Source organism: Poecilia formosa, unplaced genomic scaffold (genome assembly GCF_000485575.1).
Source record: "Poecilia formosa unplaced genomic scaffold, Poecilia_formosa-5.1.2 Scaffold21, whole genome shotgun sequence".
Taxonomy (NCBI): domain Eukaryota; kingdom Metazoa; phylum Chordata; class Actinopteri; order Cyprinodontiformes; family Poeciliidae; genus Poecilia; species Poecilia formosa.
The window spans coordinates 1-72,089 of NW_006799960.1; the positions used below are offsets into that span (position 1 = coordinate 1).

Consider the following 72,089-nt stretch of genomic DNA (forward strand, 5'->3'; position numbering starts at 1 on the left):
TGTGTTTCTTGTCTGATTGGTATTGTTTCTCTGTAAAAGCACTTTGAATTGTCTTTGACTGAAAGGTGCTATATAAATAAAATTGCCTTGCCTTGCCTTGCCTAGCTGCGGGTTGCCACAAGATTTTTTCAGAGCCTACAAAACGTTCTGCTCTGTTGCCCTGTTTTTTTTTTTGTTTTTTTTGACAGATACCCCAAATGTTGCCACAGAAATAGCTTAAAAGAAGTTGTAACACATCAAATACTGCTTTAGCCAAATTAACTGAGGCTGAATCAAGTGAGAAATGTTCCTACATTTAAATGAAAAAGATGCAGCATACAGCGAGCCTCGTGCATTTTTGTACAAGTTATTGAGGACATTTACCACAATAAAAAATACCTCATAACAGATATTCCGAATAAACAAAGCTAAATCAATAACCTAACACTAATTAATGTTGTTTAAAACACACCAAGATGATCAGATAACATTCTGCCATTAAGATATAAAGGCGTGTACTTATTTGATTCTGTAATGGTACAACACAAAGAGCTGTCTGACGAAGCAGCAGTCATAAACAAATGTACATTTGTGCAATGCATTGTCCTTCAAAGTCCAAATGTACAATGGCTAGTTGAACTACCTTTGTGAAAATATGGTGAATTCACAAGGTCTAGATTTGAAACAAAAAAGGAAAAAGAAATAAAAAGTCGTGTCTTTACTTTTGATTGGGAGTGCAATAAAATAGTTACAGAGTATAAATTTTATATTCATTTGTGAAGTGGGAAGTGTGATGAAAAGTCTTTTTTTTTTCTTTTTTTTTAAGAAAACACCACTAAAACCGTAAACCTGGTCCACATGTTATGCGAGCTTGAAGTGTTTGGTTTTAAATTGCTTTTCTTTTGTTCACACTCCATCTTTCTTGCAAAGTTGTGTGATAAAAATGCAACTCTCTTGGATGATGTAATGATAACAAAGGGTTTGTCAATGACGTTGACAGCTACAGAGATGCACGAGCCAGAGATGAGAACTGGCCAAAACTCGTTTAGCTCTAATCGATGATCATCAAATCAAATACTGAAACATTTGCCTTTTTTTTCTTACTCAGTGGCTCAAAGCAAAAGATCTGTCACTGTTGTTAGTCTTTTAACTAATCAACCAATTGATAAAAAAAATCATACCTTTTTATAGTTTTATGGGGAAAAAAAATCTAAATCAGACAAATCTGGGAGACATATGCTTTGTTTCAGATATGAGTATAGCCTTGTTGTACTTTTTGTTTGGAATCAGAAATGCTTTGACCACGACTACTACTTATCATATCAAAGAAGTAGTAGTTTTTTTATTATTATTTATTATTGTTTAAGTACTACAGACTCGAGAAAGAAAACAAATCTTAAGTGGGATTGTGCATTTCCAGACAAATGGTTTTAGAGACAATCCATTATGTTGACGTTGGGTTATTTCCTCAACTGTTTACATTTTAAAGCAAAAGGTTCTGGGTTGAGCAAAGATATTTTTGCTTTTTGCGAGGAGGACATTTTGGTTTTTACGGTTAAAGCTAATTTATTAGTTCTAAATTACTTTTAGAAATAAACCTCGACTTGATCACCTCAGCTGAATGAATGTTCTGGAGTAATAGTAGAACTAAAGAAAAATAAATTGCCAAGTGTTATCCTCTTTGAGTCAAGATGAGAGACTCAAACTACAGGAAATAGACAGAAAGGTAGGGCAAGAAGAGTAATCCCATTCAGACATCAACATTCCAAAGGCACAAACTAGACAAACCACTGACCTGGGTTTTCCCAAGGAGCGTGTACGCCTTCTGGACCTTGGTGTAGTGCAACACATCAAAGTGCTTACAAGTCCTTGACAGGGCGACATCAAGCTGCTCCTGGAGACAGAAATAGACAGAAGACAAAGGAGAGGAGGCGGCAAAGTAAGAGGGAGAAAGAAGAGGGATTATCAGTATTAAGACAGGGGGATTCAGATACACACAGATGTGCAAATGTAAAACTATCAGGCCAAGGGCAGAGCAGCTGGATGTGGATATGAGTGAATATATAACGAAGTGAAAGATAAAGAGATGAAAAGAGAGGCGTTGCAAGTAGGACGTGTTTTTGGAAGAATTTAAGAAGCGGTGAGATGTGTGACGGGCTTGACGCAATAATCTGAGCTCAGATGGCAAAGCGCCTACAAAGGCCAAGCGATCAAATGTCTTGCATCGCCCAATGTTTTCTTAAGCCTTGTGTGAAAATGCTACACAGGAGGATAAAGTAAAAACCTGCAGCTGATGCTCTGAGCCTAATGGACATGGTTGACGTGAATTGAAATTAAATTCATCCAGACTTATTGGTTCGACATCTAAGCAAAATGGACTTAAATTTAATTATATTTCCTGTGATAATAATCGTAGGAAGTGACTTTGAAAAGTATAGCCGTATCCTTTTGACGGTATGCATGTAAAGATGACCAAGTCCCTAAAAACAGAACAGACCTCTTCTGCAACTGCTGCACCAAATAGTACAACTTTACTGCTAGACAGTCCATGATATGCACATGCAATCACATTTTCAAATATATTGATATTCATTGATGCTCTTGTGAAATGATCAGTGTGTTAGTAAAATCAACAATCCCAGCCAGTTTGTTTTTGGAGTGTGAAACCATCATCATCAATTAGAATCGATACTTTCCCATACCTTGTGGGCATCCCTGGTGAAAAATGTGTGTGTGTTAAAAAGCCCCCCCAAAAAAACACAAAGGATCTGCCGGTAACATCTTGTTGCCAGATGGCACAGAATATCTTCAGTGGTCAAGTACAGGCCACGGCTTGATGGATCCAGGCTGTCTGACAGCAAAAAATGGACCAACACCCCATTAGGTCATACTGTGTCTGTGTGTATTGCTTTCCAAGGCTTTGCTGTATTTTTTTTTTTTTTCCAACCATGGTGTTGTGTAGAATTGAAGTCTTTTCATGCCGCTTCAGAATACTTCCAGGGCTACAATCAGAGCAAAATGCCCTTGACTGCAAACTCTGCACTAACGTCAACTGGTGGAAAGCGACTTTGGAAATGTGGAACCGTGCTTATTTGTTCACGTGTTTACTCTTATGATTTACAGGATTTTGTGCTGCTTGCTTACCGGCTCAAGCTCGTAGGTAAACAAGCAACCCCAGCAAGTGGCCATATGTGTGTGGATACATTCAAAACTCCCTCCTGTCCACCAACACAACTGTAAGCAGTTAATCTACAGGAGAGCAGCAGCAGTGGTTCTGTCATAATAGCCTCTTCATTATTATTTATCACGCACATGCATCACGACAAGAGCAGAGATGGCAGATACAATTTGCAGGGTCTGCATGCTCATACTGTTGACTCTGAGATTGTGTCAACATGTGGCGGACACAAAATGACAATGGCAAACAATCTGAATACGAAATTAAAGCATCATTTGCTTTTTGTCGATTGAAATCTTAAAAAAGAAAACACACACAAGGCAAAAATCAATTATTACATTACATGAAGTTTGAACATATTACTTCCAGATAATATCAGTAGTAAAAACAGGCTATTCACATACCTCTATTTGCTCAAGAGTGTCTTGTAGTTTAGAGTTCAGCTCACTGTGGAATGAAAACAGATTTATTTTCAGTTTCAGAAAAAGTTGTCATTTCTTTTATCTACTGCTTGTTGAGCAAATGAAAAAAATAGCAGATGTCAAACATCATTCATGCTCTCCTTGAAATAATTCTATATGAAATATGCTTCAGTTACTACAAAACAAAAATGATTTTGTCTCATGTCTCCTTTCCATAAACAAGGCAGGGATGGATGCGGCGGAGAACTGATACGGCGGTTATCCCTGTCGCCTCACAGCAAGAACGTTCCAGCTTAAATCTTGGCTGAGCCCTTTCTGTGTGATGTTTCTAGGTTCTAGGCTGATGCAGTTTATCTGAGGGTACACTGGATTCCTTAGGTAAGTTGAAAAAAATACATCTTATGTTATCTGAAGACTGCGAGGGTCGCTTGGCCTCGCATCTCCCTGTGTCAGATTGGAGATCAGACCTGACTAGGTGTGTTCTCGCCACCTTGTACTGTGACGGCTGTGACTCCTGCGATCCTAAAGTCCATTAAGCTGGTCAAAGACTTGTGTCGACGCCTTCAGCAGAATACCAAACCAGGCTCCATTATCTAGTATTCCGGTAAACACCAGCAGTTAAAATCTAGCGCTATTGTTTTCCGAAGCAGTATTACCCAAGATTCAATGTTGCTTCCCAGAATGAATGCTCGGCTTCACCAGCCTGCTGGTCCATTTTCATCTACAGGAGCCATCCAAATATTTAGCCTGCGTGTTCATTCTCAATCTTCTCCAATCCAGGCTCCATTTTTCCTGCCAGAACATTCTCTGGTTCTCCAACACTCATCTTGCCAGAACACTGTTGAGTCTGGCTCCTTTTCCAGCTTCCTTTTCTCTGCCCGACTCCATTTGTTTTCCTAAGCCCTGCACTTTTGCAAACAACTCGTGAACTTTCCCCAAGTGTCTTAGTCACATCTGAATGCACAACTCGTTTAATTAATAACTCAACATTGTACACGAGACGTCTTCACTGTCTTTGTGGTTCCCGTTCTGCTTTCGCCTCTACTCAGAAAATGCGTTCATCTGAAAAGCTGCACAGCAGCAGCAAGCATTGCGATTGTTTTGCCGATCCCGAGACACCAAGTCATTTCCCTTGTGACTCTGCCACCCTTTACCTCCATTCACAATCATCTGCTGTTCCACCGTTCCCCCTGCCTCTGTGCTCGCTTGGCTTGCGGTCTTTACCAGGTCAGCTTCCTCTTATGTCGTGCCTTGTGAGACTGCGGCAGCCCAAGGGAGTGTGTGTCCTTAACAGATTGCTAATGAAGCATCTTGGTTTTGCTTGGAGAGAGAGAGAATGATGAGGAGGTGGCGGAGAAATCAAGAAGAGATGCTAGACTAAATCAGAAATGCTCAGTTCCAGTAAGAGGCTTTACACGCACTCGTCATTGTAATGAATATCATAGTAATTTGGGGCTTTTATTGATTTATCGGAACCGTTTTCTTCTAGACAGATAATAGGCTTTCAATTATCTTTACAGACAAGAACTGGAAGCAGAAGTTCAAATTATCTTTGTTGAATTTCCCTGAAATTAGACAAAGACTGGAATATACATGAATCACCACTAAGATTTCGTTAATGCTCCTTTGCAAGTTTCACACACTTTTTGTAGGCATCAAAAAGACTTAAATCTTACTGGATATTTGCTTTTGCTTTCTTTGTCCATTCCAAAACCAGTTCTTGGTTGATGGCATCGGTCCTGTGAGATCATGCATCACCTTTTTAAACGTATAGTTTTTGATTTACGATATCAGATTCAGGGTACGACCCTCAGCATTATGTAACCTCAGCTATACTTGACAGCTGGTGATAAAAAAAATCAGCTTCATTCCTGTAGTGGCAAAATATTTAAATCCTTTTCTTTTTTCTTAAAACTCTCTGGGAGTGTTCGTGAGGACAGCCGTGAATTTCATTCAAGCTTGAAGGTGTCATTTTTGAAGCAGGGGCTCCGTGTCAATTCATGCTGGTGTTAAATTCACCTTGGTATCACGGGAGTTTCCAGTTCATGGTAGGCTTGAGCCTTGGTGGGTTGTTTTTAAATAGCTTCACCAAATCCCCTTTTATTTAAGAAACATAAGATACATTTGACGATGCAAATAAATTTAATGCCTAAAGCTAAACTTTTTCTGCTGAAAGTTAAGAAAAATGATCAAATTCTGAGATTGTGGTACCTATAATTGCTATTAGTGGAGTTGGAACAGATTAGACTCTCAGCTACAATAGAAGACAGCAGGCCAAAACTAATACCCTCAGTGGAGACAAAGATAGGAAGCCAAGGCAAAGAAAATGGAAAAAGTTAGAAAGCTGGCTCAACTACACAAGGATGAATTGATCGGCGTCAGGTCCAGACCGTTGAGGAAATACATCAGAATGTTCATAGGCGAGGCCCAGAAGAGTGAAAAGCAAAGGCTTTAGACTTCTGGCAACCACAAAAAGGAGATACACCCACGGAGCTCACGCCAAGAGGATAAACATACACTGGTTCGCTGCAGAATATTTTAGCTGGTCCCGATGTTCCAGTTTAGCAAAGAAACTGGAACTAAACCACACAGCGAATGGTATTAAAAGAGAGCACAGGGAAAAAAACAGGAGCCAGTCCCCAGAAAATGACAGCAATTAAACAGTAATGAACAATAACAGCTAGGAAGAAGTAGGTCTCAACATGGCCCACACTAAATAGTTGAAGTTCAGACATGCGTATTTAGACTTTTTTTTTTTTTTCACAGCTGGATAACAATACTGGTATCTGTATTGACTTATGCTTTGATTTTTCACCTTCATGTAAAGTCTGTATTGATTTATTGAGCCTTTTTCAGGTTCAATTTATGGAATTAGAACATGGCAAGGGAGATTTTTTTTTTATTTTATTTTTTCAGCAATTTATACGCACAGTGATTAAGGTGTTGCTTTCTGTTTAGATTATTACAAATTGCAGGCTAATAAAACCCCAAATTCAGTTTCTTAAAAGAAAAAATATATATACACAGGCTGTACTTTACAGTGTACTGAATACCTAATCAAGGCTTGACATCAGCATCATCTCAAGGCTTTGGTTGTAGCTCAGTAGCTGCCTTCCGGAAAACTGTCAACTTTACTTCTCCACCATTGTCAAGGCCGTAATTATGCTTAAACTAAAAAAATCCCTGCATTAAAAATAATTGTATTAATTTGTCCTAGGTTCATCCAACATTCATTGGTTTATAAGCTATACTTGTTTAAATGAACAGAAATAAATCCTTGGAAAGCATCACTCAATTGCAATTACTGTTTATAGGCTTGTTTTTCCTTTTGAACGGAATTGCTAGAATGGATCAACTTTTAGACGACACCAATTTACTGAGATTAACTTGTGCAGAATCAAAGCGGCTAAAAGGCATTACTCTAAAGCTTATTAGTATCACCAGGAAGGCTGACGTATATATTACTCACTGAATCTGAAAAATGGAAATTGAACCTGCGTGTTTCTCGCCATTATCTTTAGCACACTGATTATTATAAAAACAATCTCTTGCTTTCTGTTAATCCGACCATATCCTGCGTAGACGTGGAATAATTATTCTGCATTCTTGTGTGCACAGCTGCTGTTCCTCCCTAATACAGGCACTCTTCTGTGATCAGAAAGAATTCATAAATAACATAGGAGAAGAAAAAGCTAATTAACGATCTGTTCCCTGCAGCGGCCACTGGGTTTCAGCAGGGTCACGTACAAATCTGGGGGATTTTTCCACCCCCCCCTTTTAACTTATTTCAATTAATGTTGGCATTCGGAGGCTGCAGGGCTTTGAGGCTTGTCCCTTTACACTGATTTGCTGACTTGCTAAACAAGCATAAGCGCCTTAAAGGGCCCTAAGGATGTTCATGTTTTGTGGGAGCACCATTTTTGGCTGCAGTCGTGTGAGCCAGTGTTACAAAACAGATGGGGAGGGAAATAAGAGGCATGGGGTGGGCTTCAAAGGGTACATTATGCTACCGCAAGAGCAGACGAGGTTATATGCAGGAGCAAAAGGCCAAGAGGTGAGACTTTCACCGAGGTTGGAGAGCTTTAGTCCAAAGTGAGAATGCCTGACCGGCAGAACCCGCTCGAGCTAAATTCCACGAGATTTAGTTATTTCTCGTCGACGTCTCTGCAGATGTTGCTTGTTTTTCTGCGCAAGTCAAGTTCTGGTTGTAGATTTCAAGGTGAAAGGAGCGAAAGGAGTAGCTTTGATCTAGAGTTGTACTTTGCTTTCACTGTGTTTTCACAGAAGAAATCATTTCAACCTTGGGAACGGTCTTAAACCAAATCAGATGACACATTCACAGAACAGATCTGAAGGAGGCCTTCTCTCATTTCAAATAGTTTGACAAAAAAAAAACAACCACCCCTCTGTAGAATCTGAGTAAATGCATAAAAGTGACTAATTTAAATGAAGATTTATTTTCTCATGCCCTAACTAGTTGATTTGATTAGTGCACAGTCGGTATAAAATAAAAAATAAAAAATAAATAAAGCCAACTCTTATCCCAAGCAAAAATCTGAATCTGAATATTTTATCAGCTCCAAAGAACAATCACATTCACTGTGCCCGGCCACTCCTGCTGTGCTGTAGGGCATCAAATCTGTTCAAACGATAATGTGATGTCCAAATGAGGAAGCTCTGCCTTGTAGCACAGATTGTTTGTCTCACTGTCACGTTAACAAGACTGACAATATTTTCTAACAAATCCTAAAACTATTCAAAATTTCAATTTCAAACATTCTCCAAGACTCCAGATAGCAATCGCACAGAGAATGTTTTTAGTCGTTATTATAAGATCCAATTTGCAGACACTTTAAAAACAATGATTAGACTATATACATTTGACTTGATGATAATAGTAATAATGAGTACTAGTAATACATATGAGTACAAAACATTCAACTAGTTTAAATATGTATATTTTTTTCCCCATCAATCATGCAACATTATGCTGAACTGACATTACATGCAACTACTCCACAATCTGGTTTTGGTCTTCTTGGTATCAGAATAACATTAAATCAGACTAAATCCAACACTTTAAGAAATCTGAACTAGATTGGACTTATCCTAACCAGTGTAGGATAAGTGAAATATCAATTTCATCAATTTGTAAAGAAATAATCATTTCAATGTGTTTCAAAGCCTAAAGAAAGCAGTGACATTGGCCTGTTTTTATTTCTAAGACAGTGTGCGTGTATCTGCTAATAACTCAAAAACCAAAACGATTCATGAGTCAATGAAAAACTCAAATTTGATGTGGCAAACTAGAGATAAAAGTCATTTTCTTTATTTATTTTCTTATGGAAATTCTGTTTTTTGTTGTTGTTGTTTTGTTTTTGTTATTTTTACTTAGGAAAATTAAGTAATTGTAATCTGGAAGCTTTTTTATTGCTGGATTTTCATTCCCTTAAACCTATTTAGTCCTGAATAATAAATACCAAACATTTTTAGACCTTTTCTAACCACGTAGGAACCCCAGAGACATCCAGTTGCACACTTGCACCTCCACTGGTACAATTGCTTTTTATGTAAACACACTGTACGATCTAAACGGTGCATAATGAATGTGCAAGCATTTCTCACCAGGAGTGTTATTTAAACTTTTATATACCAATTGTTGTATGCTGCTTTTTCAGCATATGTCAGCATGGGGAATTTCAAAGTACATCCCATGAGGAGGTTTAATAAATGAGACCCTATAAAAAAAATAAATAAATAAATAAATATAAAAAACGGGATTCCCACAGCGATGGGGAACGTTTCATTTGCTTCATGCTGACTCAATTTATTACAGGAGCAAAGAAAAAGTCAGGTCAACAAATATTCCTTACTCTATTTTGTTTTCTCTCTTTCTGGCTCTGTAAATCTCCACAAATGTGCATTTGAAATGTAAAAAACAAAACATCTAAGGAACATTTTGTTTAAATATTCCAAAAAATAATAATAAACAAATAAATAAGCTTGGACTTCTCTGGTTGCCTACTTTACTAATTCATAAGAAAATCCTAATTAATTCACAAATTCAGAAAGGAACTATATTAACTGTGTCAGATAATCAGATTACCTATTAAATGTTCCTAGAGCAATATGGGAGAGTAAAAAAACAAAACAAAAAAAAAAATGTAACATACATAACATAGTATGTATGTTAAACAGCAGCTTAACATACATACTACCTTAACTATACCCAAAACATAAAACTGATTTCTATTTAACAGAGGATATAACGTAATTCTGCAATAAATTATGGGATTATACTGAAGAAAAATAAAGATATTATACAAAGTGATTAGCTGGATGACAGTTTTGTTATTCCAAGGAAACCTGAAGCTGCTCTGAAGTAGTCAGGATTGTCTTTCTGGGCTTGTGTTAGTTGTTTGGTGGGGAAAACAATTTGAGCTTAAAATAATGAAGAAGAAAACTTTACCTGAGGATTTACTTTTATGATTAATACAGAATATCAATCTATTAATCACTGTCATTTTCATAGATGTGAAACAGAAACAGTTGATTTTAGGGTTTAGAGTTTACCTAATAGATTAAGTTAAGGCTTCAGGATAAGATGTAAGCCATTGCTGAAATACAACATTATGAATTATTAAATTATGGCTAAAAAAATTATCTGAGGTCACAGTGACCTTTTAAGTTCATCCACAAGTCCAAATGATAACTGATGCCAAATATAAAAAATATTCCCTGATGGCATTCCTGGGATATTGCACTCATAAAATGTAATGGACGAACGGACAGACGGGCCCAAAGCAAAACATCCTCCAGCAGGCTAGATTTCATTTTATAATGATCCCAGAAACATTTCTACACAGACACACCCAACAACAGGCCCAAGTGGAGGATTTCAAAAATCAGCACTAAATATATGTAGACTGTTGCCAAAGGTCCATCCAAAGCTGATTAAGCCTATCACTGGCAGCTAACTATCTCACTGCACAGGAGTTTTGAACCCTGGCACCTGTGGTGAAATTCCCAACACTGGCAGTGATGTGTTTTATAATTGCCCGAGCTACAGAATACATGCAAGGATGAAGAAAGAGAAGGTTCATGCAACAATCTCCGTTCAGAGGAACAGATTATAGCACGGAAAAGACAACCACATAAGATATTAAGCAAGTATTACCATAGAGGCTTTTATAATTAGGGTTTATGTAATTATTGTTACTGCCTTAAGGGGGAGAAAAAGTTCAAAATTGCTGGCATTTGAGAAGGTTGTCTAATAGGGATTATTGTGAATCTGCTAAACCATTACTTAATGAAAACAAACATGATATTCATATAAAACAAGACCTACATTGTGATGGACAATTCATTAATCCCACTCTGACGTGCCTTGCGTTCCACTAAATTTTACTAAATAGTAAATTATAGTTAACTAGAATCCACTATAGTTCTAGAGTCAGTCAGGTTAGTTGGTCTCTTCACTAAAAGAACTGGTAAGAAACAACCAAGCAGCCAGCAACTGTGGAAGATTCACATCAGAGAGAAACTAAAAAATTATGAGCAGAAAAAGAAAAATACTTGTTTTGCAGAAATGTCAATTTCTGCAATGTTACTGTGTACCTTCACATTGTTAACAAGCACTTTCACAACCATCTGCCATAGTGCATCAGTTTATTTTTCACTTGTTTGAGGGATTATGAGTATATACAGTCACAACACGCTCAAATTCCACTTGCAATTTAATGAAATTCTACATAATTTAAATTTTGTCTTTAATATTTGTTCACTTTGATCCTGTTTAGACCAGTTGACTAATATAAAATATTTTGGATTATGATGTTATGTACTTGAGCCATATCACCACATTTCGTTACACAAAAATCTCCAAAAGGAAATCAAGTTGAGCTTTAGCGTTGCCAAGACGTTCTTATAAAGGACTCACCAGTTGGTGAGCTTTTATAGATCCATCTGAGAATCAAACATGGGCCTAACAAACAGAGTTTTAGGTCCAGCACTTCCTGAGAATAAAAAAAAATTGATTCTGTAGACGACTCATCTCTGAACATGTCTGCATGATGTAGCTTTAATGTGGAAGGAAAATCCCCCAGAAATAAAAAAATACATTTTTAAACAGTTGACGATATGCCTGTAAGATTGCACAGTTCTAAAACGAGGCATATTTTATGGAACATCAAGCATCCTGCATGGCGAGGTGAGCGAAGCGTTTCGGACAATGTAGTATCACAGTAAGTAATTCACATCGACTTTGTTTGATAATTACAAATATCAGAAAGCACTGTGGGTCTATCATTTTCTTGAAACAAAAAGCTGATATGCAATAGCCTGAAAAAGGATTTAAATATGGAGCTTCAAGAAAAAAAAAAGAAAAGGGGTGGAGATGCCTGGCAGATGACATGCAGATCTGTTTGCTTAAGTAATAAAAAAAGATTATTTAATAACGTTCTGCATCCTAAAATGTTTAACACATTTCTAAGAGACCAGAACGACACGAAAATTGGATAGCTATTCTGGAGAGTAATCGTTTTGTTCTTTTCCCTCAGTTGGCCTTTTTCTCTTCAGAGTGGATAACAATGAGAAGGTTTCAGCATCCCATTATTCACATGTGTATAATATTTGTTCATGGATCAGATTTCCCTCTTTTTCACAAAGCTGGTATTGTTAAAATATCCCCTAGTCATTGTTTTTTTTTTTTTTTCAACATTTCATCAGGATAGGACAAGTACATTTTTATTAATGACTATAAAAGCTTCAGTTAGATTAAGTGCCCCAGCATAAGGAGTTAAAAAGCTATTCTGAATAAAATCACATGAATAAGAATAATGTCAAAACAATAAAATCTGGTTGGGCTCTGTGACCAAAACATATTTCAACAGCTGCCCTCAATTGACCAACATACAGTACATGTATGCTGCTTGCAGGCTTAAAAGTTTGATATATTTACATCCATCAATCTTAAACACAAAAAAATTGTATTCCTACTCTACATCCAAAAGTAGGAAAAATACATTTGCTGGAACATTTAAACATCAAGGGTGGATGTTTAAAAAAGCCATTGAGCTTCCTCACATGTAAATGAAAGTCTCCTGTGATTCAATCGTTTCTTTTAGTTGCCTTTCCGTTGAGGTGTTTCACAGTTTAACCATCTGCATGTCATAGCTCACTGGGTGCCTGCCAGAGTCTCTAAATCTTGTAATTGGATGTTTTCTCAATAGGGGATAAGCAGTAGTAAGCTTAAAGTGGAAGCTGCCAGATGTATACCAAATATGCCATCGTGTCTCAGAAGAAAACTCGGCCTGCAGTGAGACAACATTCACTGTCCTGGAGCTGGAAACTTACTGCCTTGCAAACTATCCATAAGTCCTTAAACTTGTTTACACTCACATACAACCACAAACTTCAGTGTATTATAGTGATTTTATGGAGAAAAAAAAAACTAACAAAAAGGATTTAATAATTGGAAAGTGGGTGGAAAATAATGCTGTATTTTCATTTTTTTCACGAAAAAAAAAAATTGAGAAGTGTGGCATGAATTTGTGTTCAGCTCCCCGGTGTCAATTCCTTGTTGATTCAGCTTTCAATGAAAATAAAGTTGCAAGTCTTGGGATATTGCCCGTACATGCTTAACTTGTCTAGATACTCCAGTTCTTGAGGTACTTCAACTTTTAGATTTGTCCCTGGTCAAACTTTCCTGAATTAAATGGCTGAACTGCCTTAGATTTTGTTCATATGAATTAAATTTAAGGCTGAATAAAAAAAAAAAATAAAAAATACACGCCACACAGTTCAGATTTTTCTTTGCAAAGTTCTGCAAGCATATTTTGTGTTGATCTGTCGTCATAAAATCCAATTAAGATGTATTGGATTTTGTTTTTTATAATTTAACATGAAAATAAAAATCAATAGTTATTACTAGTTTTTCAAGGCACTTTTAAACATTCTAAGCCTTTCACATTGTGGGAGGAGCCACACTGCAGCCACAAAGAAATGGCAACAGGAAACAATTCCCAAAGTGAGACATCTCAAACCAGATCAATCAACTTCCAACCTTGAGAAAGAAGGTTAAAAATCAAAAACGTCTGGCGCGCTTCGATCTGTTTTATCAAAGGAAACACGATAAAAAAAAAAAAAAAAAAAATAGGCGAGTGTGTGAGTGGAACTGAAATGTGATTTTTCCAAAACCACACAACTCTGATGTCCTACTTCTATCACGAAATGTTGCTAGCAGCAGGTTTTCCCTCCCCTGGACTCGGCTGCACCACCACATCAATCTGCTCATACTGTACCTGATGCAGCTGTAGTGTTTGAAGGTGCTGGCCGCCTTTTGACATTCCAGACAGAGCTGGATTGCACCGGGATAGTCTTCCTCCTAAAAGAACGCAGAGCAGTGAGGTTGTTTAATGCATTTCCCAAACAGGCAGAAAATTCACAGCATTTTTATTGTAAACGCTTCCTACCACAAAGACTTTAGATATAAATGGCAAAAAAGGGCTTGGTTGAGGCATTGATATGTTTGCCCTTCTCTTTGTATTAGGTTCCTGACCCAAAGAATTATTGTTCTTCTAAAAATAGTCGCCACAGCGGACACCGTCCTGGCAACCTTGGGCGGAATAGCGATTGCGAAAAACCCTCCATGATGTTTGACCTTTTAAGTCGTTTATGAACATTTCTGTGGGAGTTTGTAGGGATTACAGTACCTCGAGCATCTCGCTGAGTCTTACATCTGTCCTTTGCTGTAAGTTGAAAAGAAGAAAAAACAAGAAGAATATGAAGAGCATATGTAATAGTAATCAGTATTTAGTGATGAGTGCAAAGATAGTTGTTTCTATCTTTGCACTATTTGTACCTAGGGCAAGTTATAAAAGAAAAAAAGAAAAAATAACCATAGTCAGTGCACAGATGTGTCTCTATGAGATGTGTCAGAGTATATCAGATCAAACAATACATCCGTATTAGCATCTTTATCAACATATCGTGTCGGATATTGTCTTAAATATCACCGCATTTGTTGATCAAACTATACCTTTAAATAGATTTAAAAAAAAAAATTGTGGCACTGAAGGCTACTTTTTGAATCATTTCTCAGGCAAGGGATGAGCCAGTTACTGGTATTAAGGTTTTACACAGATGCAGATTCAAAAAGCAGAAACATTCTGTTCGTTTCTATCCTTTCAAGACTGCTGCCTGAAGCAAAGCCACAATACTTTTCCATTAACTGAGGTGAAAACCAAAGTTAGGCTATTTAAGAAATATTTCTGGTTGCAAGAAACATTCATGGTGTGGAAACAAAAGGAGTAACTTATTAGGAAAACGGAGTTTTAAATCCTGGCAAGATACAAACAGCATCTCATTTAACTGGTGGACTTAAGGCATTTTGCATGACCGCAAATGTCAGCTTGTTATATTTGTGTTGCTCTACAAGAAGGAGAATGGCAAAAATGGAACAATATTCTGTGCGGTTATCTTTAGAAAGTACTACATAAACTAATGAAAAATATAGCTTTATTTTAGCTAATAATTGGGGCCTGCCACAGCAGAGAATAGGTATGCCTTGCTTTTCAAGGCTTTTCAAGGCATTTCAATGCCTCCATGCCATGCATGGAAGGCACCTATCGCTCTACTCCTCAAAATAACTGCCGCATGCGGCTCGTACCGCTGCTTGCACCCCAACCATATCCAACGACGTATATATCAAAACATGCGGCTGGATCTCGGCATGCGGGCTATTATTTCTGTTGGCATTTCAAGTAACCGTGGCGACGCAATTAGCGAAGAACGAGCCAAATGCACATCAAAACGAATTATAACACTGTTTTGTGTCAGTTAGGTTCAAAACAGAGATCAAAAATTGTGTCTCCCCCTCTGTTTCTCTACTTACAATAGACTGTATTTACAAGAAATCCTAGTAACACTTTATTTGAAGGGGGGTGAATAAGACTGTCATGACACTGTCATAAACATGACATAACACATGTCATGAACATGAATAAGCCTTCACAACTTGACATTAACCAAGAAATCATTACTGTTTAAACTTTACCTTTAATAACATAAAGTTACCTAATTTTTAAAGTGCAATCAGTAATACTTTTATAACAAATTTATATCAGTGAATGATGCAAAATGATTTTGCTGGATAGTATTGATTTTGATTGCATTTGAGTGTGTTAAATTGCATTGCATTTGAGGTTTGTTAACATTACCAGGGTCTTGATGGTCCTCAGTGACTTGAGCAGCCCTGTCAGCAGCTGTCGCCTCCTCTGATTGGCTAACAGACCCAGGCTGGCCTCCGTGAACTCCTCCTTGGAAACTCTGAGTTGTCTTCACAAAAGAAACCCCAAAGTGAGTTTGACCAAGTTTAATCCTGCATAAGGCACTATATATTCAAACAGGAAGCAGGAAAAAAAAAAATACAGCAAAAGGAGAAAAGCTGGTATGTAGCTTTAATGTCCTTAACCACTAAATCCACCCATAAGAACAAACATCTGTAGCAGAAGTTGAATTATTAATATTATTGTGAATTCATTTCAATATTAAAAGTGCATATTTCTTGAGTCATAATATCTGACAGGCCTTTTTGGCTAAAATGCTGCAAGCAGTCAAATCCTGACTCCAGCCAGGCTGAATATACCCCGAGTTTGTCTGTTGCCACATTTCCAAACCGTCTGTGTTGTGTTATCAAAGTGGGCTCAAAACAATCAATTTGAGCAGAAGGAGAATACATGAGAGAACATTACCACGGTCATGAGACAGGCATTTTATTTGCAGGGGCAATTTCTGCAAGGAGAAGTTATTTTTGGTTGGTTACTGGGCAGCATGTTACAGTACATCATTACCTCCTTGCATTAGTGCAAATGACTGCTGCCAGCTGCAGATTGGCCTGTAATGCTGTCACTCTCTCCAGTTCCTGTGAAAAGAGGAGGATAATGTTTAAAAAAAAAATCAGAATTATTTTCTTCAATGTGAAGAAAATATTTCTTTTTCTTCACATTGAAGAAAAAGAATTATTGTTAAAATTTCCCAATTTTAACAAATTGGGAAACTGATAATTCTGTCATAACTTGGTAAAAGTCTGATCAGATGGTTCACAACAAATGAAGGAACATCTGTGGATGGACGTAAGGTATTGAATCAGGCAAGATCACAGAAAAAAAATGTTTTTTTCGACCTTAACAAGTCTGACTCCTTCGATTTCTAGATACCTAAATCTGCCACATTAATCTGTTCAACCAACATTTTGTAAGTTCTGCATGAAAAATGTGGGGATATTAAGTCATTATGTCGTTCAGTAAGCATACATGTTCTGTGTCCCAGAGATTGTGTATTTAAGAGCAACATCTGCAAAGTAAAAGAAAAAGACCTTGTGAAGATTCTAGAAGTAACAGGGTGTCAGCATCATGTTGTGGGAGAGTTGCTGAACAAACGCCTCTAAATTGACAATTACCCAAACAACACTGCAAAATTAGGCTCAACGTGGCAGAACAACAAAGTCAAAGTCCTGATATCAGTCGCATAGAAAATGTGTGAGACTAGAAACTATTGACTAGATCACACCAGTTATGAAAGGGAGAAAAGGCCAAAACTTTGGCAAACTGTTGTGAGAAGCTTAAGTACACACAAAATGTTTGATCCAATTAGTAAGGAAATACATTTAAATATGTGAATCTAAGGAGGTAAAAAACACATTTTTAAAGCAGCTCTGTGATTACTTGGTAAATAGAAATACTTTTGTAACCATAACTGGTATAGAAAAGCCTGATTTCAGATGGATTGAATGTCAGATGGAGCAAAAACAGCACATGCAAGTATCAGATTTCAAGTGCATATCAAATGTCAGAGCACTTCTGAATCACAAGGACTCTGCTGTGAGTAAACGGACGATTCAGTTATGGAGTCATCGTTTGAGTGCCAACGAATAATACAGTGCGAGAAAACAATTCCTAAAATACATCTAAGAAAAAGAGCGAAACCTTTTGCTCTTCAGAGCTGTGACATTTAGATCAGTCTGGTCTGAGAGTTCGGCAATCGTCCCACTTCAGCGACCTCTGACGAGAACAAGTACACCCTCAGACAACGCTGGGCAGCCTCTTCTCGTCTTCTGTGTCCTTTTATTTTTCCGGTCTCCCAGATGTCATGCCGGAGGTGTAAGATGCTGGTTGTTTGATATTATTTTCAAAACCGTATCGTCCTTTTACAAAAAAAAAAAAAAAAGGTTCCAGTGTTCTCCAAAAAAAAAAAAAAAGTGTCTCATAACACTGTCAGATAAAAAAAACCAAACCTTTCATTAGGAGAATATGAACCGAGGAAATCCATTTTTAACGGTAATAAAAACAGAACAACTAAAGTGCCAATTCAGCTCTGGGCACAAGTTCAGTAACTCCTTTCAAACCAATCTGGCCTCATGATCTTGACTGTTGACGAAGACCTTGATAAGAAGTAAGATTACGTTGCAAGAGTTTATTCAGTTTCAAGGATTTTCTCCGGAGGGACTTGCGCCTTGTGATGATTTTGTTTTGTCGGGGTTTTTCGGGGGGGTCAGAGAAAAAAAAAAAAAAAAAAAAAAAAAAAAGGTTATGTTTATGCTTGAACCAGAAAAAAAAAAAAAAATACTTAAACCTCTATTCACTTATTTACGCAAGATGTTTTTGAAGTAAGTCATGCAAACTCTGAGTCATGAGCAATATTGTGACTTTTAAAAATACATTTTTATGTTAGGAAAATTAAAGGTCTGGTAAAGTGCACAGAAAAACTTTAGATTTACTCTTTAACCAACAAGAAATGTCTGCTCTTTAAAATGTCCTTTTCAATACTGTCAGTCTAACCAAAATAACCTCTCTCGGGTCATTTGTGGGCAATAGTAGAATAATCTTTTCTGGTTGATCACCAACCCACATGCTCACAGTCAGATGGTCAAAACCTTAGTCAACAAGAAGCTTGCCTCTCTCCGAGTGAGAGACCCAATGAGCCTTTTGGATGAAATTGAAGTCAATAAGCTAATCAAATGTTTTGCCAGTTTGACTTTGTGCGTTTAATTATTATTATTATTATTATTATTATTATTATTATTATCATTATTATTATTATTATTTTATCATTATCTAAATTGACAAAGTAATTTCTTTAAATTAATGCACCAAAAATGCCTTCATAAAAATCATCCATCAGATCAAAGATAGAAAGGACAACACTGCATCCACTTCTTGTTTAATCAGTATCCTAGACTGTAAAAGAAAAAGATCAGCACTGAAATGATTCAGATAATTTTAACAGATTTTATTCTTTGTTTATCTAGAACTTATCTTCTATGTTCTGGATTTGTTGTGTGTAGTAAATTCAAACAACTAATATGTAATCAAGACAGCAGCTCTGCATGAAAGGAATATAATAAAACACTGAAAGGGCATGAAGATGGTTGCATTAAAAATAATCTCCAAAATGACTGTCTGCTAAGTAGTAACATATGGCCAGGTACAAAAAAAACCTGCCAAGTCCACCTGAGGAAAAAAAAAATAATCCAGCTGATTGTATCCAATGCTCTGACCATGCAGCCAATTGAGTCTTAATTGTAAGACTCTCTTATGAGCAGTCTTCAAAGTAGTGCAAAATCTGAAAATGGCTGTGCAGAAATAAAATGAAAATGAAATAAAAGACTGATGGTGCACAAGCAGCGGTTTCACAGCCATAATCCTAAAAAAAAAAAAAAAACACACACACAAAAAAAACAGCATCATCACTGAACATAAACACATTTATAAATGTTTTAGCAATTCCTTGTTTTATTAAAGCATATCTGTAGTAATAACGTAAACAGGCAAGAGTATTTGAAATGGCGACGTGTGCATTTGGAGGTAAACCTGACCCCCAAAAAAGTAGCTACTTATTTTCTCTCCGACAGAAGCTAATCTTTTGCAGGAAATATGACTGTCATTACCGACACATGGCAGCGAAAAAAGGGAAACTGAATTTGGAAAAGGCCTTTTTATACGTGCACAGTGACAGACTGGAAAAGGCACAGAGAACTTTGATTAAAATAAAAACAGAAAGACGCGCGCACGCACACACACACACACACACACAACACTACATGCGTTGAACATGAAGAGAGCCCAGAATCCAGCCTGAGGCTCCAACTCGTTCTTATATCACACCTTCGAGCGGTCTACCCTATATTACCCTGACAGCTCCGCGAGTTCATTTCGTGTGAGAGGAAATACAGAAACTGTGCAACAGTGGTGGGTTATAACCGACAGGTTTTAATAGTCAGCCCACTTTCAACGTACAGGAGAACCGAATCTAATATAGCGTCCAGGCAGATTGCAGCTCTATACAGTCCGAGTGGGAGAAAGAAATTATTAGTCATAAGGGAAGTTTTTCTCCAGGTGTTTTATTCATATATTCATGAGAGGTCCACTCTGTGACCCCTTCAGCACATTAACTCTGTCCTGCCTCCTTACATTTATACATAGATCACATCGTAATGATGCTGCAGTTTGGGCTTTGCTCAGCTCGCTTTGTTGTGCTGAGGGCAGTAAAAAGTAAAATAGGGGGCCATTTTGGTCTAGGAAGCCATGAGTTATAAAAGGACACTCCAGTATCTGAAGGGTGGCCAACAACTTGCAATATTGTTCGTAACCTTTGACTTTTTCTTTTCTTTTCTCTGTAATGTCACAAGACCACAACATTTAATGGATTTTACTGGGTTATGATGTGACAGAGATAAACAAACTGTGCAAAAATGTAAAAAAATCACAACAAGCAGCTTTTCCAGGTTTTCAAAACATTTTACGAATAAAAACAACAAGAAAAGATGTAAATTTGTATTCAGCCACCCTGCATCTATAATTTGTGGAACCACATTTTGTTGTCAGAGTATCTGCAAGCTTTTTGGAGCCTTTAGTATGTTTTCTTCTTCCAGGTTTACCCTGCGATTGGCTACTTTTCTTCTTACATCTAACTTCCCATCATCTCTGACCAGTTTTCACACGAGTGCTGAAGAAAAGAACCCCAACAACAAGATGCTGCCACATCCATAGTTAACTGTGGGCATGGTGGATTCAGTGTGAAGTACAGTGTTAGCTTTCCACCACATAATTTTCCATATTTGACACTTTTTGACATGTGCAAAGGTTTAAGTAGTTTTTTTTTTCCAATATAACCTAACCTTGCATTAAACATCTCCACAACTTAAACCCTGACCTGTCTGCTGTGTTCCTTAGTTTTCATGGGGCTGTTTGTTCACTAATGTTCTCTAACAAACGTCTGAGGTCTTCACCAAACAGGTTATTAGCAGTATTTACTAATTATGTGGCTTCTCAAGGCAATTGGATGAGCTGGATTTATTTGAATGTTTCAAAATAACAGGGGGTGAATATTTTACAATTATGTACTACTTTGTAATGGTCTAACGCATAAGAACTTCAAACACTAAAGTTTGTGGTTGTAATGTTTGCAAATTGTGAAAACTTCAAGTGTGTGAATTTTTAGTTTTTATTTTTTTTTTTTGCCAGGCCTTCAATACAATCACATGTACTCAAAAACAATAACTGCACCGCCACATACTTTTTCCTACTCTGCCAAGTTAAGTCATTTCAAACCCACTCATACCTGGAAGCTACTCTCCCAAATTCTTGGTAAAGTTGCAACAATAACAGAAGAAAAATTCAATCAAGGAGAAAGGCAGGATGAGCAACTACATAGTACAGTGCATCCTGAAGTAGTCACAGTGCTTCACTGTTTTCACTTATTATGCTACAGACTTATTCCAAAATTGGATGAAATTTATTACTTTCCCTCAAATCCGCATAATCACAAAATGAAAAAAAAAGTTTCTCTCTTATTCTTTGCAGATATATGTATAAAAAAATTAACACAGCCTTTGCTCAATGTTTTGTTGATGCACCTTTGGAAACAATTACCGTTTCAAGTCTTCTCACAAGTTTGGCACAGTTCTGTTTTGGTAGATTTGCCAATTCCTCTTTGCTCTCAAGTTTTATCAGGATAGATGGGAAGCATCACTGCACGGCCATTTTCAGATCTCTACAGAGATCTTTATGCAGATTAGGGTCTGGCCTACGGCCAGGCCTCTAAAGGACATCCAGAAAGCTTTCGTGAAGCCACTACTTTGATACATTGGCTGCACGCTTGGGCTGCATGCTTTTTAGCATTCTCCTGCTAAAAAAAGTTAAGATTTACTCCAGGCTGAGGTCAACAGCTTTCTGGAGCAGGTTTTGTTTTGCAAGTTCCTTCCAAGAATTTATAGCCATGGATAGTTTTAGTTATTTATAAAAGACTTGTACAAGTGTACATAATTATTCACCACGTCCGATAAATGTTTCACAAAAATATCTATGTCTCCTCCAAATACAAAAACCAGACTGTGGAAGCGGACAAGCTGAAGTGAAATATCCATTAACACGGAAACAAATTTCTGACCAATCACACAACACTCCGCACATAGTTCAGCCTGGGCCTGGAGTCGAGAATGGGAGGCAGATCCCTCTCTGCAAAACACAATGACGCAATTTCCGTCACGCATCTCTGTCAATGAAAGTCGATTTCGGCACTTCGGATGAAGTATGGGGCCTTACAGCTTCACAAATCGTTATGCACCCATATTTGCATCTTGAAACGATCCTGTCTCTGAAGTCTACAGACAATTCCTTCGACTAAATTCTTGTTTGTGCACTGTCAAAACACAAACCTCATATGGAAAATTGTGTGCACTTTCCAAATCCTGTCAAATCAACTTAATTTACCACAGATGGACTCTAAGCTGTAGAAACATGTCAAGAATTATCATTAGAAACAGGATTCACATGAGCTTCATTTTGAGCTTTGCGGCGAAGGCTGTAAATACTTATACAAATATGTTTATGCAAAGTTTGTAAAGGGAATAAAATGAATTTAGTCCATTTAGATATATATACAGCTGCAATATAGAAAGAAAAACTGTAGCACTGTAAATGTGGTATGCAAGTAAACACTGATTCAGTTGTACTCTTTTGCGATGATTTCGATTTACCTCGTCCACCCTATTTGGAGGTAATTTATTAGAATTTTGAGGAAAAGCAAACAACCTTTTTTTTTTTTTTTTGACGCATCTGAAGATAATAAAGTTTGAGGACTTAATTTCTAACCAAAAATATACAAGTGGGAACTTTTACTAAAAACCCCTGCTTGTTTTCTTTATTGATCTTGAGTACATACATATACATTAGTAAACAAATTTCTATAAAATACTTATAAATGAATCAATAGTAATGGTTGTAGCTTCTGTATATATATATTTCCTCACTTTATAAAACTGAATCACACCATTTGAACACAAGTGAAGGCCAAGGATCCCTAGAGGGCATCATCAGAGATCAAACTGACCACTGTACAGCTATGAATCATATTAGACGCTTAGCAGCCAGGCATTTATGCTGCTCTGTGATTTATTGGTTCGCTGATGTGTTACACTCAACAAAAGAACAGATTAAAGTCCTGTGGATGTGTTTTTCTTCGTGGATTTTTTTTTGTAAAAGATCACTAAGGGATAAGAAAAACAAAACAAACAAAAAAACAGTAGAAAAATCATACTACAGCAGGAGAACAGAGAAGATATCATCAAGGATTGTTGCTCTTAGTTATAAACATATGCAGCAGCAACTGATATGAGGAAGTGAATAAAAGCCACCAATGTTTTTAAGTGATTTTGGACGCGACGTTTTCAATGTGAATACATAATTGTGATAGTGACACAAAGTAGTACCAATTTAGAAATGGCGCCGAAAAACTGCAAATGCGTACCAGTGAGCGTTCCTGGTTGTGGGGTATTGGCATGACCTACTAAAAGATCATCAGTGCTCGAAAGCATCAACAGATCTTCAAAGGCCTGATCAAGGCCGGACATTTTCTGCCAATTAAAGTTGTCTCACGTTATGTATTTTAGTGAGATTAAAGATGTAGTAGCAAAAATAAAAAATGTGGGACTTGTAAATTCTTGCAGGCTCATTACATCACAGATCATGCACCATAATTCACAGAATAACAGAAAAATGAATTAAATTGAAGTGTGGATTAACTCCGATGCCATCTGAATAAAGTAAATACAACATGTCCGAGCACAAGTGAATGCAGCACATAACTGTCTGTTTGGCCAGTGGTGGAAACAAAGGGAACAGAAGACAATGCTGTTGAAATTTGGTAAATTATGCATAATTAATTTTAATACAACATTGTGTCAGATCTCATCTACTCTTCAAGGGTATAGTAAATTAAGGAAAGACGTGCAGGATAACTAAATGTTAAAAAAACGCAGTTAAATTCAGCTAATCGCTAAAAGCCATGAGGCAATCACATGAAGAGTATGTCTGGCTTAGGTTTTTATGAATAAATACAACATTACTGACTTCCCTCTCTTGACTTTTCAGGGAAGGGAATCTAATTTCCTATCACTATGGTTACCAAAGTTCTGGTAGCTGACATGACACCCTGGTAGCATCAAAATAAGCTAATGTCCAATCATATCGTGCTTTGAGTTCAGCAAAGAAGCAATTATGCAACACAAAAGAGCCCATGCAGGGAATATGTCTTGAAACTAAATTTCAGCTTCTGAGGTCACAAAGAAAAAAAAAATTACAAGGTGAGTTTAAAAACTCTTTCTGAATGAACCGTGTAAGAAAATACAAGGTACACTGTTTCAGATGGATCTAAGTTTCTCTGCATCAAGTACAAAAAAAAGCTGTGTCATATGTAGAAAGTACCAGAGCAAAGGGTTTCTCACTGGTATTGTTACATATGCATATATTGTTTGTCACTGTCGTTTCTCTATTTTGTTTTTTTCTCTCTCTGCAGGTGTAGAAGTAGATCACGTGTGTGTTTTCTTGTATTCTCTATCATTCTTCCTCTCCTCTATTCTTAACTTTTAACTTATTATCCCAGCTCTCTCAATTTATTTCTCTCTTTTTTTTCCCCATTTCTTTTCCGCCTCTGTGTCCATTGCTTTTGAAATAAACCTGGCATATTCTACGATGAAAGTTTAAGGCATCACTTTGCTCAGATTGCACTGTTTGTACACTTCAAACCCAATTTAGACAGTTTCCAAATCACAAAATGATTGGCTGACAGAAGCAAAGGCTGTAGCACTGGATGCACTCACTGTAATGAATGGCACCAATGTAACTAAAGCTGGTCCCTAAGAGAATATCAGGAACAGAAACTACTTTGATGGTCCTGCAGAGTATTTGGGAAGATGGGAGTATTCAAGCTGGCGATGGAAACCTACCTTGACATAAGAAGGCTGCTTCTCCAGAATGAGATCAGCGACCCTTTTAGAAACCTATGGAAAGAAAAGAAGAATATAAAAAATGAAAACATGACAAAAAAAAAGAGCAAAGATATTCTCAAGTTCACTCTACAGAAACAGATTGGGAACTGTAATTGTATTTTGAGAATGGGGCCACGAATAACACAAATGATGTCTGTATATAATCATCCAAATAGCCATAGCATTTCAACAGAGTGCGTCTCTCTCTCTCTTGCTCTCGGTGCGACTTCATTCTATATTTTTCTCAATATTTTTCTCAAACGAGAAAAATATATTTTTCTCGTTTCTTTGTGGGAGATCTTTGCTACAGCTGTTCCGATTGCAGTTTCAGGTTTTCACTCTCTGCATTGTTCCTTTTACCAATCAATACACACGCATACAGCGTGTGTATTGATTGGTAAAATCAATACACACGCTGTGTATGATTGGTGTGTATTGATTGATTGTATTGATGTGTACATATACGTACATATATAACCTGAAGCAGTTTTCATTTTCTGAAAAGCTTGTGTTGAGCTTTTGAAGCACAGCGCAAAGGGTAAGGCTGTAAAATTAGCATACGGACATTTCACTGCTACTTTATGTATGAATGAAAACGCAAGGAACACAAAGTGCTTCTTAAAACTTAAAGTGGACAATTAAAACTACTGGAGCACATGATTTGAGCTTTGTGACTTGGTCTGTTACCCTGCTGGAAGTGGCAATCAGTAGTACACTGTGGTTGTAAAGGGATGGTTGTGTTCAGCTAAAAATACTCAGATAGGCGCTGGGACAAACAATGTTGAGATAATACCAAAAGGCCCAATATAAGACCACTGCAGAATCCTTAAACTGTTGGTAGAAAGCAAAATGGATCCATCCAAATAAAAATAAAAAAAAATCTGTTTCTTCTCATTCTGATACCTAAATGCATTGAGTTTCTGTAATGAGGCTTGAACTGATAACATCCAAACCACAACCACCACCAGACTGCTGAACAACTTTCTGGCATAAGCTGTTGAAATGCCAAACTTCTGTTTAAGTTATATACCTTACATAGGTGCAATGGTTTTGAATATTTTTCCATTTTTTTTTTTTTATCCGATTTTGTTTGTGTGCTTCAGGTTTTTCCACAATAATATATTTTATCTCCCAAAGAAAAGGTGTCTCCTTTTGTTGTATGTCCTCTAATGCACATCAAAATGACATGAAAATCATCCATCTAACGAAAATCTCTTTTTGCGTTACCAAGCACAAGTATTTTCAAAGTGGTGAGGAGGCGGTCAAGCTGTTAGTATGCTGTGCATGAAGTTAGGGGAGGAGATGACATTTCAACATGTGTTAAGCATGCATGGCTGAAAAGTGAATTCCTTAACAGATGGAAAATGTGGCTCCACTTGACGATTGAGAGGTTCTTTCATGAAATCTTAATAAGGGGATTGCTTTTACATTTAAGTCTATATTAGAAAAAAAACAAACAAGATTACAAAAAGTGCTTGGAAGAAAAAAAAAGAAAAGAGGACATCAAGGTAACAAGGGAGAGGGGAAAAAAAGCAAAAACTAACTCTTAAGCTCAGAAAAATGTGCCAAAATAACCCCACAGCGCCACCTATCGGCACATTTAACCTTTTAAATACTATAACGTCCTAAAGTGAAGCGGCGTGAACACACACAGCAAATAACCAGCTGTGAATAACTGAGCACTACCTGAGCCACAAGGCCAAAGTCATTAATTCTCAGCTTGCCCTCACAGACACAAACTGAGGTTAATTGTGCAGTAAGTGGGCAGCAAAGCAAGCACGCTGCATTTAATATTTAGCAGATGGACCAACTATTGTCCAAAACAAACAGCTGCCAATGATGAATAGTCAACAAAGAAACATAACAAAACAATTGGGGAAATCATTGGCTTGCCATGACATAATAAAAAAAAAGGAAAGAAATATCACAGGAGACAAAAAAAATGTCTTTTAAACTGCAGGGAAATATTTTAAATTCTGCAGACAGAAAGAATGCTTGCACAGTTTGCTACTTAGTAATTAGCAAGAACATTTTAATATATAATCATGTCAAAGGTTGGATATAAATGCATATGTGAATTTGCATATATTTGCATTTGAACACATAAGGTTTTTCAGACAGAAATTAACACAAGTGTGTGAGATAAGTAGACCCAAATAAGCATGCACTAATCAGGGCTAGCAGCAGTAAAAAAGGTTATTCTAAAGAGTTTCAGCTCTTAATGCAATGGCACAAACATGACAATTTAAAATCATGGGTCAAGATTTGCCCAGATTTTTAAACGAAGGCTCCTACAATGATATGAAGCTTTACTTTGAAGCCAGTGATCTCTGTGGGCCTATTTCTATCACGCATCGACGTAATCTCTCAAGGTTCATTTTCACTCACTCGCACTTTTCACTCTGCAGCACGTCATCGTTCCACCCGAATTTGAGCATACGGTGGCGGCCGGGCAAGGTTCAGGCAATGATTGCATACGCATCACCGCGAATAAGGAAGCTGATCAGAGGGACATAACTCATTACTGCTAGCTTTCAAGTTCCATTACAGGGAACTGTTCCTCTAATTGGATTGGGAATGCAGAGGCAAATTAAACTTTATGTTAAAGCATAGTTGATATTGGGTGGTAAGATGTAACAAGGAATACACTACACTGGATAATACACAAAGCAAACACAAACGTTTGTGCATTTTATTGGCATTACCACAAAGTATTGCTGTGAATAAAAGACAAAAAAAATGTATGGTTTTCAACATTTTTACTCCAAAAAATCTTAAAAGTGTGGGACGCATTTCTTTTCAGGAAGTCTCAGCAAATATTTTCTCAACAAATTTCTTTTCCTGTTCTTCCTTGCAAAATAGCTCAAAATTGAGAGAGCATTGTTTTGCCACAAACTTTCAATTGTATTTCATGACTTTGACCATGTTTGTTTTAACATGCATATGCTTTGATCTACACAACTCCTTTGCATGCATATTAAGGGAGGTTGTCCTGCTGGAGATATGAACCTCCTCTCAAGTCTTTTACAGCCTCTAATAGGTTTTCTTCTATGGTTGACCTGAATCTCGCTACATCTCGCTTCATCTCGCTTCATCTCGCTTCTCACCAATTCTGAGCAGTTTCCCTGACCCTGCTGAAGAAAATCCTTCACACAGCATGATAATGAAAGTTACAAAACAATTCACTTTTCATCTCATTTGCCCAGAGCACCTCATGTTTGGTTGAACTCCTTATCCCTAGTGAGGTCAATAACACGATCCCGGCGCGACTGACCAACTGACTGGCAATTGCCAGGCAGTTGGAGCCTTATGGCAAACTTCAAGAAGGACATTTTACCACCTTATTTCAGCAATTCTGTCTTTTTCATTTTTTTTTTCCTTCATCTTTTTGTGAAAGATCACTCCACAATGTGTGGAACAGATGACAGAATCAACGGAGCTGTGGATTTCCTCAGATCTTCAGGGTTACCAGGAGCTTCTTGGCTGATTAATGCTCAGCATGCCAGGCCTTTCCCTTTTAGCTGCATGTCATTGTGCCACATTCAATCTATATTTAGAGGATGGATTGAGCAGTGCTCAATGAGTGAGTTGTACAGACCCTGGGCTGGTTTTTATGATAAGGCCCTGCTTTCTAAAAAAAAAAACCTCTGGAGCCTTTACAGAACCGCTGTATTTATACAGAGCTTGAATTCCACACAGGACGACTTTTGTTTTTTATTAGCCGACTTCTGAAGGCAATTGCTTGCCTTGTATTTCATTTAGAGGTTTTGGAGGAAAAGATGGGCAGAGAGCATTTGCACGTCATATTTATTTGTAAAGCATTTTTAATAAACCGTGTGTTTTTCCTTCCAACTCACAAGTGTACCATACTTTGTATTTATCAATCACTTCTTTCTTCACTGAGAAGGTTGTTCTCCATCAGCTGGTGATTAACATGATGTGGCTTTAAAGGAAAAACAAGTCAGTGTGTTGCTCACATTTGTGGACTTTCTGGCAAAGCAAGAGCGAAGAGAAAATAGTAAACAGAGATATAAATACATATTGTCCAATTGGCAGACTGGCTCTTATTTCGAGTACTAGAGCCGCAGAGCTACATATGCTCAGACCAACAGTGAACTGAGCAGCATGAGGAGGACTCTCCACATCAGCTACCAGAGGGAAAGGCCGACACAGGGCAGCCCCTATGCTGAGAATCTAAAAGCATCATTATCGCTTCCTCAGAGGGAATGTGGCCTGTTCAGAGCTGGCTGCAGGGGACCACCATTAGTTGGATGAACCACAGTGCATGCACAAGTCACAATTTCAATATTTTCAGAATATTCCAACAACATTTTGATTTTATTTTATTTTTTTTTTGTTTCACTTTTCCGCTCACTCTTGTTGCACGCTTCCAAATAAAATCTGCCAAAAACACAAAATTCAGCCGTTTCGACAAGCTGGCCCTATTAGCATATGTCTGAATTTATCCCGCATCTCATCGGCAGAGAACGGGATTAATCTTGGTGCCAAACAAACTCTTCGAGCTCACCAAACAAAATAAAATCAGAGCATGAAATCAATCACAGACTCGCTGCAACTCCTGCTGAGTTGCCTTTCTGATGCAAAACGGCATTTATAATAAGCTTACTTAAGCACAGAAAATCTTCTATAGATAAAAAGAAAACACCATGCAGCCGTAAATATTTCAGCTTGAACTCACTTTAATATAGAAAATACAGAGCCCTTCACACCTAATGTCACCTCTGGTTAAGACATGAAAGTAGAGAGAAGAGAAACAGTCCAACAGAACCACAGATCCTCCACCATAACGAGTAGTGGAAATGAGATGCTTTCTTCCCCCCACCGCATTTTATCCTGTATGTCAAAAACACCTGGAATGTTTATTGTCTAACAGCTCTGTCTTAAGTTGTATCTGATCAATGCACACAGTCCTAGTTAAAGTCCAAGAAGAGTTTACCAGACTCAACACCTCTACGTTTTTGTTGGTGGGAAAGATACACTTATTTTCTTCAGACTATACCTGATCTCTGTTAATACATAATGACTCCGAAGTGCCAGTCCTTCCTGCTGTTCTCTAACAATGAGCTTCAGAGACACATTTCTGTCCTCCTTATGCATTCTCACAATGCTCACTCATGGTGGCAAGATAATTATGAGTCCTTGTCCAGGCTGGTGTGTCACAGTTCCAGTTGTATTAAAATGTTTGTTTTTTTTTGTTCCGACTGTAATTATGGGCCGCGTTTGCGGAGACGGACATATTCAGTAGATTATAGAGTATGCATTCCAATGAGGCTTGTTTGTCATATTAAAAAGTACAGTAAGTATAACATTTAAACAGACATTAATCCCACATTTCTGTAAATTGTCTTTTTTAATGGTCCAAGGTCAAATTTTATTCTAAGAAATTAAGTGTTGCGTTTTCATTAATTGTAAGTAGAAAATAATGATAATGAACACAATTAAAGACTTGAAAACCGTCTGCAATCGGTCTACCTACTTGGTTTTGCTTAGTGAAATAAATAAACATTTCAACATATACCTTTAAGGTAAAACCTGTCAAGACAAAGGATAACAATAAAAACTTTAATAGGACTTTCTAGAAAGTAATCCAAAATGATCAGAGTGCTCAACAGAATAGTTGGTCTAAAGAAAAACTCCAGGTCTGGCAGTAGGTCAGGCAAGTCATGTCTTCCCAAGATCATAAGGGGAACAATTACACAAGTCGAGATGCCATGTACACCCAACACCAACCAACACAAACAATTACCAGCAAACATTCTGTCTGACACAAGCCCTGACCAGTTACTACAGCTCACCAAATGCCTAAAGGTGGAGAACCACAAACAGCCACAAACATCCAAGGAACAAACAAGTGAATTTATACAGAGCACATGTACCATTTAGCCCACCCTACACCCCTCTTTGTAGAAAATAACCATATTTTTGGAGCTGTCAAAGAGCCTTTCAAGTCAAATGCACCTAACAAGACATCTTGCTGCAGAGAGGTGTGGCCGGCCCTTGAGATATAAAGCAAATTTCAGATGACAAGCTGGAGCAAAAGAACATTTAAATCTTCTATCAAAATGAAAAGATGAGCTTTTAGGGAGCTTTTTCCTTCAGATGATTTATTGTTTCATCATTTCAAAATTAATGCCAGCACAGGAGGGCATGTGTGACGAGATGGGAGCAGCTTTTATTACTCCAGCTTTCCAGAGTAATAAAATGAAAATTAAGGTGAAGTCAGCACAGGTTTCTCTGGACCTGTTGTTTTCATATGTTTTTTTTTTGTTTTTTGTTTTTTTTTTTGTGTTTTTTTGGTCAATTTTTCTCTTTAGTACCTAAAACAGAACTTGTGTATAAAACACTGCTACATTTAGTTTTACATATAATTAATGTCAACACACAGTCTAACATCCAAACAGAGTAAAGATCACTCCTTACTCCTGAGTGCATTTACAAACTGCCATTTAACTTTTTATGTTGCTTTTGGATTTATGGCTTCTTCCTCTCCGAGTGGTCGTTTTCTTTTGTTACGGAGTCGATATGGTAAATGGTAAATGGACTGAACTTATATAGCGCTTTATCCGATCATTTTTGACCACTCAAAGCGCTTTACACTAGAGTCACATTCACCCATTCGCACTCACAAACGCTCACACATTTATACACCGATACGCAGCTTGGCAGGCAATTTAGGGTTAAGTGCCTTGCCCAGGGGCACATTGACATGTGGCAGGAGGTAGCTGGAATCAAACCTACAACCTTTTGATCGCAAGACGACTACTCTATCCATAGAGCCACAGTCGCCCTATTATGATATACGATACGTATATTTTACACCAAAACATGTTCCTCTGTGGGACACAGAACTCTTCACTTCTCTGCTCCTGAGTGTAAATCACTTTGTCTGCTAAATAAAGTCCTGAAGTCATCATTTTCTGCACTCTAATTAGATATAAGGTGAACAAATGCCTCATAATTGGTGTTTAATTTCATGGCAAAATAAGTTAAGTTAATTACGTCTCCCTACTTCTACATGATCTGATATATTACTGCAAAGGCAACAAAAAGTTGTGCACTGAATCGATGGCAGCAAAGTAAATCCCAGTAATAGCAGCAAATCTTCCAGTGGTTGGACTTCTTGCCTGTAGATACTTACTGCAGCCTGCTGTCTCTTGAGTTTGTCTCTGTACTCTTCCAGTTCCTGAAGGTTCAGCTCAGGTGGGAGCTTCTGTAATAACAGGAAACGCAGACCAACATTAAACCGCAAGGAATATTCACCTTGCATACTCCAGTGCAGACGATAACAGCCAAAGCTTCTGTGTCCGTAAACCAATTTCCGAAACCCTTCTCGCATTTGCAAGGCGGCATCCAGCCTATAACCCAAATGAGCATTTAACTAGAAAGGAATTGGATCTAACTTGAAAGAGGTAATCTACCTCCCAAGAGTCTTTTTCTTTTACATATCCCAACATGAATTTAAAAGATTTTTAACCTTTTTTTAGCTGTTGAGACTAAAGATGACTTGCATATTTAAAATAGAAAACGAATTTGGTCAGTGAATACAGTTTCTCAGGGTTTTTTTCTGTGGTAATAAGCAAAGACGTCTTCTGCAGCCTTTGCAGCATGCTGGCATTTCCTTTTCCAGGATTATTCTGACTTTATTTCAACAATTATTTTGTTGCTGCACAGGATCTAAACAGGGATTTCATCTTCTCTCTCGTCTCACATTTTGAAAGAACTACGCGTCTCGAAGACGTTAAGGTTTTTCAGCTGCTGTGACTAAAGGTAACTGTGATTCTTTAAGAAGAAGAAGAGTTTATTCAGTAAATACACACTGTTAGATCACAAATCAGATTAGTCAAGATGGAAGAGGATCTTATTTGGTAAACAGCAAACAAACTTTGCTAGAGAAAAGAAGAAGATATTACAAATCCATGGCTCAAAGCATGAGAGGTAATTACTTTCCTCTTGACTGAAAGTCTCATTTCGGATGGTGTAGCAATACCAAGATAAATCTAATGAGATTTCACACCTTTCTTGTGTTGTGTGGATGCAATCCATCAATCCGGACCTGGGTGATGCGCACGCAGCTCAGTAAAAGCATAAGAGACAGCAGCTCAGGTAAGAAAGAACTTTTACTCCTGCCAGTCAGATGGGGCTCAATGAGCAGCGGCAGAACACATTTATTCCCATTTGATATGCAATGCTACTGGTATTACAGTCGCTGAAATGTGGCAAGCTTTGACGCAATCGTTATCCTAAAAAAAAAATGTTTTAAAAAAAGGATGAGGTCGACTGAGGAGCCAGTCTCATCGTTTTGAACGGAGTGGGACTCGTTTACGCGATAACACGATCCCGGAGCGACTGACCTCCAGTTCGTGCCGCACCATGTCGAAGGAGTCATTGGAGAAGTAGACCTCTTCGATGCTGTCGATGATTTCCTGCTCCGCCTGGGGGTCGATGGGCTGCTGCCTCAGCTCCCGCATCTCCTCCTGGAGGACATATCAAGAGACGGACACAGGAAGGGAGAGAGCTGTAAAAAAGACACTCTTCACAGAAGCTTTTCTGACGCTTGTATTTCTACATTTTTCAAAAACAAAACACACACACACACACACACACACACAAAAAGAGAATAAACCACAAGAAGAAAACTTGCCACAGGGAAGAACAATAAAAGGAAGGTAGACACATGATGAGAAAAACATGCAGATAAGTTTTGGGAAGAGTTGAAGGTGAAACAAAAGGCAGTAAGAAGCCAGAACAGCAGAAAGTGAGGTGCAAGGAGTGGCAAAAAAAACAAACAAAAAAAACCCATTAAAGACAGGTTTTGAGTGAAGCCTGCATCTGTATTACTGGTCAAATGTCAAGGAGAAATGGGGAGCAGAAAGATAAAGGACTGCCATCCCTGAGAAACATCAGACCCTCATTGATTAACACACTGTGCATCCATCGAGCTTTGTTGCTGCAGCTGCTCTATTAGGAGAAGGAGCGTTAAGCCCACATCCTCGCTTTAATGAGCTGTGATGCAGTCACATGTCAATATGAAAGTGAAGGGGGACATGTAGTGTTGCAGTATACAAGGAAAAATGGATGCAACTAAAGCAAAGACACAAAGTCACACCGAAATAATGACATTTCAATTAATAATAATAATAATAATAATAATACTAGCTGGGCCACTAATGCTGAAGGCCTCATGTGGATGTGTATGTTTGATTACGACATATGCTTTAGACAAGGTCTTGCAAGGTATTTTACCCCTTTTAGACATACAGTCACAAACGTGAGTGTATTTCATTGGGGTTTTTTGTTGTAACTTTGCACAAACAAAAATCCAACTTATAGACAGAAATATATATAGTAACTTCAATTAAACCATACAGAAAGATTCAAAATTGATTACATGCTTTCCAGTTTAATCATAGTTTCAAAACAATGAACCATAGTTTAGTTTATTATTGCAGTCGGTCAAACATTTTCTATCTCAGGAGACTTGTCCAGTTGAATCAAGTCGCTCACTTTGGAAGCAACACGTTCACGAGCAAATAAAAACCTGGAAAATGTCTGGAAAATGTCCCATTTAGTGTTGGCAACCCATTTAGTCGATACTTTGAAGAGCATTACAGCTGCAATTATTTTGACTCACGTCTCTACCACACAGAAGGACTGACAACCTTGACAAATTTAGTACAAAAATAGCTCAAAGTCTACTGGTATGGGTGAAGAGCATCTGTGAAGAGCGGTTTTCAAACCCTAACACAAATTCCTATTTGGATACAGGTCAATACTTTGACTGGGCCATTCTAAAAAGTAAATATTCTTTGATCTGAAGCAATCTCCTGCAGCCCTGTTTGTGTTAAGGGTATCTGTTCCTGCTGGAAGGTAAATGTTTCAAGTCTTTTAACAGCCCACTTATCCATATTTACACCAACTTTAGCCTTTCCATCCCTGCTGAAGAAGAGTATTCCCCGGTTATGATGCTGCAATCACCATGTAGGCCATGTTTTTTTCTGTGCTTTCCTCAATAAAGATCACAACAACATCCTGAAACTCTGGTACGGTTTTTGTCTATACAATTGTGTTTATTCACTACAGTACCAGTGTGTTAGATTAAAGGGGTTAAACTTTTAATTTTATGTGTAGAAAAAGAATGAATAATGAAGCTTTTTTCTTCTACTTAACAATTATAAACTATTTTTTTTAATAGTCCAACACAAAGGGCCAAGAAAATACACTGAACTTCAAGGATGTAATATGACAAAACATGGAGGAGTTCAGGTACTTTTGCATACACTTACATGTTAAGTGGAAGGAAGCTTTATATCTATAATAATCTGCAGCACAATCTTTAACTTTCAGAACATTAATATGCATAATAAACAGGTCATGGGGTTAAAATAACTTGAAAGTACATAAACACAAGAGAAACGCAATCAATAAATCCATAAAAGTTACGATTTTGCATGGCATATCAGGTTAACCAAAAATAAACATCAACAACAATAAGCATGCATCAACAGGGCATCCAAGTATTTTAAATCTGCTTCAAGCTGGTTGACATTCTTACACCACAATGCATGTAATTTCATTTTCCGCTGTAATACATAGCATCGTCTAATTCACTATTTTCCACCCACGGAGTCCCTGTTACTCTTCTATAAATAGATCTTCTTATACAGGGCAAAGGAGGAGGATTAAAATGAGCCATCAGATTATCTATTGTTGTGTGTGCAGAAGCCTTCAGGTGCATGTTGCTGTGTTTGAATCAGGTAAGAAAGGAGCAAACCAGGATCCCGGGGGGTGGTGGTGGGTGAGAGAGTGAGGAGAGAGACGGGAGAATACGCTCGGATACCAAACGGGTGGGTGGGAAAATCAGCTCAAAAGAGAGGGAAAGTGCAAAAGAGAGAAAGAGAAGATTGAAGGGCAGGATGGATGAGTCACTCTGTGCAAAAGGTAAAGAAGAAGAGGAGGAGTGAGAGAAGGACGATGGTCGTGTATTAAACTGTGAAGTTAGTTCATGTTTAGTTTGGGAAATGAACTTCTGCTGTGTGACACCGCTTCCCTCCACCCTCCCCACTCTCAGTCTCATAGCTGCAAAAACCGAAACACCTTTGAGAGAATGACTCATCGTGAGGCTACGCCGAGTTAAATAATTCCCTACCTTCCCTTCTGCGAGCTGCAAAAATAACACAAAACAGACTCCCCTGCACGGCCAGCGAAAAACCCCAAACAGGAACCCGCTGGGATGTTTTGATCAAATTTCACATTGAAGGATGAGGGACAAACAAACCATCCTTCTCCATCAGTCCCCCTCCCTCACCTGCCGCTCTTTTCTACGAATTAATAAATTTGTCATCTCATTGCAGAAAATGGAAATCTATTTGCATCCTAAGTCCAGGATGTTTAACAAGCTTTACAATAGAGTCAAAGTGGACGTTTTATTGGAGCGCGTGAGTATTGAAACAAAAAGGGAGCCCCCGCTTGCTACGAAAGGCAGTGCAAACAAAAGGACGTCACAAGACGCACCGAGAGAGGAAGAGAAGAAGGTAAACAAATTAAAGCCCTGCTGAATATGTATCTTAGGCTAACTGGGTTTATCTTCTCATCTGCTATAGACACAGCAGACGGCTCAATTTGGGGAACCGGTGGGCAGCTGCTGATTTAAAGGATAACAATATTAAAGTCTCGCTTGGAAGCGCATGACTTTCATATGTTCCATTTAGCGCCGTGTCTCATTGACCTGACGAGCTTGAACACTGTGATGTTGTCATTTTACGGTCTGCGTCAGTGGGCAGGCCGGCTCTTGAATGTAAAATCACACATTATGCAAGACGTGTCAATATACGTTTGTACACTATAAACACGTCTTCCGCTCAATTCGATATGTTTTTTTTTTTTTTTTTTTTTTTAGAAAACACACAATTTAAATTAGCATCATCAAGGATATGATTTATGTTCATTAAAAGTTCAACCACTCAAAGAGTGGTAAAATATATTTAATACATAATCTGCTTAATATGGGTAATTAAATGGTTTCATGCGTCTTGTTATCAATGTGTGTTACTCATATAAAGAGTGACCCCTGCTGGCGGCTACTGGTAACTACATCAACTCCGATGATATTAGAGTTCAAGCTGCTATAACCATCATGTCTCTCAGCGACACCATGAATAGATATAGAAATTAAAAACATTTGCATTTTTTCCCCCCTCAGTGCATTACACAATATAGGCACAACACCAAAACGTCCCACTTTCTGGCAGAACATATAAATTAAAACACAAATATTTGCACTCTTTGTACAGATGAGGAGGAACATAAAACTCATGTTATTTTCAATTTGCAACTATTTTAAGTCAAGTATATGCACTAGATGTTAGAAAAATAGGAAAGATGAGAGTGTGTTGATCTTCCTAGCACATGAAAGGGCTGCAAGAAAATAGCTTCTTGCCCAAACTTGCACTTATGTACAATAACGAGCATGCTTAAAACAACTGAAACTGTTGCAAACAAGGCAAGTCCATCAAAACAAAGGAGAAGTATCCAGATGTCACCAAGTCCCCATGGCAACCTTTAGAAACTATCTTGCCAGCCGGTTTGATACGAGAATAAAGCCGTTTCCTGACCTGCCATCTGAAATCTAATTGTGTGCATTTTGATAAATAATACCAGGATTTAAACTGGAACAGTGTGGCTGCTGTTGAGCTTCTTGGCAACAAACATAGCCTGGCATTCGTATGAAGTATAGGATTACTATGAAAAAGTTCCCCAGGCCCACTCTTTGGTGGTATGATGAAAGATCTGTGATTCAGTAGGACGGTGACTTTTCAAAGACCCTTGAAACTGATTGCATGGTATTATTAACTCTTTGAAATACTAGTAGATTTTAAATATGATTTTCATAAGCTCAGTTCTAAACTGAATATGTGCCATCACTGGGACTTTCAACAGCATAATGATTCAAAACCCATGGTAAAACAAACGTAGATGAGGTTATACACAGTCCAAAATAAACCTTTCTCGAAGGATCTCTCAATACTGGACCAGAAAATGAGAGAGCATAAAAGATAACCCTCTGCTCTGACACAGAGATGGTTAGGGGAACAGTTAAATGTTGTGAAATGTTACAGGAGAAGACCAAGTGCTATATATACACACACATACGCAAGTGTTAATTTTACGCAGTCAGACGCTAGAGGTTTTCCTGAAAACATTTCACAATCGATTCTACTAGCTGTGGACAGTTAAATCACAAATGAAATGGAAAAATGACCAAAAGATATTAGCATGTAATATTGCAGAGCTGATTGTTTTATCAAAACAAGTCAAAGAAGTAACTGCGGTACATTCGGTTTAAAACAGTGCAACGCACACCGTCTATCAAATTCTCAAGCTTGAGTCTTTACAGCGACTCAACAGCGTCATCCATCAATCATCAGCTCCAGGACATCTGGCTCACAGCCTGCCACATGCGGCAGCCGGCTCCTGGAAGATGATAAACGATTCAAATGACAAACAAAATGGTTGGAAACCCATGAAAGGCTCCAGTTTCAGTACAATAGTACCATGTAAAAATCAAGTCCATTGGCCTCCCTCCACTGCACACCGTGGCGTGCTAGGTCACAGTCTTCCTCGGTTTGACAGCAGTAATGGATTATTCTCTAACATACAGGAAGGATGGTGTGTGTGCGTGTGTGTGTGTGTGTGTGTGTGTGTGTGTGTGTGTGTGTGTGTGTGTGTGTGTGTGTGTGGCGGGGGCTGTTTCATTTTAACAATGACTCTTTTTGTTTTAGTTGAACACACAGGGAGGATGTTAGCAGTGAACACAGAACAGCATGTCACATATATTGCTGAGGATAAGTATTTGACGCCCAGATTTTCTTCATTCTTGTTTTTTTGTCAAGCTTCAATTAGAATTTATTGTTTGTCGCTGAACACATGTACACTTAAATTAAAGCCAACTCCAAAGCAGAGAAGACAATAGACGCATATATACTCAGTGAAATTATGATTTTATGATTTTTTTTTGTTTTAAAGAAAATATTCAAAACAACCTGCCCTTATTTGGAAAACCTGTTGGTCCCCCTTATTCAAATCATGTGTTTACTGATAAGCCGCATATTTTGAATAGTCAGGTTAAATTTCACCAGCCACAACAAAGCCTGGTTTCTTTCTGAAAAACTGAGTCAAGGAAATATCCCCGGTCTGACAGCATGAAGTAGACGACTGATGACTCTTCCGGGAGGTCACAAAGAACCCATAATATTTTCAGCAAGCTTCTGTTATGTCACTGAGCGTCAGTGTTCATGATGCCACAATACAAAAGAGAATGTTCAAATAAAAAGTCAATCTCACAAATGCCAAAAAAACAAACAAACAAAAAAAAAAAAAACATCTTCACGAGACTTTAGGAAGATACTCTGTGGACTTACGAGACAAAACGACTAAAACCTGGAATTGAAACCCTCCAATTTGGCTGTCTTAAAACAAATCTGCAGATTGGGTCAAAATTACTCACAGCAATGTAAAATACTTGTTAATTATCACGCACACATTATGGCAGTTGTTGCACTCAGGGAATCGTCTTTTAAAACCCACATTTGCCTTTGCTCAGGTCACACGGGCCAAGCAGAACGCTGACCATTATATTCTTGTTGATTATTCAAAGCTGCTTCACAACACCGAGGCCAAACAAAGCATGTGTGATAACATCAACACTCAAAGCTCAAAGTGTTTGGTTACTGCATTTCCAGTTTGGCCAAGCCACCTGACACTAAAGCATCTAATGAAAGTAAACAAATATTACTTCAGAAACTACCGTCTCTTCTATTGTAGCTATGATTACAGCTAAACAATGTTTTCCTTTCAGTCATGCAGCAACATCAACCATTTCATTTTATATATCAATAACCTTTTTTTAAAAAAAGATGTCCTCAAGGTGTTTACACAATAATTAATATGAACTCTGGTTTAAAATAAACACTAGCTTTCCAACTTCGGTTTTTCCAACCCATGTAAGTGAACTGACAAAGAGAGCACTTCCCCCTTTTTGATCTCATCATCAAATACTGACATGCAACATTACCTGAAAAAAATAAAAAATAAAAAAAGTCAAAAGAAGATGTGACTCAATTATGAGTGCTACGGTCAGACTAGACTCACAACCCAAAGACCTGCAGGCATAAAAGCTTAAAGCTAAAGGAGCAGGCGATAAATTAAATGTCTACTCCAATCACCCGGGCTGTTCTGAGAACAAATTGGGTTCGTCAGCTTCCAGATTGTACTCAGTCACATTACTAAGAAGGTCGGCGTAGCTAGGAGCTGGCAGAGCATTGAGGTATATCGAAGTGATTGTACATTATAAAGAGACAGTCTTTCCATAATGGTGTGTGACGAAGTTGGTGAATAAGAAATGCTTTCCTGTGACAAAGCATGACTGAGGACATTTTAATGGCTACTTGGCAAAATGATGAAATAACATCACAAAGGGTGACTATGTTTCACGCTAGTATGTTCACTCTTATCATAAACTTTACCTTTTGACTAATCACCATATAACTGAAACTGAATAACAATTTAGACAACATTTTTTTTCCTCATAAGTGAATGCATGATAGCTTACTGAGAAACATAAAGGTTTTCTTTAAAATAAATGACAATACAGTTCACTCCCTTCATTTCATTGTTATGAAATACTATGTGTTGGTCTGTTACAAAAATCCCATTTCATCAAATACAACAAAGTGTTTACATGACAGAAATAAGAAAATGTGTATGCATTTTTTTCCCCCCGAAGAACTGTAATAACAAGTTAAACGAGTTTTTTTTTTTTCAAGTGCCATTACAAAGTATTAGAAGGAATGATGGAACTTTTGTTGTAAGTATCCATGAATTGATGCATTTCTAATGAATTTGTGAACAAACTTTCAGCACATTCGTGAATTCACAAATTGTATTTCATTTTTCTTTGTTGGACAACAAAGACAATGCAGATGGTTTTTGTTTGTTTTTTTTTTACCTGAAAAACAATCATGTTTTACATAAAGCTTACCGTGCTAGGGATCCTCAGGTTCTCCACTGGACTCAGATCAGCCATGCTCTCCTGGGGGCTTTTGAGGCCCTGTCACAAAAACAAACAAAAAAACCCACCATAAACCTTTAATTAATGTTTTCTCTCCGTGCAGCCAGCTCCCCTTTCTCATACGGCTAGCATAATGACACTACTGCACATACACACAAAAAAGTGGAACTGACGGTGCAGATTACTGACAGCGATATGCTCTGTTGTGTCCTAAAAATTACTCAATCTAACATTACTTCTTGTGCAAACTGAGAACTTCCCCAGCCACCCAGGATTCATTGTTGTTGTGGGCAAGTGTTGTGAGCAGGTGTGTTTTAGCGGATTGAACGTCTAGTGTTCCTCAAGGAGAGAGGAAAAAAGGATTTTCTTTATACGAAATAGTAAGCCTAAACCTTCATAGAACTAGGTGAAAATACTGAGTTTGTCCCGTATTACCCCGCCTGTTAAATGCCAGACGATGAGCTGTCAAATTAGCCAGTTAGCTAGGTTAGCTGCAAGATACAAACGACCGGCTGGTCCTTGAATAAAGGCATGATTTTTCTCACCTGGCGGGCCATAAGAGACTTTATCTTCTGCATCGTGAATCCAACTTGTGTGAAAAAAGGCAAGTAAATGAATAAATCTTTAATACTGTTTGTTGTCAACAGTAAACCTCTATCACTACGAGAAGGAAGCCATAGTTGACTGTCACGTGATTGGAAAGGCAAGAACTGGAAGAATCCTGCAGCATCTTGGGTAATGTGGTTCTTACGCCGTGTATCGTTAAATTCTACCTGTCAGTGTTTATTACGGATAAACGTCGTTAAAATGTGTGTGTAATTGGAGCCAAAAGTAGTATTTTTTTTTTTTTAAAGAAGAAAAAGAAGGTATACATATATATTCTAAGACTTAAGATGACTGTAAAATATGGATTTTAAAAAAGTGATTATTATCGCAGCCTGGTCTTTCTGCCACTGGATGTCAGTAAATTTGCAAGAGTACAAATGGCTGACTTTTGGCTCTAGTGAAAAATGAAAAAGATACCAAGACAGATAAACTCCATATTCCATATTCGATCATATCAAACATGTTGATAGAAACCCTTGATTACTTGCTTTTCATCCTGTCGTTTTGAATCAAGGATGGGCAATATTGTTATTTCAGTGGGCCATCTGTTGATAATGCAAGGGTTTCACACTGAGTTGGAAGTGTTCATTTTCCAGGAAGCTTTGATGAAAGATGCTTCATTGTTTTGTGTCTTTTTTTTTTTTTTTTTTTTCTAGATGGTGAGTTAAGAATGCATTGTATATTCGGTCAAAAATTGCTGCTGCTTTAATAAAGTGATATTTTCTTGGCACTTTAAACATGATCTATTTAAACTGATATATGTTAAGATGTAAATTACTAGCTAAGTGATAAATTAGGCTGTGTATGTGTAGTTGTCATTGTTTTTTGTTCTTCCAGGAATGTTCCTGAACTATTGCAAATAAAAACGTTTTCTCCCAGATATTCGCTGAACCAGAGTTCATTCAGGGTTACAAGAGTAAAGGGACACTGAATATGAATGTCCCCCAATCACGTTCTGTTTCTATTTTTAACAAAAATGCAAACAAAAATGCATTTTTAACAAAGATGAAAATCAAATACTATTTGCTTTCTGTTTTGCAATGATGTACTTATTTGTGGTGATCTATCCACACAAGATCAAAAAGAAAACATGCATTAAAATTTGGAATGTGAGAAAAAGGGGGGCAAATTCATAGTGTATGAAAACAGTAGCCAAGTAAACTTAATCAAACCAGATGATATATTATGATTGAAATTGCAGTGGGTGTGCTGTTTAGCCAGCCACATTTATATTCCATTCACGAGAAAAGAGATCATGTCATGCCATGTTTTCCATGACTGTTTCTCCATCTCTGCCAAGTTATTAGGCCAAGCTCCACATTGTGAGCTCTTCCAAATAATTACCAAAGCGGTGCACGCAGACCAACTCAGCCTGTTTGTAATTGCCCTGTCAGGCCTTCTACTGAGCAACACTGGAAGGCTGCGCACCGGAGGCAGAGGGAGAGCTAGTTCCTGGTTAATCATGCTTTAGGCTGATTTCCCAGTCAAATGAAGGTGAAGCTTCTCCCCTTAGGTGAATTTACTCCACTGTTGTTTGTTAGGCAGCCATCCATAAGGCGGCACCTCCCTTAAAGCATACACTGAGACGGAACAGATGGCCGCTGCTACCCGGAGATGCCTCCACAAAGAAGAGACACACACACACACACAGTTGGTCAGCTCATAAGCTATAATTAGAACAAGATTAAAAAGACTTCTTGTTGTTATGCAAGGGAGCATCATACTTAGACTTGCAGTTAATTATCTCTGCAGTCGGTAGGTAGACGCGGCTTCTGGCAAGTATTGATTCCACTTTACAGATGCTGTATTTCCAAGTGTTTCAACTCAAAAATGCGACTGAATTCAATCTTTCATTTTGTCATAGAGTTTGGTCTTAACAGCCCATTTGTACAGATACAAAACCTGACTATGTGTCAGCCATTTTATAAACTCCGAAGTCCTGCTAGATAGAAAATCTTAAGCATTTTACTTGTACTTTCTCTAAATGCACATATGCACAAACATAAAGCACATCAGAACTCTTATTTACTCGTGACAAGGTGTCAGCAGGAGCAGGTGGGAGGGCACTCGGCCACATGCTGAAGCGTCCGTCTGTCCCTGCCAGTAGGCACACAGAATACCAGCACACCAATCGCCGACAGAAATGAGCGCTCTGCTGCAGATTTGGAACAATGCATGCAACTCATACAAGTGCAATAGGAGAGATTCAATTCAAAATATTAAATATTAAATACAGATCTTATTCTTCCCACTTCTGTTAAAAACAAACTGATCTTTTTCTGCTTTGCCATTTTATGAAAAGCGTGTAACCACAGGGACAAAGTTTGAATTGTGTTCATCTTGTTTTGTTGTGGACAGCCAAAAGGACTTTACAATGACCCACAAAAGTAAATACATATACATTTAATTAATAAAGTACAAAACACATACACAAACTGTACAATCATTTCAGTATTTTTTTTTCTTAAAGCATGTGGTTTTACTGAGTTTGAGCAGGAAAATCAAAGGAAAACAAACAAAAGAATACTTTTGGAGAAACAGACTCAAGTAGCACAATGACCATGAAAAGGTAGAATATTCAAGAGATAAATGTAGTTTCTTTTACATTTTGCATCTATTCATTGTGTAGTTTTAACAGTCAAACTTGTCCAAAATGGGAATTGCAAGCAATGAGTATTGGTTTTTTTAAAATATACTCCCTGCCTGTCGCATGTTTGACCTAGTTCTCCTACAAAACTTTCCCTCAACTCACCTGACTTTCTGTTTGAAAAAAAAAAAGCTACAAAACTTGACTTTTGGTCGTGGCAAGAAGGTTCTCCGAGTTGGACAAGAGAAGAAAATGGATCCAATCCAATCCAATCCATTCTTATTGTACTGCACTTTAACATACCAAACAGGACCAGTGCTGTACAGAATACATAAACATTACAAATGGTGTGTGATACAGTTTATTGTCTCAAAACAACCTTTTATTCCCACGACAAAGCAAGACATAAACTGGGTGTGGTCTCAAAATAGCCAACAAGAAAACGACAGCGGCCATAAATAAAGTAGACTGGAACATTGTTTTTAAGAATCTCTGTATCTCATGTCCACAGAGCTAGAGAAAAAAACAACACAAACACCACTTTTAAAAAACAGTTTAATTTTTTTTGTTTTGTTTTTCCTTCTAAAAACTTACTTTGCATGTAGACAACAGGCACATCAAAATGTCTACCTTGCAAAACATCCCTGTTTTCGATGTATAATGTACCCCTTCAACTGGAGCAGTAAATTACATTCACTAATAACTGGGAGATGAGACACTGCAAGAACGTCCTGTATGTGAAAAATACACCATTTTTATTCAACCAATAAAATTGACTACACCTATTTCAGTACGAGCATTGTGTACGGTCATAGTAGGTGGTAAATTCAAAACTTAAAAAAACATTAAATAAAAATAAACAAGAAAATAAAAGAGTTCTTGTATATTTCTCCTGAAAACAAAAATCATGAAAAATGTATTTTTGCGTGCTTTCTTTTTCCATGTCTAGGAACTTCACAAACAAGAAACAAAAAATGGAAATAGAGTATTATATGTAAAGTCTCTTTAGGATAATCCATGTACAATATTTACAATAGAGCAATCAAATGCCTTCATTGTAACACTTGTCAGAAAACATACGGTTATTTAAGGGTCTGTTTGAATTGGCAAGTTAATTCGTTTCTTAAAGCAACAATGTCACATAAGTTGCAAAGTTTTGGCTGTTTATACATTTCAAAAAAGCTCAAGGTAATATAAAGATCTGCTTGGTTTTTAACAATCTTCATTCTTGAACACATAATAAAAATTAATCATGTTAAATAAAATAAAAATAAAAAAAAAACACAATCATACATCCACTTTTTACCTATCTCTAGTAGAGGATGATAAATATCTGTCCCAAGCTCTCAACAGTAACAGTGCATATTCAGGTCGTGTACCCCAACAAGTCTCCTTCATTTTGTGTGCAAAAAAACAGTTGGGCAGCAAACACAAGAATAAGGCTACACAGAAATCTTCAAGTGTGACAACTGAATCTACCCAGCAAACAATTACTTCAGCAAGCTGGCACTGGGGGATTCTGGGACGTGTCTGATCACATCGTAGATGGTGGTGTGCATATCTTGAATGGACTCGAGCCGGGCCAGAGATTTGCATGATGACTGCGGAAGTCGGGGGAGAGGGGAATAAATAATGACGACATAATGGAAAATGAGAAAAACAGAAACTAAGTGAGAAGGACTTTTACTTCCTTTTCAAAGAGTCATCAGAGAACAATATGTAAATCACCTGGGTGGAGTCCATTTTTCCTGGTATGGAGACAAACTCATAGATGCCAAAGTCATCTGCTGCATCTTCATGACCTGTGCATAAACATTTTATAATGTAAGAATTGCAGTAAGGGAAATGGTCTTACTGTGCTAAGACATGTTTTGCATATTTTTTGTTTTTGACAGTTTAACAGGTTTCTGTAGTGCGATGGTCTAGAACCACGTTGTTTCTTAACAATTTGAGCATTTGTGCCATTTGAAGGAACCAAGGATTCTTCTCTTTGTCTGAAAATTTTAAGAGGAGATTGTCCGACTTGAGATTTGTGACTTAAGCTCAAGCTCACTTGGGTACTGCAGCAGGACAATGACTGAAGGGACAGCAGCAAGTTCACCTTTGAACAGCTCAAAAATTAAGACAATATGTGGAGGTTTTGGAGTGGACTAGTCAAAGTCTAGACTTATATGTAACTGACATACTTTTCCATAAAGACTTAAGTGCTGGAAGACCCTCCAGTGTGGGTCAATTAAAACAATTTTGCAATCAAGACGGCCAGTTTCATTTGGTTGTTTTTTTTTCTTCTTTTTTTTTTTCTAATTAATAATTTAGCATTTAAAACCTGCATATTTAGAATAACTCACCTTTTATGTCTTGGTCATTAAAATTTTGAACAAAATACAAGAAACTTTTTCTCACAGCTTTGTGCCATGATAATATAAAACTTGGCATTGCTGTTTCCCTGACCTTGTTTACTTTTTCACTTTACTGTCACTTCCAACTTTTTCAACCTTCTGTTAGGTTATTACATAAAACCGTAACTGTGATCATCCATTACTTCCTGTGTTAATGCCTAACAAAGGTGATGTAGTGCGTTTGCCACATAACATGTTATGCTTTTGTGTTTACGTGTAAATAAAAGCATTTTCCGTTATGAACGAGTCAACCTTGTTACCTGAGCGATGAGGTCGTTTCTGCTCTGAAAACGGCCTGTGGAGAGCAATTTGAACGGTTACTTTAGACGTCAGACGACGATAACTGTGATCTGATTTAATAATCCGAGCGCGTACCTGTTGTAGATGTTCATGAGGACTGTTGATTTTAAAGTGACAGGGGAAAAAAAAAATAAATACAATTATTTCCAAATCCAAACGTGAGAAACATAACAATTCTCTGTCATATTCAAATAGAGAAGTTACTTTACCCGGGTTAGATTCACTTTGACTAATATTTGCAAGTTATTTAAATATTTCTGTGGAACTTCGGCATGTATGAGCTAAGGCAGGAAGGTGGCGAGGAACACTCTGAAATGTTACTACCGTCACGTTGGCCCATTCTTATTTAAGGCTTTCAGAAATAAATAATAGACCTAAACTCATGTTGACTGATGATACAAGATCTTTAGGAAACCACATGTGTTAAAAAAAAAGTTAATCATACAAGAGCATCACCCTACCTCTCTTTGGATGACATGCCCTGCGGAAGAGGAACAGCAGCATGAAGCCAATGATGAATGAAGAACAGACCGCGATGGCTGCCAGCAGAGACGTAGATCTACCGTCATCGGCGTATTTCTCTTTCACTGTTCATAAACAAAGACAACATATAGCTGAGTATAATTTTCAGACAAGACGGTGATTTAAAAAAATGTTTCCCCTTCCTCGAACTTGTGCACGGCTTCCTGCAGTTCCAAGAAGTCATGCACAAACATGCCCTCAGCAGATGGGTCTTTTGAATGAATATAACTTGCAAGCAATAAAAGGAATGCTTATGACTCACAGTGAGTGGCAGCACTTTTTAAAATCAAGAGACTTTGTGCATGAAATATGTCTTTAAAGTGGGACGTAATGAGGTAATCACACACAATCATGTCGCCTTCCATGTTTGGAAACCTACTTATTGGGCTAATTTAAATAAATTAAAAAATGTAAAACACAAAGTGTAAAAAAAAGGCCCTCATTTAATCTAAAATGTATCTATCTTGATAATAAAAAACAAAACGTGTGTCGAGGTTCGCCCATGATTTTGACTTCTTTTCTTTCTTCTTTTTTTAAAGGTGTCTGGCATGACTTCTGTTGACTCACACCAAACTGAGTTTTAAATCAAAGGAAGTATCGGCAATAACCGTCACTGTGACTCTTGCTCTCACTATCACCAAGACAACATATCAATGCCCCATACGGCACACAGAAACTGCCCGTGCTATAAAACTCAGTCAATAAACACAACAGCTGTTATGCCCTGTTGACTTTCCCAGCCACTGAACTCTAATACAGACTGCAGCTGACAGCAACCTGGCAACAGAGATAAAATCTTAGTTTCAATAATAGTCGTGAATGTTTTATGCTATATCCATAACCTGCTTGTGCGACTCAGCTGCTGTGTAGAATAACGCTTGTGATGCAGTATTATTACTAGAGTGGACAGCTTTATCATTCGGAAAGTGTCATCTCTCTTTTTTTTTTTTTTTTTTGCTTTTTAAACGCTTCATCAGACTCTTCTGCTTTTGGCACCAAGCGCAGTTCACAGAGTGTTTATCTAAGAGGATTCCCAAAACCAACCCACGCTCCGCTCCGTCCTGCCGATATTCCGCCCTCCACCCACCTGTTCTCAAGCTGGCCACCACCAGAGTGAACTGGGCCTCGTCCTGCTTCTTGGTCACGTTGTTGAAGGCTCGGCACAGGTAGTCCTCAGTCTGGGCCAGCTCGTCGGACTTCACCTGCAGCTGCGGGCCCGTTGTGATGATCTTTGTGGCATTGGGGCTCTTGGAGATCCAGACGTAGCTGTTGGGGGGGTTGGAATCGGCCTGGCATTCGAAGTGCACCAGCTCTCCTGGGTTGATGGTGAACACCTTCCCTGTTCGGAGGCCCTGGCCGGAGTTCACCTCCAGGTTGTAGGGACCATCTGTGTGCGGGTAGTAGGGGACATGACAATTTGTTGTTGCTAAATAGTACTCTATAGTTTAATGAACAGTCTCATTTCAATGCATGATGGGAACATTTTAGATCATCTGCTTGCAGGATTTTAATAACCACTGAGTGAGTTGAGCCCAGTTTGCCTAACCTCACTTTTTATAGTCAGGTTTCATGTCGTGGTGTCAAAACTAGACCCATGGGGCTTGTGTCTTGGTGTGCTCCTGCGAATGGACACCACTGGTTTGGAGCAACAAATTTCAAAATACACCTCAGTAAAGTGATTTAGGGGTAAAGTGATTTAATTAAATGCTCTGTCATTGAATTGGCAGCTACTTTGTTTCAGCAGTTGTGTACATGTTCAATACACGTAATACGTGTTTGGCACTTATATAGTGGAAATCTATAACCTGTCCCCCAAAAAATCCATTGTGGTAATCAAATTGTGTAGTTAATATTTCCCAATGCTACTAAAATGAAAACCTGATAAGCAATAGTGTGACAGAATAAACAGAGAGCTCATTTTCTCTTTAACTTAACTGTATATGTTTATATCAGAAGTGATGCTTCAAACTTTCCACGCTAGAAAAAGGGCAACATTATTTATTTTAACCCCCAAAGTGAAAGAAAAACTCAAACACTGAAGCCTGAAACACTTGTGCGTCTTGCTTTTAAACACTCAATAATATTGGTTGCTGACATGTACCAGGACAAGTTTGGCCTTAAGGGGAAAGCATATCTCCCTACTCTAGTTTCACTGTAAGGAGGCGCCATAATTATATCAACAGGTAACACACTCCTGTGCAAAACACATCAAGCCAGAGTTTGATGCTGTGTGGTCACAAAAAAAACAATGTTTATTATTTTTGAAAATAGGTGAAATGGGTGAAACACAAGAATCTCATAGGACGGCATTATTGCAGGGTCCCTTTTGAATATGTTCTCCAAATCCCAGCATAAATCGTGACTTATCCAAAAGTGATTGCTTTTGGATAAGTCAACAACTTCAGACTTTGGCGGTTACACTTAAGGTCAGAAAATTCAGAAATGCAAAATAAAAAACAAAAAAAAAAAACAAAAAACAAAAACCTTCTGCGTCTTTATCTTTGGTTTCGTTGAAATTATCACATATTCAAATTAATTCACAAATTATACTCCATGTAGCCTCAAACTCCCAGAACTAGGAGAGCTTTGTCAGCACTCCTCGCAAAAATATCAGAGCCCACTGAGATAAATGTGCTCCCATGCAAATACTTTCCCGTAAGAGAAATATGTTTTCAGGTAGCAGCAGGAGTTCATGAAAATTTACATACAGCCTGATCAAACACCTCGGGGCAGAGGGCTGCAAACGAGAGAACTTAAAAAAAAAAAAAAGTAGACATAATATGTTTAGAATTTGTTGTCAGAACATTAACGTTGGGACGATGAAAACATATCTGTGAACACTTTTACATAAAGATGGTTAAAATTAAAGAACAGATTTGCTGTGGCGTATAATTTAAACTAAGTGGCAGAGTGCTAAATATATATTCTGTTCACCGCTTAAGTTATTAAATTGGTGAACTGACCCATTGGACAACGTGTAAGTGTTTTGTGGGTGAGAGTTAAAGGGTTAAATAGTGGCAGCAGCATTGTGTTCCCTGCCATCTGCAGGTTTAGTCTCACTGATATTTGTTTTCAAATTATGAAAGAGGAGCCATCAACAAGAACAGTGTTTAGATGTTGAATTTCAGCCTTTTACGGTGTTCAGCTGAGCGTGAACTCAGCTGAACACTAAAATAATGAAATGAAAGACAGAAAAGAAAGGGATGTCTACTCACAGTAAACATTGAGCTCCACTCCCCTGCTTTCCATGATTTGGCTCACAGGGTTGCTGACAGCACAGCGATAAGTCCCCTTGTCCTCCTTTCTCACAGGGCTAATCAACAGCGTGGATTTGTCTTGAGTAAAGTGGTATCTCTCGCTGGGAGTAAGCAAAACATTGTCCCTTAGCCACCGGAAGGCAACTCTTGTTCCTTTCTCAACAGAACAAGTCCAAGTTACATTTGCTTTGTCTTCTATGACTGTATATGATGGCCTCCTCTCAATGACTGGTCTGGAGACAGGCTCTAAAAAGAAAAAACAAACAAAACAAAAAAAACCCAAAACATTTCTAATTGTGGATGTAATCAGCATGTAAGGGAGCATAAAATCAAAGAGTTAATAACTCACCATCTACTGTCACATGGATAGTTCTTTCTTCTTTCTTCACCGTTCCTTTTTCGCTATGAAACTCTATGTTGAGGCTCAGCTTGTAATATCCCTCGTCGTCCTCGTTCAAATTCCGGATGGACAGAGAAGCGTTTGGCTCCTTGAAGTCCAGGCGCTTGCGGTACATCATGTCTATGATTTTGCTGTCTTTGTTAAATGAGACCAAAATGGTGCTAGCACCGTTCACGTTAATGTGAGACCAACTTCCCTGGATCTCAGCTGCATCCGGTGGAAATCTGGCGTCGACAGAGAGGAGAAGATCCTTCCCTTTGGTTCCATGATGAACCGATGAACGAATGTGAATCAGTTCGCAGCCGACATCTGAGATAAAGGACATGATAAGATTAGGGAAAAAAAAAACAAAAAAAACTGAAGATGACTTGTTAAATCTTCAGCTAAAGATATGAACTTACTCTATAATGTGCTGTATGCCAACACGAAATAATTTGAATGTGAAGATGCTAAATAAACAAGCAACAATTTACGTTCAGGAGTTTTTCTCAGTTTTTTGAAGCAGCTCCTCCATCTTCTTTTTGGATTATATACAAATAAAAATGAAAAGTTGGTGATAATTGAATCATACCAACGAAACGATTTCAATTTAATGATGTCCTTCCACAATAGTTCAGTACTAAAATACAAAAATGTAATTCTTTAGATTACCCAACACAACTTACTGCAGGTACTTTCTGTATATGCTTTCTATTTCTGTTACCCAAGAAAATGTTATTGACCAGCACTGGTTGCTGGTGAGTCTATGAAACCAAACCAGTGCATCCAGTTTGCATCCTGCTTTTCAAATTGCCCACGTCCTGAAACTGTAGTGAGTTAATATTGACCCAGCTCACTAAAGGGTGTTGTTGTTGCCAAGCTCGAGGCCTGTCTGATCCTGACTCCCTGGGCGGCAAAGCGGTCAGGCTTGTCTGAAGTCTGAAGTTACAGTAATTGCTGATGTATTGAGCGTCTTCGTCTGTTTAGGCTTCGGTTTGGTTGCCAGGCAGTGAGCTACAACAAGCCCAAAAAGGAGGAGTTGTAAAGAACATGCGACTCTTTAAAACATGTGCAAAACAAGCTGAAATATTTATCATTTTTCATTGAGTGGTCTGTTTCATCTTCCTCTTTCTCTTTTGTGAACCACACTTCTATTTGTGTACAGTCTTTCTCTGGAATCAGCGCTGAAAGTAATAGCACCCTCATGAGAAGCAGTGCCAGTTCTTCGTTTGTGCAAAATTTAAGCAAATAGTTGGATTCGCTTTTGGCCCAATAAGCTTTTCCCTCTTTTGAGGTCTACTTGGTACAATGCCCTGCATTCACACCGCATTCACCTGAGCGTAATTTAATCGCAGATTAGATCCAGCCGTTCTGTGAAAGCCACAGGGGGGGTTGAGAGAGAAACGGCGTCACGAAGACCAAGGAACACAGCGGACAGGTCAGGGATCCAGTTGTGGAGACGTTTAATAATTACAAAAGAAGCAAAAGAGGTCCATAATAACTTTTGAGGAGCTGCACAGACACACAGCTCAACTGGGAAAAACGTTGCAAGAGCAGCAAGAAGCCAACAACTGTTAAAGGAGAGCCGTCAGAAGTCCAAGCACAGGACACAAGCAAATGTGTGGAAGAAGGTGCATTGTTCAGACGAGACTTTGGGTGAACTGTTTATGCGTATATGCATGGGTATGTGTGATGCTAAGCACCTTGAACACATTTTTCTCACAGTGGAATATGATGGTAGGAACATTATGGGATGCTCTACTTCAGCAGAGACAGAGGAGACGGTGCAAAATACTGCAGTCGTAGAGATCAGTACCACCAGAAAATGTGCTAGTGGGCAAAAGACTTGAGACTGAGGTGACATAATGGGCCTAAACATGCAACTAGAGCTACAGTTGAATGGTTTGCATCAAAGCATTCTGATGGGAGAACGGCCTAGTCAAACTACGGAGCTAAGTTCAAGTGCTAGTCTTCTCATTCTTATGGAAAGTACTCTCCCGGGTTAGCTAAACATAAATGTGCGTCCCAGTTTTTTGATTTGTCTTCCTCTTCGCCATAATGCACTACCCTGTGTTGATCTATCACAAATAAATTCCATTGACGTTTGTGGTTGTGACCAAATGCAAAACAAAAAGTTAAATCGGTAGAAAATCATTTTTTCGGGGCACAGTTTCAGCCTGCTCCTCGGCGACTGCCGCCCACGTTGCTCATCACAATACATCTACTGTGCGACTGCTGTTATGTCCTAAATAATACATGCAGCGCAAAAAAGCCACAGTGACACGTTCCACTCTCCAGCCCGCAGGCCAGTTTCTGTGTCACTGTGTGTGTGCGTGTGTGTGTGTGTGTGTGTGTGTGTGTTGTCAGTAGCAGGAGTGCGGCTGTGTTTACACCAGCTGAGAGCTGGTTAAAAAGGGCAAAATGAGGAGAAGTGTGCCCAGCCCGCTCCCTCACTGTTGTCCCCAAACAGCTTGGTAATTGTTGTGGTGATAGAGTGTAGATTGCTGTGACAATGGGCTTTTAGGGCGAGAGGATATCTTCGTTTAGCGGACATGCCCTCACAGATTTTAAACAAGCAGCATGTGGAGAGCTGCCAGCACCTGCCCCTTATCGCCCTCACTACACATCCAAGATGTTTGGACACTAAATAAAGTCAACAGGTGCATCTCTGAACACCGCCATCCCCTGTGCTTTAAACAGACAAGACAAACAGGCCTTCATGTCAGGGAGGGTTGGTGATACAAATATCAAAGCAGTTCGGAAAGTTCATGCTGGATGAATTTTATGTAGTTTGTAATGAGTGAAGTACACTGGTTCATGAATGCAGTTTCTGGGTCACAGATGAGTCCTCACGGTGGCTTTCCACTAACCTCAACCAACAATAGAACTGAAGCTAATTCTGTCAAGTCACATTGTGCTGCTGACGGCGGAAGGACATATTTTTTAGATTTCCTTATTTAGCAAGAAAACCTAAGATCTGAGGTCAGCTTAGATTCAAAACAGGCATCAGTAAAGTTCTTTAATTTAAGAAAATTTCTCATATACATTTTTTTGTAATAGGAATAGAAAGATGCCAACGACTTGTTTCAGTTTGGAGTGGTTAGAGCTTTTTTTATGCTTAAAAATTGCAATCAAGTTTCATCATCCTCATTGGGAAATAATTTTCCAAAAGTTTTGGAAGATATTGTCAAGGAATGTCTCAATCCACCTGAGTTGTACCCTGCAAGGCAAAAATATACAGGAACCTCATAGTTATTACTTTGTTTTGTTGTTGTTGTTGTTTTTGTCTTTTCTTATTCCCAAGAGTTTATTATTTTTCAGTTGTGCAAAAGTTGCAATATTCCTCATATCAAAGAACAAATCCACTCCTGACTCTGCACAGCAGCCGGTCCCATCGTGTAGCTTAGCGTAGCGGAAGGCATAGGACACAATTTTAAAAATATATATAAATACATAAATACAAATGTAAAAATAGATAAATACAACAAGTCAAGCTAACAAAGAATAAAAATAATAAAAATTGAGGAGAACACAAAACATTTATCTAAGTTTAAATTTTTATTTTTTATTATGTTTAGAAATAAATTAATAACTACAGCCCATCGTTTTCACTGAAAAAAATAATTTCTTGAAATTGAGGAAACTATACTGTTTAGAAACTCCCGCAATCATTCTATGAAATTATTAATTATTATAATTTCCTGCCTCATTGATAAATAAATGTCATTTATTAACATCAACTATTGAGCAGAGGGAATAATGTGTGTTTCCCTTTTTGTTCAGCAAACCTGCTACTGACACAGCCAAAGCAGCAAGTTCTACTTTACTGCTCGCCTAAGCTGTTAGGACTGGACAGAAAAAACAAACAAACAAAAAAAAAACAGAAATGCAAACAAAAATAAATTGTCTTAGCAGACCCACTCTGACGACACAAGCGCAGGAACTTGTCGCTGTCTAAAAAAAGAGAAAAGGTTTCCGAAATATAGCTTTTATTGACAAAATTTACCGCACAAAAGCGTTTGTAACTTTTCATCCACAAGCTAAAGAGATTTTACGTGATAGACCAGAACCGTGCTTCTTAGCACCTTGTCACGAATCCATCACCACTCCTTGACTGTGTCATCATGACAGTGTTGTAATCATGCAAACACATGAAATTTCAAGCACAATTCATTATATTGTTCAGAGAACTACTTTCATAAAAACAATGTAAAGAAAAAAAGCATTTAAACAAACAGTAGGATAAATTTTAATGGGAAACTCATCTAGTAATTGTTTGGATATTTCCTCCTATGTCCCGACAAGTTAAATTTTTTACAAGTCTGTCGTAAAGCAGCATTCACCCCCAGTTTTAGAACAAATCTGCCGCTGACACTGCGAGGCAACCGGTCCCACCGTACCTGCGCAGTAACAGCAACGGTCTTAACTAACACAACCAAGCTCCGCATCCCGCCGCAAAAGCGCTTTGAAACCCTCACCTGTTAGGGCAAACAGGACGGAGCAGACGCACAACACCGTTGTTCTGGTGGCCTCCATGGCATCTTATCCTTTGGGGAATATGAGGGACTTCTGATGCGCAGGCAGGGCGTGTGGGACGTCGGTCAGAGGAGAAAAGAGGAAGGGGAAGAGGAGTAGGAGGAGGCAAAGGAGGAGGAGGAGGAGAAGAGAAGTGAGACTGGCTGTGGTGACAACATTTGCCAGGGAAATAAGAAGAGCTGCAGAAGCTTTCCTGCATGCAGCTCTATGCTCCTCCCATGTGACACAGAGCAAGAGGTCCACCTGGCAGAGAGGAGCTGCACAGTGTGGCCCTGACATTCACACAGAAACAAACCTGCCCCTGAGGGTGAGGGTCTTGGTCTGTCAAAGGGGAACCGAGACATGAAACTGTAAAAGGATAGTCGAGAGCAGGGTGTCTTTACACTTTAGCGCACCAGCTGTCTGCTGCTTCGATGCCCGGGGCTGAGAAAACAAAGCTTTTAACTCCTAACGGCATGTGGCAATTGTTGCTCAGCCATCAGCAGCCAGCTATTCAGTCAGGAATCGTGCTGGAAGTCTAGAAAGACGAGAGCTGAAAGCCAGAAAATCCTGCACAAATAAAATGTTTTCCCCAAGACTTTCGCCCTCTAGGAAAACACCGGGGAGAAGAATGAGTCTAAAGTTGGAAGAAAAAAAAATGTTCACTGAGTTCCCTTCACAATGTTCGCTTTCAAAGAAATGTGCATTTTGCTCTTCATCTGTGAAAAGGGCAGATGCAAATGAGGAGATTACTGTGGAAATGTCTTCTTTTCCACTAAAGTCGCCAAATATCTCCACAGACATCCTCCTGTCCTGCCTACAAAGTCGTCCAGATTAAAACGAGGATTTGTCTTAATTTGATTTCCAGAAGGCCAAATTAAACATTGGCTGTCGCACTTCATATGTCCCCTGGTTATTGCCGCAGAAGGTTTTGTTGCTTGGACGACGCGGTCAGCTCAGGATTGAACGGCACAGCGAATGAATTGGGTCATTGTAAACTGCGTAAATAAGTCCCTGATTTGATGATGGCACCATTAGGGAAATTGGTTATTTGTGTATTCTCAGACCCCCGTTTCTGGGATGCTTGATTCCAAAGGAAAATAAGCAAAATTATATTGAAACAGTTTCAGCATTCCTTAAAGGGGAAAGCATGGTTTGGCAGTTTTTATCCAACCTTAAGCCCAAACATTCTTTCTGGTTTTGAAGTTTTCATACTTAAATTGAATGAAAGTCAGATGTTCCTCATGTTTTCCTTTCTAACGAACTGAAACCTTTATGTGCGTCTCTTTCTTTCAGTCGCCAGAGACTGCATGGTTCTGTTTTGCCTGTAGGTGGGGTCATCACATCAGTTATTCAGTCCTGTGTTGTAGCTAAGAGGCCTTCACAATTTAAATACTTAAATCAAACTTTGTGTTCTAGCTGCTCCGTTTTGATCAGGGCTTTATCTTGAGAGCTACTTGCTGTTTTTATTTTTGACCTTTCTAAAGAGCAAATGTCGATGTTTTTTTTCACACTTTGGAAAGACACTTTCCTGTTGTATAATTTTTTTTATACTGAGAAATGTATTATTGAGGAAAGCAATTTCACTATCACCTCTTGAGGAAGTGTCCATTAAACTCTCTTATCATCATCGCATCAGGGCAGAGAGGATTTGTTATGTTTTGTTGTTGTTTTTATCTTTAAGCTGAGATACTCCAGCTAAAAAGACCATTTTGTTTTCAGACGCTCAAGCAGATTCAGTGCAAGACTATGTAATTGATGTTTACAGTTACTTCCCATTTTGCAAAGAAAAAAAAAATGTTCAAAGCAGATGGAAACATAAAAGACTTGCAGCTGCAAATGCAGTTACAAGTGTCTGTGCAAAGTCTTGATTCAGGGCTGCAAGATACAAAAGCAGGTTTGTAAAAAATAAAGAAAAATAAATGAAGTATTTCCCACCTCACCGTCCATTTGCTCCCATTACTAATAGCTACAGAAGGGCATACAAGTCAGTCAGTGTGTGTGTTTTAAGTAAAAGCTGAACATTTCAGCATAAAATGAAGGGATGTTGAGAAACGCACAGTTCTTACCTAATGACTGGGTCAGGATGTTTTTTCCTTCTACTCTGAGCTTTTGACAAGACTCTAAACTGAAGAACGGTCAGCTAGATCCACCATTTAAGAGATGCAACGTGAAAATGTTAAGGAAATAGCCAGCATTACTTTATTTGACGGTCAGGTGCACGTCTGCCGACACCAGGGGGGGAAACGTTCTTGTCTGATTAGTGACTGAAGCTCTGCAGATGCTTCACTGTCTAACATGATGTTACGTATCGGTCTAAAATCATCCAGTCACTATTTTTAAATCAAAGACAGTCACTTCTGCAACGTCCAGAGGGTTCTTGGATTTAAAGTGATCTTTAGCCAATCAGCTTCCTCCTCGAATCTTTCACCCCGGCTCTAAACCTCCTTTCGACAACACCGACAAACTGCACTCCGTCGTCGCTTACGGTGCCTCGTTGCTGATTTACTCTCCCATGAAACTTCTCCTCACTTCTTAATCTTAGCGTTTGTGCACGCTTCCTCCTTCCGTTGCCTTCTCTTTCATTTCTCCTCTCTTTTAGCAACCTTGGCCTCCAGCTGCTGACGCTGAGAGCAGACACAGCACACGGGCCCACATCAAGGCCGTGCTGCTGGCGTACGAGCGTCTGCATCGGGAGCGTGTGTCTGGAGCAGTCGTTACAGTGGGGCCCCGTGGGGTGTCACTGAAAGCTCTCGTACGTTTTATTTTCTCCTTTCGTTGCGGTAAAAAAAGAAAAAAAGAAAAAAAAAAGATAAATATAGCTGTGTTGTAATGTTAGAGGCCCCAGTAGTTTCATCAGAGAGGATGCAGAAGTGTGGGAGGAGTCACCGTACATATATGTTTATAATCGAATACTCGATGCCTGGTCAAATGATTAATATCCAATAAATTATTGAAGAAATGCCCGCGTTACATCCTCGAGGTTGAGTTAAGATTGCTTTAATCAAGGGAAGAGCCAGTAGGCCTATTGTTACGGCTCAAGAGGAAAAATCAGCAAGACAGCAATTAGCCGCTCTGCAAATCTAGATTTTAATGGTAAGCAGAAAGCCACGGTGAAGAAAAGTCACAAGAAATCCCTTGTGACGCCTGGCAAAAATGGCCGCATGACCTCTGCGTCCTTTTTAAAGACACAGAGGCCGTGGATTTAGACCAAAGCATGTTCCTGAGATAGAACAGCACAGTCGAAGCCCGGACCTACATCCAAGTGGAAATTTGTTCACAGGTGCTCTTCCGCTAGTCTGATTGAGGTAAAATGATTTTCCAGAACAAAATTGAGCAAGTTTTCGCTAGATCCCAAAGTTGTAATCGCAGCCTTCAGACACGCGGCGGCTGAATTCATATGCGCTCCACGCTTTTCAGATTTTCAAAAAAAATTGTTCTCCCTCCGTTTGAAAATCCTGTCGCTGCTTTGTGCTTCTTTGTCAAAAAATGTCCAACATACGGTGAATTTCACGGCTCTAACATCACAAATGCGAAAACATTCTTTGTGCAAGGACACTTTTGCAGGGTGTCGTGTATGAAGGCAGAGGGGTGGACACTTTCTGATTTAGTTGACACGTCAGTAGCAACACAACAAAGTCTCCTTCATTTTGATTTATGTGAGCAGGAAAAACTGAGTGTTAGACTGTGTGGGTGTATCCAAACACCTTTTCCCTTATATTCTCATGTGAGCAACCATTTTTTCTTTTTTTTTTTCTTTTATTTTCCTTCCTTTTTACTGCTGCACCGTTGAACCCTTTTATCACCCCGGGACCTGACTTTTTGTTGCCTGCGTCAGCTTTTCTGCAAGAACTGACTGTTTTCCCCAGAATGAACGAACCAGATGAATCTCAAAGAACGTCTTTCCGTCCCCCCAGTAGCAGCCCCTCAGAACAGCATGTGTTCAGACTGCTGTCATGCATTGAGCTGATAGTTTTTCCCCTCAGTGCGTCTATGCACAAACCTCACCCCTTTAACTCATTACACTATCTTGCGCCCACGCAACATGTGACCAGCAGTCAATGACAGGAAACGAGCCGATGTCGAATCCAGCCGCCTGCGCACCAGATCCTCTTCCAGCTTAATGCTTAACTTTGAACGTTCAAGCTTGCGTCCAAACATCGTAAAGCTCAGCGTGGAGCTGCAATATCTGGTCGGCGTGGGGTTATTTTCATTCAACAACGTCGCTTGAGTCATTGCTATTCTTGATTCACAGGCAGAGCTGTGAAAATAATTAAGCTTACGCCTTATCTTGATCTCTTTCCAGCCTCAATCCACATTGACCTTATAACGCACGTGACAAAATTAGTCAATGACAGGTGTAGCACTGATAAAGCCTTTCCTCAACAGTTGTGTTTGCATAGTTTACACCCATATAATCCCGTTTCCTGCTCTTAAGGGCTTTAGGCAGAAGGAAAATCAGAGATTATAACTCGGGGATGGATTTATTTATTTATTTTTTTTGTACTAGAATGCAGGAAGGTAGCGAACATGAAAAAGTTTAGCGTTCGCTCCAGACATGACCGAGCAGTACATCTGTGCAGTGCAACATTTATATTTACTAAACTGGAGAAATGAAAGTGCCACGCTTATTCCATTTAAGCCGCAACTCTTTGATTAAAACTCCAGCAGGATTCGGTTCGAGAAAACACACACATACACACACACGCACACGCACACACANTTATATTTACTAAACTGGAGAAATGAAAGTGCCACGCTTATTCCATTTAAGCCGCAACTCTTTGATTAAAACTCCAGCAGGATTCGGTTCGAGAACACACACACACACACACACACACACACGCACACACACACACACACACAAACACATGCATTCATATAGCCAGATTCATCCATTTGAAAAAAAAGGTGACTAGTGTTTGTGTGTATGTGTGTGTGTGTAGGGGTGTGTGTGTGTGTGTGTGTGCGTGTGTGTGGGTTTGTGCATGTACACGTGCATGCATACAGGGCCGAGTGGACACAGCAGCCTCTATGTTCACTGCTGCAGAAAACTGTTGGCCTTCAGGACAGACCATGATCCCAGCGTGAAAGTCAGTTCTGGCTTTACTCAGGCCTGAGCTTTGTGGTTTCAGCTCACACTGCCGCCCAGAGCTCAGAATCACATCATGTCTGCAGTAAGGTAGAAAAAAAAAAAGAAAAAAAAAAAAGCTGACCAGCTTCTTAATAGAAACCTCAAGAAGAAGAAGACAGGGTGATACGTTAAGCCTTGTTACATCACTCCAGCACACATGTGTAGGTATGAAGCCCAACTAAGATGACACGTAAACCAAACAAATGCATAAGAGTGGTTTCCTCTATACTGTTGCTGCTTTACAGTAAATTTATAAGGTCATAGTGTCTGTTTAAAAATTACAGCATTGTCAAACCTCAATCACATTGTCCTCTCTGTGTAAGAAAGCAGTGTACTTACAGTGCCTCCCAAAAGTATTCATTCTGCTTAAACGTTTTCGACGCATCACAATCTCATAGTTAGATATTTCAATCTTTCAGCTTTGTCTTTTCTTCTTTGAACAGTCACTCCAGCTCATTCAGGTGGGATGGAGAACATGTCTGAACACACATGTTCAAGTCTTACAAGGTGCAATATATTTAGGTCTGGGCTTTGAGTTTGAACCCTCCTCGAAATGTTTCGGCAACAACTGTGGTAATGACAAGCAAAGCACTTAAACCTCACCCGATCTTTTTAAATGATGAGAAAAGGAAGCATTATGGTTGCAGAAACCCTGGTCTAAACAGACACCACATGACCCTGACCTGCCGTCAAGTTTCCGCTGACTGATCGTTCAACCACAAATATGACTAAGGGGTTATTCCCAGCAATTACTGCACATAAACCTGTCATCAAAGTACATGTGTGTGCAGCTAAATTAGAATATTATTGAAATGTGCATTTATACTTAGAACACAACATCTAAGATTAGATTATTATGACATTTTTAAACAGGGAAGGTTGAAAAGGTGCTTTTAATCTGACATACAAACATCATCAGAATGCGTATTTGTACACAATAATGGATATTTATGGATATTTTAGGCTGGTATTGCTTGACTGTGTGATGTTAAACTCAATCAAGAAGTCAATTTCATCCAGATTTTGTGGTATCTGCTTGTTAACTGCAGCACTCGACACGAAGCAAAAAGCAAAAAAGGGAAAAAACAAAATCACTTAATTTATTGAAAAGGGCTCGATCACTTAGATGCATCCTCCTCTTTTTTTGTTTTGGCAAGTTCTAGAAGATTTAAAACCTAAGGCAAAACCCTAGTCATGCTGTGAGCCTTTTATAAGCTTAAGTTACGCACAGAAAGCCAAGAAAAGCAAATTATCCACAGAAAACAATAAACAGTGAGGAGTAAATTTAAAATGGGTGAAAATAAATCCTGACCCTTGACCTTTATGATGATGTCCAGGCAGGCATGTTTTGCCATGGCTTGATTAGAAGAGTGGGTTTTATAATGTTATTCAAACCTCCATATGTCCAAATTTTGTGTTGAAAAGCAGTCCATACTTCAAAATCCAAAATGGCCGCCGTGTGTATTAAACTTTATGAGACTGCAGAAATAAACTGTTAATTTCCACTTCTCATAGTTTGTAACTTACTAAACCAGTGAAGCATCTTACACTTAACTCGTGAACATGTTGCATTCGTTTTTGAATACATGGAATAGAGAAAAAATGTGTTCTGCTGTGCGGTTAGCTTGCTAGCTAATTCGAGCTATCAACTATTAGCAGATCCTTCTGGGTCTTGGCTTGGTGTGACATAAAAATTCAGGTGTAACTTCATTCTTAAATCCTGCTTTTGAGTTTTAGGAAAAAAAACTAAGACGTCCTAAGATGGGTTTAGTTGAAAAACAAACAAACAAACAAACAAACAAACACATATATAGTCAGACAAAGCACCTGTGGTTCAGCCTAGAAGAATAGCTGAGAGTTTAATTCTTGCTTCTCCGAAATTCCACTTTGCCCACGATCTTGGAATATGTGTCTCAATGAATGAATGTAATTTTTAGTATAAAAGGCCTGATGTGATTAGCACCTTATTGTAATCTATAAATCCTCCTTTGGGTGGGTCATAATTCTTCTGAGTTGAAACCTTTCGGCCATGCTGTGCTATAATTTGGCCAACACGCAGAAAAAGCTCTACCATTTACTCCAGGCAGTAGTTCTGCCTTTTGTGCTGCTTAAAAGGTATTAATATAAAGAGCTGAAGGACCCACAGTGCACTTTACATCCATTATAGTGTCAGGAACCTCTGAAAAATGAGTTTCAAGATGGATCCCTAGCTGGGAAGGTTTGCATGTCAAGACATCTTTCTAAAGAGCTGCATGTGTGCTAAAATGTGCTCTGAAGATCTTGACATTCTGGTATAGTGATGGGAAACTGCACGATTTGATCTGTATTTCTTTAAAGCAGTGACAAATGAGTACCACTTTGGTCAGGGTCGCCCCACACCCTGCCCCCTCCAGTTGCACACAGATGAACATACAAACACCTCTTCTGCTATTCCACTGAGAGGGACGGAGAACAGGCACAAGGAGAGGAGTGCAGCACATATCGGTGCGGTTCATGTGCAAGTATTGCATGACTTAATGTGAGCTGTAGAAAAGGACCAAATGACTAATCTGAACCAAATGCAACGCTGCAGCATCTGGATGCTTTGTTTTGGTGCCAAAAACAAGTGAAATAGATTTGACAGAAAAACAAAAATATCCACACAAAAAAAACAAAAAGGGAATAAACAAATACAAAAGATCAAATGTGAAAACAGTCCACACATGTCAATTGAAATTATATCTTGAAACAATTCTAACTTTGATATCACAACAATAAAATGTGTTTTTATTTTATTTTATATTTATTTTTTTTTTTTTTACCAGATAAAAACCCATTAAGATTAGGATCTCTTTCACTGGGGCCACCTGGCCAAGAAAGGCAGCAGCTCAAGTCATGATTCACAAGACAAGCAAACAGACATAACAAAAATAGACATCAGAAATATATAAACGCCAACAATTTGACAATGAAGGGCAGTACTACTGTTAATAGAATACTTTTGACAGAATATCTGTTGTTAGTCTTTTTTTTTTTTACATTTTATAAAAAACATTCAGTGAAACAATTTTACTTCAGCTTGCAAGGCATTTCACGCTAAAAACTTTCTTTCCCTTTTCTAGTCGCACATGAGGAACATAGAGATGCAAATTGTCTGCCTGTTTTCCGAACGACAGCGCATAAATAATTAGGAGGCTAGGCCAATAAAAGACTTGCAGATCAGAGTCATCCAGTGTGAAGATCGCCTGATACACAGGAAGACACATCAGCTTTAGAATACAGATCAGATCAGAAGTGGTCGGTGACGCTGCTACAACTGACAGCTGTTTGAAGGTCACATATGAACAACATCGCCATAATCAAGTACACACTTAAAAAAAAAAAAATCTCTAATTTAAGGTAAAACACCGGCCGCTGTGGTTGTCAGAATTTGACCATGAATTGAATTCATTTTTTTTTTTTTTTTTTTTTTTTTTTTTTTAAAATGCTTTATCTATTGAAAATGTCATGAATTTCTGCATTTGATGATCTGAAACATTTAAATGTGACCAAAAATAAATCAAAAAATTAATAAAATCTATGTGACCATCTTTTCACTCCAGAGAAGATCAATTCTTTATGTTTTCCATCAATTTTCATTCTGCTCAAACCGTGTGGGATACTTTTAGCAAGTGTCAAAAAGGAACTGCATTGTGGCATTCAAATAAAGTGAGCCAAAGTTATTCCCCCCCCTCAACCCACCACCCTCCAAGTCTGATGGGTGAGATGTCATCAAACAGACAGCAATTTAAAGCTCCAGCAGACCCAATAAAAGCTCCAGTCAACAGTTGTCAGCTTGGGGTCAGGCAGCAAGCTGAGGCTTCCTGCGTCTTCCTGTTGAGGGCTGAATCTTCTGGAGAGACCGAGGAGCGAACCTCTGGTGCCTGGCTGCTGTTCATTAAGAGTATTAATGATTAACTAAGAGTGCTATTGTCCCCCCCGGGCCCAGCTGTCCCCGCTCTGCCGTTGATCCACTCTGATGCCTCTGGGCCGCTAAACTGGCTCCATTCATGTGCTAAAGTGACAGCTGCTCCTTACATTCCACAGAAAATTAACTGCAGGCACCGGAAAACAAGCCGGGAGAAAATAAATAACATTTGACAGATTTGTTTTGTCTTTTCCCGGAGAGATGGATCGGTGATGAATGAGGGCATCGGAAGGATTATTTCAAGCCTGTCTGATAACAGTTAAAGAGGTGCAGTGGAGGGGGGAACAGATAGCGTCTGCTGGTGAGTTAGAGAATGTGCAGGCAAAGAGCCGAACATCTTTCCCGGTGAGGGAGGGAGAAGCTGTCAAAATCATCAAGCAAAACTGGTACATTCTGAATTTGTTTTACAGCTAAATTAAGCTGCTTTTACTGTTTGGTGTGAAATAATCTACAGTATTCATACTCGTTCTTCACGTAACTCGGGCTCATACCTGATAGATAAACGCAAAACATAGATGTCAAGTGGAAGGAAAATGACAGCTGATTAAATCTTGCTTACAAAAACACAAACTGCGCCGCATCTTTTGTGTTCAGCCCCCCCACCTGAGTCAGAAATTTTGCTTGCGCTGGCAATTACAGCTGCAGCTTTGCACAAATAGACTGAAAGTTTTGTTCATTCATCTCTGAAAAGCAGTTCAAGCTTAGTCAGACTGAATGGAGAGGTTACTGTGAAATTCAGCTTTCAAGATTTCCCATTAGTCAAATTATATCAACTTGTTTATTATAACGGATAATATTACAAAATAAGAAGCTCGAGATTTTACGTGTAGATGTTTTGTGGCTTGCATTTTAGGTGCCATAGAAGCATGGTGAAAAAGTGATATTGTGAATGTGAAATGAATATTGGTTTATTGATTAGTGTGCAGGACGCAATAATTTAGCTGTAAGAGTACTGGCGGAAAAAAGAAAGTTAAGCCAATTGGATTTAATGTATAGACCATAAATCCAGATATGCTCAACGTATTGGATGCACCAGTGCAATGTGGCAAACTGCATAGCAACCTTCTGTTTTGGCAAAATAGAAGGTATGTGCAACAGGAAGAGGACAATGAACACTGTCAGTAATGTAAACCTGCATCACGTTGGATTGTTTTACAACAGCTGTAGATAAGAAATCCGAGTTGCTTTATCTCAGCGCAAAGAGGACTTTAATTGGCCCTTGAAAAGAAACCGCAGTTTGTTTTATTGGCATATGCAGCTCTTATACAGTCAGATGCTTTTGATTCTTTGACCTGGGAATGATTACTCTGTCCTTCTTGTTTGTAATTGGTTGAGTGTTCACAGATACTGTGAGTCTCTGAAGCAGGTTTGTGTTACCAATGCATGTGGGCTTACTATTTTTGCGCCAACACTCTTTGCTCAGAGGTGGGATGTCACAACAGGCATGATGGTCTTTTTCACTTTCTGTTAAAGGGCCTCGAGGTGCGGTACTTTTTCTTTTTTTTTTTTTTGCATGACTGCAAAAATTAACAAATGCATCGTATTCCAGCTGTTTACTTAGATTTAGCCAGAGACGTGCAGAATGCGAGCACTACTTGCAAGACAAAATAATTGGATTTACAGACAAGGCTTTCCCCAACTAGGTTTAAGTAAATGTAATATCCCCAAACTTTTTATTCAATTACATTTTCGTCTATTTATAAGGAGTCATTTCAAGTCAGTTTAGACTCCTCCTGTGTTTCTTCCTGCCTGAGGCCTACAGCAGATCTGATTGGATCATCACGTGGTGGCTCCACCAATCCCTGAAGAGGCCTCCCTACTGAAACCTCAACTTCCTAAGAAGATGGGTTGTTTCTTTGTTGGAGCAGCTTGCCTCTTTGCTGGGTGTTTTTGATTGCTTTGACTTGCTTTGGCATTTTGTGCACCTTGAATGTGCTGCTGAAGTTTGTTTGTAGCTGGATTGTGACCCATGTTTTAGTTTGTTTTTATTATTTATTTCGCCTCTGCTGGTTTGTTGAGCCAGATAGGTCTCTGGTCAGGTTATTTTAAGAGCTCTCGATTGCAGCTTTGGTTTTAAGACATACATTTTGTTTTGTGCGTTTTGGTTTCTGAGACTATGACTTTTGAGTTACTTTCACTCTTTAAAAAAAACCTGGAAACTGGATACATCAAGTCATCAATTTTGCAGCAACTCCATCCTGTATGACGGATCACATGTGCCGACAGCGGAAAGTTGATTACACTGAGTGGTTGACTTTGCAGCAATCCCTCTCACTGAACAAGTTTGTGGTGACAGTGGGAAGGAACAAAGAAACCTCCAGCAGAACCAGATTCAGTTCTAGTAGATTGAGGGTCGGAGGTGACAAACAAAAACACTTAAGCACTGTTCCAGGATTACCTCAAGAAAAAGTTAATAGCAGCAGAAACATTTAAATGACTTCACCTAGGACAGAAACACAGGTAAGCATATTTTTATTAAATATGAGTACTACACTGTCTCTAAATATTTTTTTCATTGTGTTGACTGTTCATCATATGTTACAATTCTATTTTAGAGTTAAAAACACCTTATGTCTTTCACAGTCGACTAGTCAAAATGTAATATCTGTCACTGGTTTCTCGATTGTTGACTGAACGTTGTTTTGATGACTTCTTAATCTTGTTTTTGTTATGTAAATCACTTTGAACAGCCTCGTTGCTGAAATATGCTCTACAAATAAACTTGATTGTCTAATGATAAAAAAAATTATTATATTAGTGGGGTTGGGCTTCTAAAGGATGATCTTGCCACATAAATAATTTTTTGGCAACATTTTTGTCGATCGAAGCAGAAATTCTCCTCATATTCAGTCAAGTTGAAAGTAGTTCTGTAGGATAATTGTAGAAAAACAGACTCTTGCAATATTACTGTTGAATATTGATTTGCATTTTCCTCTATCTCCTCAGTCACTCCAATGCTTCCATGTATGTGTGATTCATCATCTCAGCCAGTAGATGATAAAATGCTATGAGAGTTCACCTGTTACAAAGGATGTTGCAAACATCCTTTGCATCCATATTGTCCATATAAGTTCTGGAATCTTCTTATTTATTTTCCTTACCATTTTCCAGCTTTATAATTGCCGTAAGTGTAATTTTCAGCAAAAAAAAAAAAAAAAATGTTTTGAATCAAGTGATCGGAATCGTTTTTATCGTTGATGCTTTTCTTTTCTTCCTTAAACTCATCTTTGTATTTGTTAAAGTGACAGACCTAACTGGAATGAGTTTCATTTACAGAATTACAGCAAAAGTAAAGCTAACAATTTACAAAACAAATTGTTCTGGTTATTGTTCTTTTAACCACTATCTGTTTTTTTTTTTTGTTTGTTTGTTTGTTTGATTTTCTTTTTAAATAAGAGGAGTAAAAGGCCACAAACAGGAACATTTAACTTCCTGAGAAGGACAAAACATAATTTACTGGACACTAAAAATATTTTATATTAACTGTAATAATGTTTAAAACTGACCATTTCACCTAACATCAATTCCACATTTTCTTGTTAGCACTTTATTTGTTTAAAAAAGAAAAAAGAAAAACAGGTAAGGAAATAACACACCCAGCCCAGGTCTTCCTGAAGGAGATAAATTAGCTCCTGAAGGGGAGCAGATGTTAGGTCTCATTTGAATGTCACACTGACTCTCTGTTCAAGACTGAATATGTGACTGCATGCATTTGTATGTGACTGAGTCCGCACGTGGCTTCGCGTCCAGTCCGGCCCTCCCCGTTGCCCGAGGCGGCAGGTGTTCCTGTGTCCCCTAAAAGAGCAGGTTTTATGTCGCCTCCTCAAGTTAGTGGCTTGGTTGCCATGGGGATGCCCCAACAGAAAGAGGCCTGTGTCTGGGGGGCCGGTGGTGGGGAGAAGAACAGGATGAAGCAGAAGAGAGAAGGGGCTTGTGGCACACTCTGCTCTTCATCCTGAGGGATTAAAAAAAAAAAAAAAGAAGAAGGAACAAGCGAGAGATACAAAAACATAGTCATCGAGTAACTGCCAGGACATTATGATTGTGATGCTCGATATTCCAAACATGGGTTACCATAAGCTCAAGTGATGCCTGTGAGTCCAGACAATGGGATCGGAAACTTGAAAAGGCGTCCAATGTCACACGTCCTATCGGTTTTCCCTGTAGGTGTGACAGCTGTTTGCCTCAAGACATCTGCTTGTTATCACTACCCAATGCCTCGGAGCATGGACGTCCCCCTCCATGTAGGTTGGATGCTGTGGACCGGCCCCGCAGTCGACCTCTCCTTCTGACTCCATGCGGATCCTCTGCTGTGTGTGGGCAGTGGGAGTAAGCAGATCTGGGACATACTGGGAGTCACCTGTCCCTTGTTGGCCTCTATCATCCCCCCCAAGAGAGAGCCGTAATTCTCTCTTGGCCAGGCTGGTCAGCAGCTGCCATGTGCATGAGCACAGTCGTACAGATACACACAGACACCATCAGTGATGCACATGTGCAAAGTGAGAACTGCATTGAAACACAAGAAACTTCTTGCATTCTTATCCAATTTGGCGTGAGAACGAGATTAAAGCTGATTATTGTACATGTACAAAAGACATGTTGAGACACTGGCAAATTAGCCCACCTTATTATTAGATTTTAAATAACTAGTTTTTTTTTTTTTGTTTGTTTGTTTGTTTTGTTGTTTTTTTTTTAAGTTGGCTGCTTGTTTTAACTTGTACAACTTTATTTTGTTGATCTAACAAGTCTGGTATTCCCCCAGCAATTTGTGTTTTCAGGCTTTTTTTTTTTTTTTTTACAGTGATGTTAATGGTGGAAGTGAGACTCTTTTTGCTTCCTGTCGTTCGGTGATCTGCTCTGTGTTTTGCAGTCTGAAGCGCTGGTCTCTAAATTTGTCGACATTCAGAAAATCTCTTGGCTTTAAGAAAAGTTCAATATTGTTTTATTACACATTTGACAAAGTAACATCCACAATTTGTTCCCCAGCTAACAAAAGCTACCGAGCATTTGTCGGTTTCGTCCAAAAAATTGTGAAGTCACCAGAGCAAACATTCAATATTCAATTCACTTTCTTACTGCGCTATGCAGACGGTCTGTCTGCTCCGATGAAGCTTTATGCTGAACAAGGAATGAATACTGTGATGCAAGTGGCAACCAACATGGCTTTCATCTGAATAAATTACAGATATTGCTTCACTGCAACATCTTTCAAGAGGATGTGAAAGAACAAAAAAATGATTCTTCCAATTAAAAGGCAACAATGTTTTAAACAACTGAGCCAAAGCTATATCAGATATAATTATTTTAATGATAGGCATGATGAAGGGTAATTCGGTTATTAAGCCCTGGAAGAGGATCGCCTTTGACTCAAGAGGTAATATTGACTGAAGCACTAAGAACAGGTCGACCTGTCCAGGATCAAGATGGTGGCAATCATTCAGTTGGTACTTGATCAACTTATTAATCATTTTCGCAGAAGAACAGATTGTCTTAATACTGTTGCACAGAGATCGAAAGGTGTGTCTCCACCAAACGGTATTCCAACTATGCTTTGACAAAGGTACCAAACCTTTTTGGGCCATGCTGCAACTTGCATGTCATTCCATTTACACTCTGAAAGCGTTTAATGTAGTTCACATGTGTAGCCATGTAGCTGCTTTTTATAGTGTAGTCCAATTAAACCAGTCATTTAAGTTGAAGTAACTGTTGTTGAAGATTAAACAATCCTTTTAGCATCACAATTCAAAGAAATTAAAACACTAGACACCACTGGATGAAGAAAATTACTTACTGTTTTCATGTATTGTTGTGCTCAGACTCATAAACAGTGTTATCTCTTTCAACATTAGCATCTTACTGATGGCCCCTAGTAGTCATAATGCGAGTACAAGTTGACACAGGAAAATGTCCAGCAGCCAACTGTTCGATTAGGTACAAATTGCTGAAGGGGTAAAATGATCAGGGCAGCCGCCTCCCATCACTCCTGACTTCAGTGGCCGTGTGGCTTCTAATGAAGCAAATAACATTAAAGAACAAACTCTGTGGCACAAATTATACTGATTACAAAAATGGTGACTCTCAGCTTAGCGTGACATATTCAGCCAGAGCCAGTGGGAACCTAGTTGATCACAAAACAAAATGTGACACAGTGTAACTAGAAACAGAAATACTAAGCAGGGCTGCTGATAATAAAGTCATTGATTATCTAGATCACAGGTGTCAAACTCCAGTCCTGGAGGGCCACTGCCCTGCAACTTTTAGATGTGCTTCTGCTGCACCACACCTGAATAGAATAATTAGGTCATTAGCAAGGCGCTGGAGAACTTATCTACACAAGGAGGAGGTAATTAAGTCATTTCTTTCCAGCGTTTTTGCACCTGTGGCACATCTAAAAAATGCAGGACAGCAACCCTTGAGGACCAGAGTTTGATACCGCTGATGACATTCTTGTGTGACCTGAGGACGGTTTTCAACAGTTTTGGTTAGAATAGAAAAGTGGTTACATCTGTGAATGCACGATTCATTTCAGTTCAAAAATAATTCAAGAATCCCACTTGCGGAAATTAAATTGTGTACAAGTCAAAACAATACAAGTATTCTTGAAAAGTCGTTATAGCTGGTAATGGCTCTGGGCAGAATGAAGTTCCTGTAGTGGTCTGTGTTGCAACAGATGTTTTTTTTTGTTTTTTTTTGTTTTTTTTTGTATGTTGTTAATGCTAAAATACTATAAAAAAAAGAATACTGAAACATTCTTTTCAATCAGGTTAGGTGTGTATAAGGATAGCCTAAATGCTGACTGTGCTGCCACAGATTATTTGTTGTAGGAGAAAGAAAAGCACTGCTTTATTCAATCCTATTTTTAAATGACTAGTTCATCTATACCAGGCATGGTTGCAGCAGATATTTATGCTAGTGTTGGTTTGGTTTAAGAGTCACCTTTTAATCCTGACAGCATATTTGTGTTTTGTTTTTTTCTGAGTTTATTTTCTCAGCTGAAACAGATGGTGTCATGCTTAATGCTCACCTGGTGACCAGAAAACAGACTTTTAGCTAATATGAATCTTATTTGGTTACTGTGCTGTTCAGGTCTTATTTGACAGGTAGGGACTACTTTGTGTCATTTGGTAAATTTAAATCTGAAAAAAAAAATATTAATCATAATAATTGTGGGGTTACTCAAGGGTTATTCCTCTGACTAATTTTCACCAAGTCGATGTCTTCATGATTTAAATTAGTGGATAGTTCAGTATTGTTTCAGATTAGTGAAGACATAAATCTGTTTGGATCCAAAAGTACAAGAACCAAGATGGAACTCAATGGAGCTAAGTACCACAGGGCATGTCTACATTTTAACAACCACAAAATGTCTCTTACAAAATTGCAGCACTAAAAATAAGATCACTTCTCTATTCTAAACAAAAAAGACTGGAAAATGGTTAATTGTTCCTTTATA

The 72,089-nt window shown here is 38.5% G+C and overlaps 2 protein-coding genes across 2 annotated transcripts; both read right to left on the bottom strand.

Annotated features, from left to right (window-relative positions):
* Positions 1 to 869: 869 nt before the first annotated feature.
* Positions 870 to 41,715, bottom strand: LOC103134989 (syndetin-like). The gene is made up of 11 exons (XM_007547518.2): positions 41,537 to 41,715; positions 40,962 to 41,030; positions 33,277 to 33,399; positions 32,064 to 32,135; positions 24,863 to 24,916; positions 16,431 to 16,501; positions 15,798 to 15,915; positions 14,292 to 14,327; positions 13,881 to 13,963; positions 3,562 to 3,604; positions 870 to 1,873 (listed from the first exon to the last, which is right to left on the bottom strand). The coding sequence occupies exons 1-11, from the start codon at positions 41,567 to 41,569 to the stop codon at positions 1,730 to 1,732; spliced, it is 846 nt and encodes a 281-aa protein (XP_007547580.1). The 5' UTR covers positions 41,570 to 41,715; the 3' UTR covers positions 870 to 1,729.
* Positions 41,716 to 44,352: 2,637 nt separating this feature from the next.
* Positions 44,353 to 55,750, bottom strand: hepacam2 (HEPACAM family member 2). The gene is made up of 9 exons (XM_007547520.2): positions 55,520 to 55,750; positions 51,012 to 51,371; positions 50,621 to 50,908; positions 48,493 to 48,792; positions 47,345 to 47,470; positions 46,959 to 46,980; positions 46,844 to 46,878; positions 45,913 to 45,986; positions 44,353 to 45,785 (listed from the first exon to the last, which is right to left on the bottom strand). Exons 1-9 carry the CDS (start codon positions 55,575 to 55,577, stop codon positions 45,675 to 45,677), a joined length of 1,374 nt encoding a protein of 457 aa, XP_007547582.1. The 5' UTR covers positions 55,578 to 55,750; the 3' UTR covers positions 44,353 to 45,674.
* Positions 55,751 to 72,089: the final 16,339 nt, after the last annotated feature.

Coding starts and splice junctions, on each gene's coding strand:
- LOC103134989 (XM_007547518.2), bottom strand. CDS start 41,569: ATGCAGAAGATAAAGTCTCTTATGGCCCGCCAG. Junction 24,917..32,063: donor TCAAGAGACAGCAGGCTGCA/GTAAGTATCTAC, acceptor TTCTTTCCATAG/GTTTCTAAAAGGGTCGCTGA. Junction 16,502..24,862: donor AGCAGCCTTCTTATGTCAAG/GTAGGTTTCCAT, acceptor CTCTTTTCACAG/GAACTGGAGAGAGTGACAGC.
- hepacam2 (XM_007547520.2), bottom strand. CDS start 55,577: ATGGAGGCCACCAGAACAACGGTGTTGTGCGTCTGCTCCGTCCTGTTT. Junction 51,372..55,519: donor CGTCCTGTTTGCCCTAACAG/GTGAGGGTTTCA, acceptor CCTTTATCTCAG/ATGTCGGCTGCGAACTGATT. Junction 45,987..46,843: donor GAAACGACCTCATCGCTCAG/GTAACAAGGTTG, acceptor GTTTATGCACAG/GTCATGAAGATGCAGCAGAT.